This window comes from Periplaneta americana, chromosome 8, assembly GCF_040183065.1.
Source record: "Periplaneta americana isolate PAMFEO1 chromosome 8, P.americana_PAMFEO1_priV1, whole genome shotgun sequence".
Classification (NCBI taxonomy): Eukaryota; Metazoa; Arthropoda; class Insecta; order Blattodea; family Blattidae; genus Periplaneta; species Periplaneta americana.
This window is the reverse complement of record NC_091124.1, coordinates 160,552,189-160,624,277: the sequence shown is the minus strand read 5'-3', so window position 1 is coordinate 160,624,277 and position 72,089 is coordinate 160,552,189. Positions and strand designations below refer to the sequence as shown.

General features: G+C 36.2%; 1 non-coding gene across 1 annotated transcript; it reads left to right on the top strand.

Moving 5' to 3' along the window:
• The first annotated feature begins 50,908 nt into the window (after positions 1 to 50,908).
• On the top strand, positions 50,909 to 50,981 carry TRNAT-GGU (transfer RNA threonine (anticodon GGU)). Its single transcript has one exon. It is a non-coding gene; the product is annotated as a tRNA-Thr (tRNA).
• Positions 50,982 to 72,089: the final 21,108 nt, after the last annotated feature.

The following is a 72,089-nucleotide window of genomic DNA, read 5'->3' as shown; positions in this document are numbered from 1 at the left end:
TGTCGATCTTATTATGCTGTTATTATTATTTTTTTTTGTAATATGTTAGTATTCTGTTCTTTAACTTTTTGTTAAATTTTCACTGCTTGTATACTTTGTGACGTGGTAGAGTGTAAGAGAAGGCCCTATGGCCTTAACTCTGCCAGTATAAATAAAGAATTATTATTATTATTATTATTATTATTATTATTATTATTATTATTATTATAATGATTGAGGTTCTGGATGATACGTACATCTATTATCAGGCAGTACATCTCACTTGACGATATGTGTCAGAGGAAGAACAATTGTTTGTATACATCTGATGTCTGATAAGTGGAATATGTAGCTAGTCAGCTATGTATGCAATGGAGGGGGAAAGAAACTGGCGACCCTATCCCATTATCTCCTGGCCTAGTTGCCTCATGAGTGATGCCTAGATGGTATCACTTGTGAAGGCCAGACCTGTCTTCGAACATTTGACTGAACAACAACAACAACAAGATAATTAAAAACAACATCTTCTTCTTCTTCTTCTTCTTCTTCTTCTTCTCAAGGCACTACAACTTCATAATTGAATGTTTTGGCCTTCTGAACAATTTTTTTTTCAGGAACTTCTATTCTGTACGACCATCATCCAATCCTTGATTCTTAGCTTCCTCAAATAAATCGCCTTGGTCTATTTCCAGATATCTGTCCGGCTATTTCTTGTTGAGACTTACGAGCAAGATTTTTTCCAAGGTTAGGTCGCCGGCCTAACGCCCAATCCCTAACCTGGAGGACCAGGTCTTCATATTTATAACCCCAGGAGACAGGGTGACCCAGCTATAGCCTCAGCCACTGGGTACCCATTTTAGTCTCCTTCTACGACATGCATGAGCTACATTGGGACTATTCTAACCCGGTCACCACACGGGGGAATTTAAAAACATGGCATGTGAAAATTTGAGGTAACTTAAAGCTCCAAAATAAATTAAAGCGAAAGAAAGTAAAACCGAAGCAAAAGAAATGAAAGTAATGGAAAATTAAGGTATTTTAAATAGCGTAATGAAGCGAGAAGGTACTTATAAGGAAATTTACGAGAAAGGTAAGTAATGAACAAAAATGAGAAGTAATTTTAAATGAGATTAAGGTAAAGAAATATGCTCATGTTTATGAAAGATTTTCCTATGATTGTTGGGGTTTACCGTCAGTCCATTAACTATAATTACTGCCTTTCTCACTGTGATACTAGAAACACAGTGGCATTCTAATGACGTGCAGTCTGCACGACTGCATGCATCCACTTAAGAGAACTCAGGAAATCGAGTTAAGAACGGACAAACATTCACGCCCTAGGCAGGACTCGAACTCACGACCGTGGATTCCACAAACGGTAAAACTATCCTCAAACTGCTATTACACCCGTGACCGACACGTACAGTACAAAAGTAGAAAACAAAGTATATATTATATCAAGTAGTGTAATGAAGGTAATATAAAATGGAGAAAGGCAAAATGAAAAAAGACAATTCTTTAACTACAGGGACATCATTTTCTTTTTACTAACATTTCTAATATTAGTCTATACCTTTGGATTAATGGCTGAGAACCGAAAAAACACTGTTTATTACCCCCTTCCACTACCGGCGTTTGATGATACTGGTGTAAAACACAAACAAATCACTTTACTAGGTATAGAAAGGAAGAAAATTAGTGCATCCATTTACGTACCTAAACTTGGAAATATTACGTTTTTGAGTTTGATAATTTTCGTTATGTTTTTATTTAATAAAAATACACTACAGTATTAACAATACTGTGTTTTTACTCACGAACTTAGCTATCAATGCGGATGTATTCATTATGCAGTGTATATTATAGCCTACTGTCTTGTAAAACATTAGCATACATTATAGAGAGTACATTAAAATTAATAAATAATCAAAATCTGGATATTTAAACGAATTATTGAAAATGGTGGCTGTTCATTTCGATAGAAGCTTCAGTTCTTTTGTGCATATTATCGCAATATATGCCTATTGTACCTAATTCCAATTTCCGGTTTCGTCATTCGTACCAGTAACTCATGTTGTAATAATTCTGTAGGCTACGTACTCTATAACAGAGTACCTTACGTACTATAAATTCAATCTTCACTTCTGCCCGATCCGCACAGATAAATTTACTCAGACATGCTATCTACTGTCCGTCCAAATGGTTATGTCGCAGGGTCGTAGAAAGAGGGAAATGACGTGACAGTTAATAACTTAAAGGGAGTCTGTACTGCCTATCCCAGCAATGTAAATTTCATGTAATTTAGGTGCACTTTTTCAGGACTTACATAAGATACACATTTGAAATTTTAGGAGTTATTCTTCAAGTATTATTGTATGTAACAGGCTAAAATTACGGTCTTTATCTTTTATTAAAACACATTTTCAATTTTTTTCACAAAATTCAGAGTACAGACTCCCCTTAACGAGACACTTTTATTTAAGTTATTTTAAACAGTTGTATAATATTAAATAGACGTCCAATTCCTAACAGAAAATATTTTTAAAGCAGGGCTAGGACAGCCCAGCAGAAGCGGGTGAGGAAAATCGGGATGCGACATAACCAAAAGGACGCACAATATCTGTACGAAAATACGATTAAATTACAATGAATGACATTTTTCACTGGAAAACGCGACCATATTTCTTGAACGTACTATACTCAGTCACACAGTACTGTTTACTGTGACCGTAAAACGACTTTGCATATGCGGCCTTGGTTCTGTGCGGAAGATGGGTGGAAGTACACTAGTAGAAGGGGTTGGAGCGAAGTACAGTAAAAAAACTCAGGTACAATAAAAATTTAAGTAAAAATAAAATGATGTCCCTGTATTTAAACTGCGAAGGATATTCGTAGTTGGCATGTTAGCAACAATGGATCAAAAAGTGACAAGACTGATAATGTTAGGAGTACGTATTTTAAGCCTCTTAAAAGCTGCTTTGTGCGTCACAAATCTCACAACACGGAACTCAGACGCTGTAAACTGAAAGTACAACACACACTGTGACTAATTACAAGATGCAAGCCCTCCGGGGATTCAATACAATGCAGAATTAAACGAGTTAATGGATTAATTAAAATTAATAGCACAAACAGAGAAGTAACGACAGTAGCCATTTCCTGGACTCACAGTCACACGATTGTACCAGATATTTTTTTCTCGTAACCTAAATTACATTCTGACGCAATGAACTCTGCTTGAGATAACCACAAATTAATATCAATTGGTCAACCTGAATAAAATTGTACCAAAAGAGTCATTATATGGAACTCGATCCATAACTCAGAATGAGACAATGGGAATTTTATGAGAGCCATAATTACTTGTCCGCCAACCTTTCACTGACCACGATCGCATTACGCTACAGATTTCGAGGAGCATTCATGAACAACGAATGTGAAAATGTTACTTCTAGTTCAAGTTTCAACAGCTTTTCTTGAAACTTCCAGAGTTCTAGACGACTAAACAGAGAGAGAGGGGGGGAAATAGTATTTTTGCTGTTAACTTCGTCGTCATCATCATCATCATCATCATCATGGAATACTATATGGGCTATTCCATGTCAAATCGACCGAAATAAAGAGAAAATTGACCTTGCAATTTTTAAATACAATGAAACTTTTTCTGTCCGTAGACAACTATGATACAATGCTTTGTGCAACGTTTGAGGCATCAGAACTTCATAGTGTTTAAATTAAAAACATTTTAATTTATCGTATTTTCATAAAATTAGCAACTTTAAACTGTTGTAGCTCCGAAACCCTTTCACCAATGATCAAAATCATGATTTATTTATGATTGATGCTGAGAAATTAAAGTTTATATTAATTGACATATAAACATATTTTCTTACTTTTTATGGAAATGGAGAAATTTAGATTTTTCCTCATTAATTCGCCTTTGCCCACGAAAAAATATTTTTAAAATATATGGTTAGATTCCGCATTGAAAGTACAAATAAACACATATTTTTTACTGGTGCAACGTTAATAAGAGAGTATTGAAAAATCAAATAAAGAAAATAAATAGTTCGCGCGTGTGCTAACCAGCTGACTGTGAGGCGGAAGCTAGCCTAGGCAAGCAAGGTCAGGAGACATAAACACGTGATGTTTCGTCTAGTAGCGCATAGCTGGGCTAGCTTTATCACAGGTTTTCATAAACACAGGAGTAAAATGACGCCCAAAGCTCGCTTCTCTTCATCTCTCGGCCGGTGTTGTGCCTTTGAAGTCTAGGCGTGTGAATATAATTTATTTAACACCCCCGAAACTTATTGTCGTGACACTAAGCAAACAATGCCGAATCCCTCTTAATAATGCAAGGTTTTTTCTCAATATTTTTTTACAAATGGGCAAAAAGCCTAAAATTAAGTACAATCATATTATCTGTCTCTCTGTATACAATAATAATAAGGATTATTTCTTATCATAACCTACCAAATGTCAGCTTCAAAATGAGCTCTCGTTCAATGTTCTGCAGTAAATGGTTTCAGAGTTCTGAGCGCTGAAAGAGGCTTGTTTTTCTAAAATACGCTAAATTTGTCGCTCAACAATACGAAAACCGTTTGACTTTCGATAGTATATTTTTGCAAACGCACTCTCCTCAGCACCTTGTATTAATAGGGAAAAATTAGAGTATAAAAAATGCGAGGTTTTTTTACTGATCGATTTCATATGGAATAGCCCATATAAACAGCAGCAAGCAACGAATCAAGTTCCTCAAGTGCTGAAGTGCCCGGCAGTAGCCGATCTCTGCTTGATTAAGTAATGGTTCGGCGTAGAAATTGGATTTGCATACGTAGACCGGTTTCAGTTGTTATCTGTAATGAAATTGAAATGGATTACAGCGGCTTTGCGTGTGATATGAGGCGCGCCGAGAAAGGACGAATCGTGCTGTTTCTAACGAGGCCATGCACCCCGAGCGAGAATGACCTCTCACCACACCGTGGTATAGTGTGTCTGTACACATAATTACAGCATATTCTATTTCATGCTTCATTTTCAAAGTGACTGATCTCTAACTCGCTAAAAGGCTGCTGTCCGAATCGTTGCAGATATTGAGATATTGTGACAGAGAAAACAACAGGATTAAACTATATTCAAAATCCTTTGTGACAAGTTGACATTTTTCAGGGGAAAAAATGACATTACAATTCATAAATAAATGTTTCGACCTTTTATGGGTCTTCCTCAGAACTGGTCGTTGTTGGTCTTGACGCCTCTTGTTTTGTTTCCTGTGAGGGTATGTTCGTGTGGTGTAATGTAGAGTCAAAGAGTGTGTGTGTTCTGAAATTGAGTTGTGTGTTGAGAATTTCAACAAGAGGCGCCAAGACCAACAACGACCAGTTCTCAGGATGACCCATAAAAGGTCGAAACATGTAAACAAGGTACGTTAGAATTTAACACAAGAAAGTCTTATCATACATATTCTAAAGTGATACCGTGTTAAAAGTTGTGTAATCAAGATGTATGTATCATAAATAAAAACTAATAGAGGATTTAAGCAAATTCCAATGATAGCCCCTATATTATAATGTAATGAAACAATATAGGCCTACACTTTCTTTAACATTCTAGTGTCTAGTGTATTTTATTGGATATTTATATAACCTATATACACAATATTCCCATGATTATTTAGTCGGAATGAATGAATGAGAAACAATTAAAAGATAAGCGAAAACACGTCGTTGCAAGGGACATTTTGGCTGAGAGTGTTTATGTGAGCTCAGAGCGTTTTCGCCACTTGTTTCGTTCTGATTTCGCTGTTCCATTTGAAGGAACATTAGAGAATTTTGAAATAAAACCTCGAGGCACATTAAATAGAGAACAGAGCAGTGATGCAGAACTGGGGAAGACAGGGATGGAAGCATGGGGAAAGAGTTTGTTCCCCATCCACAATCCCCTGGCCTTGAATTACGTATCTGTGACGTTCGCAAGCACAATGAATACATATTTCCTCTCCCCCTACCATATCCAATGATGTATTGGGGTGAAAGGAAGGGATGAGTCACGTGTTCCGGCTTGTGACGTGTGCCACAAATGTAGCACAGCTTTGAATCCCTGGAATACAGCGAGAAAGACCGCTTCGAAAATCACCAGGCAAGAAGATCATCTTATTCTTCTATTTCCATGGTACGACGTGTGAAGTCAGAGTTAACCTTTGGTCTGAGAGTTACAATTTTTCTCTCTTGTACATTGAACACAAGTTCCACGCCAAAACCCTAATATATATATATATATATATATATATATATATCGGTATACAAACAAAATAATTGATATCAATGTATAAACATGATTATAATATTGTAAAACTGCAAAACTGGCTTACAATTACAAAAGATAGGGCAAAAATTAAATCGGGGCAACCGACAGATAAGGGAAACGAGCAAATGAAGAAGTACAGGTTATGATAGCACATTTAACGTAAGCGAATTCATTTAATTTTCTAGGTTCAAACCGCATCCATTGATAAATAAGCTAATGCATGGTTAGAGAAAAAGAGAAATGTATTTTGTTGTTTCAAAAGAATTTTCATTTAGTAGAATATGATACAAAAATATCTAATCTTACTGGTTAGGCAGTAAAGCTGTCCGCCTACATGCTATTAAGGTCCACCGGAAGCAAATGTTGAGCACCTCGCTCCCACCGGTGCTACTCGTACTTTATTGATGCTAGAGCCGTGTAATGGAAGTTGCTACGAAATGAGAAGTCCTCAGCTTGCACCCGTGCTACTGTAGTCATTAGTCGCTCAATACAAGTCCGAATAAAAAATTAATGTGAAGTTAGAGGTTTAAGAAAATCCCATAGAAAACGCTCGATATTTTGACTCAGAAAAACGGACAGAGATTCTGCGATTGAATCAGGCAACTGGCACGAACTAAAATGTGAGTTATACCAATTTGCTCATTGTTCCGGCAAATTGAATTTTCCATTTCAATTTGGGCTAGCGTTTGTAGATAAATCTGTGACACATTAAGAAGGGTTCTACATAGAAAAGGAGGGAAAAAATATTTAATTCTAGAAATTAACAACAATTCCGGAATTGATATGAAAGCAAAGAAACGTGGATTAAAAAGAACGCCTCAAAATGCTGGAGGCAGGAGAAATGTGTTAAGAGATGCGGCAACTACATTGCTAGATAGGCCGATAAATTCAAAATTAAGTAAAATCAATATAGGCCTATGTGACACAGAGAGATTACAGCCCCAACTAGCAAAGACATATTTAACAAAAGAGAAAAAAAAAATAGTAAAGGATTGTAATAATACGAGAAGGACAAATACATATTGGACGCCTACAAAGAAAAAGAATAGCAAATATTATAGCAGGAACAAACTATTGAAGATGATGATCGGGGTTTTCCCTCAATCCAATAGTAGTAAATGCTGGGTAACTTTCGGTGTTGGACCCCGGACTCATTTTACCGGCATTATCACCTTCATCTCATTCAGACGCTAAATAACCAAAGATGTTATAACATTAGGAGTAATCAGGATCCGTCTGTGCTTATCTGTTTAACAAATATTGGTTGTTATAATACTTATCACATTAGTTTATACAGTTGTCTACCCACCACCTGCGACTACAGAGATGCCACCACAGTACATACAGTACCGTGCAAATTAATCCGAACAACGTAATTACTTATGCAAAAACACTCAAACGGGATAAAAAAAAAGGATCTAAGACATACCTCAGTAATCTATGTGGCCTCCCTTGTTCCTAATAACAGCTCTGAAACGATTTGCCATGGATTCCACTAATTTCCCACAAATATTCTTCATTTCTTCATCGCGAAACTATACACCAATGAGGGCAGAAATCATCTTCTCCTTTGTAGAACAATCCATTTTTTGCATTATTATTTTGCAAATTGACCACAAGTTCTCAATGGGGTTGATGTCGGGTGAGTTGCCTGCCCAGGGGAGTACCTGAATATTCTTCTTGTTGAAGAATTCTGTAGTTCTTTGAGACGTATGGCATGGTGCCAGGTCTTGTTGGAACACACCTCTGCCATCCGGAAATGATTTTTGCAGCTGGGGTACGATTCTGGTTTCCAATAAGTGAATATATTTGTCAGAATTCATCATTCCCTTGATAGGTATTAATGCTCCAGGCCCTTCATGTGTAAAACAACCCCAAAACATTACTTTAGGGGGGTATTTGGGTGCATGTTGGAGATGAGCTGCTATTACTTTTTCGGATCCTTTCCGTACGTAAGAAACGCGGTGGCCGTGGACCTCGAAATGAGACTCATCGGAAAAAGTACATTCTTCCAGTCATTCACTGTCCAGTGTTGATGTAATTTTGGCCACATTAAGCGGTTTTTGCACATAACAGGGGTTAGAAGTTGCTTCTTAATAGGCTTACGAGCCCTTCGTCCAGCTTCCAAAAGCCTACGCCGCACTGTTGTGACGTGAATATTCGCCCCAGTGGTAGCCATTAACTCGCGGGTGAAGTCGACAGCAGTTAGTCTAGGATTTAATTTACTTATCCTGACAATTAAACGATCATCTGCAAGTGAAGTCTTCCTTTTCCGGCCACAGTTTCCTTTTTTCTGGGGTGTGATGGATCCAGTCTCCCTGTATCGTTTTATGATCGAATTAACAGTAGCCAAACCGATGTGACATTCTGCAGCAATTTGCCTCTGTGTCATAGAAGAATGCTCTGCTAATGTTATAATTTTAGACCGTTTTCGTGGAGTTGTATCCATTTGTGAAGACGACAGAATGTACACAGGATTGCAGTATTAAGTCTTCAACACAACTGAAATGCTTATAAGTACAAAACGACAGGCAAAATGTCACATATTATAAAAAAAATAATGACAGACCTTCAACAATGGAATTACACGTACTACAGATGTCAATTAAAGCGGTATGAGCAGCTGTGAGGCCAACAATGACAGAAAATGTAAAAATATGTCGTGTTCGGATTAATTTGCACGCTACTGTACGATATTGAATCAACTTCACTCTAGTCAGCACTGGACACTACCACAGATGGTGCAACATATAGTAATTTTATTGTAACAATATTGCACATGTTTTAATATTTTTGTATTTCAATAACCTTTGACCATGGCTCATATAGCCTTTGCTTTAATATTTTAATCAATTTATGTTCAATATATATCACCACAGAGACTTATAATTTCAACTGATTCATCTATTTTGTACTATACACACATGTACCAATTTCATTCATGTAATTAGGCATAAAACTTTTCTGAAGATGGCTTATTCAAGCCGAAAACGTTAAAAACTGAATAAACTAATGTAACAAGTATTATAACAACCAATATTTGTTAAACAGATAAGCACAGACGGATCCTGATTACTCTTAAAGTTATTGTATTAGCTTATCGGTCCTCACTATGCCTTTTACATTTAACCTAAGATGTTGATAAAGCGTCGTAAAATAACCTACTAAAAAGATGATTTTTTATACTCTCCGTTTCAATGCCAATAAATTATATTTATAAATTATTCATTCATATGGTTCAACTATTGTTATCTAGCTCACCTTCGGTCCATTTTAGAAAGGGTAATCGAGACATTTATCCACACCATCACATTCGACAAATAAATACATTTGTTCCTTTGAACATTAAAATAAACTGTAGGCGATGATGATCTTCGTTTCAAAGAAGACACTGTTTCTGACATTTTGGTTGCTGTATAGCTACAGAATCTACAATACTGTTTGTATATTCTAACTAGACTAGTTTAAACTGTTGTTAGACGTATAGATCTGTAGGGTGTGCGTAGTTATTTACCAGTCGGACACTTCAATTCCAGCGCCTACGTCATTTTATGCTCGCAGGGTACACTGAGAGCAGCAAGTTACACTTTGCCCCGGATTTCATTTGTTGGGCATGGCTGGTTTAGAGGGAACTCTATACAGCTACATTTAAATCAATACTTCAGATTATGATATGGAAGAAGGCGATCCCGCCCTCAACAACGTCAAGAAAGACACACAAAGTTATGTAAGATAATAGAAGATGCAACTCTAGGCGTAAACGATGAAAAGAATCCGTATATAGACCTGTCAGAGCAGAAGGAGTTTAAACATTATGAGGAACTCCCGCCCAAAAAAGATACAGCAGATTAATTATACTTGAATTGGAGCCGGAACGAATCCAAATGGAACAAACTTTCAGTTTTATGACAACGATAGTGATGATGAGCATGAGGACGACGACGATAATGATGATAAAGACGATAAGTTGAGTTACATTACAGTAATATTCTACCACAGTTTAGTATATACAGCTGCGAAGCTTGAGTTTTGAGGGTGCTAGGAACAATAGACTATGCCGGTACTATTTCGCATTTTCTGTAATGGGGCGATAGTAGCGATCCTAGTAGTGAGCAACTATCCAGGGATGCATATTTACTACGTATTGAGCTTCGTGTGATCCTACCAGTGTTGCCAACTCAAAATTCCATTTACCGCTGCACAAGCTTAAAAAAAACCGCTAAACAGTAGTTGAAAAACTCCAAGATTTTTCTTAACACATCACTTCCAAATTTGAAATACAAACTATACCGTTTTAGGAACTGGAGAATTTTATAAAAACGTAGATTAAATTATGGAAAGTGTGTATCACTTCGTAGGCTCTATGTTCTATGTAAAATCGTATGGACAATTAAATCTAAATATGTTGCATTCAGTATCACCTTACACCATTTACATCGAGCTTTCCAACCATCACCGGCAACTTCTTCCACCCAATCTTTCAACGCAATATTTTTTTTTTGACATCTCTAAACTTTTGTACCTATGGAATTTTACGCGGCATATTTCTTCAAAATTGGATAAAGTAGATCAAGAACAATATACTGGGCACTTCGGAAATAATCACATTCACAATCACACTAGTCCGTTCGAAATCTGATTTCACACTGAGCTGGAGACATGCCTGCCAACAATGAGTCTGGTTTTAAGTTTTAAGTATGTCTGTGTTGCATAAACTATAATGCGAAATGATAAATTAAATAATTATAGTATAAGACGACATTAAGATATATGGATCATATGAGGAGGCGAAGAGGAAAGCAGAAAGTAGGAAAGACTGGAGAATGCTGGGTTTGTAGCCAAAGGCCTGCCCATGAGCAGAACACTATGAATGAATGAATGAATAAATGAATAAATCATAATATAAGTTATCATAAATGAAAATAATAATTCAGTTCATTATCTATCATAAATGAAAATAATAATTCAGTTCATTATCTACTCTTTGTGATTAAACATATCAATTCATTTACAAAAACAATGCATACATGATTAGACCTAGGGCCGTATTCATAGACATTTTTAGTGCGGGCTTTCGGTGGATTATCAGCGTTTTTCGTATTCATAAACCAGTGTTAGCGATAGGATATGATTTGAATTCTGTACTAGTAACCAGTGGATAGCCGGGGCTAGCTTAGTACGCTCATAGCGCGAAATGTCTATGAATAGCACCCTAAGAGTTTAACGAATGTGACATACCTTATTTGCACAACAATGGATGAGGCAGGAAATGGACGTGGTTGTACGAAATCGAGTTAACATAAAACATTGATATATATTTTTATACTCGTACTATGAAAAATTTGATAATACCATATTAATCTCTGGTTTATAATTAACTAATATTGTTGTCCGCTAGTTTATAACATCTTAGAAATATCACCTCCCTCTGCCGAAATCATAAAAAAAGACAAATAAATAGCTAGCCGCCGACGGTAAAATTCTGTAGCTGATCATAGTCCTGAAAACAGATTTAGCTACAAAACCGCTGATTTGGCAACACTGGATTCTACCAGAATTCCTTCTCGCTCTTCGGTCCCATAATCCAGCATACGCCTTCATTCATATCTGGACTTTTCCTGTACCAACAATATAAGATAATACAGGGTCTCCAATGACTGTATCAGCACACTGCCGAGCATCCACTTACACCAATAAAGACGTCACAATCATAACAGACGTACTTCTACGCAATGTTAAATCTATGCATCTATGCCGTTGCATATCCCGCAACCAGCATCACTGTTTCATTACTACCAAGTGATTATCACATCTTAATATGTATCTGCCTAAATATTCACCCTCATCTTTCTTTATTCCTTTGTGTTCACCATCATTCTCTTCTTACACACCGATATCTCTGCAACTCTATTGTATTCATTTATTTCTTTTAACTAACTTTCCAAAACACGTTCAACCAAACAATTCCATCCGGCAATACGTCCATCTATCTATCCATTTCACCTTTAGACGTAAGTTGCGTCCTCTTCTGCTTCTTCTTTTACATTTTCTCATCCTCTCTGTGCTCCTTCCTCTTTTATTCAATTTATTACACCTTCAGCGATTTTTAAACAACTCGTTGAAGCAAATAATCGAGCAATTTCCTTCTATATATTAATTTATTATTGGATTTTTCTTTTTCCCTTCGATCACTATCTTCTAACTTCTTTTTTCACTAAGTCATTACAGTGTCACGTTCTTCTACAGTACCGTTATTTCCTCTTTCCTTTTTAAAACATTCCTTTTTTCCACATCTTTTTTTTTAATTTTCCCCCTTAATTTATATTTTCGTTCTTTCCTTCAATTCAATCGAATAATATAGTCTACATAAAGAAAAAATGATAAATCTAAAAGGAAAGCGAAGAAAAGAGAGTGGGAAGGAAGCGAAAATAAATTACAAAAAAAAAACAAATAAAATAAAAATAAATGAATACAAGACAAATACTTAAATTAAAATTTAAAGTGAAAATGAAAATTAAAAAAAAAAAACAAAACAAAATGAAAAGAAAGAAACAGAAGGAAAGAAGAAACGAAAAATAAAAATGAAGGGATTAGCAAATAGAAGTAGAAAAAGAACGAAGTCAGACAAACGAGAAAAGTGAATAAGGAAAGAAGATATGTAGAAAAAGAAAAGGAATAAAAAGAGATAAAAGAATATGAAACAAATGCGAGTAGAAAAAATACAGAAGGAAAAAGTAAAATAAATAAAGAAAGAAGGCAACAAACACAGAAGAAATGTAAAGAGGAAAGAAAGGAAATAAAAGTAAAATAGATAGGGGGAAATAAAACAGAGGAAGAAAAATGAGTTGAAGGAAAGAAGATAAGAAATACAGAAGGCAAGAAGATATGTAGAAACAGAAGAAAATATATAAAAAGATAGCTAAAGGAAGGAAATAAAAGGGCAAGAAGATGTCAGAAACAAAGAAGAAAGACAAGAAGAAAAGAAGAACAGTATAAAAGAAATGTGACAACAGAATAAAAGAGAAAGGACATAATATGCTACAAAGTCTGGAAAAAGGATAGAAGGAAAGAAGAGTAGAAAAATAAGAAAGACAAGAAGCAAAGAAGAAATAAAAGAAAAAAGTTTAAAGTATGAAAATAAAAATAGAGCAGAAAAGTCTGTAATTACAGAAGAAAAGTAGAAAACAGAAAAAGTAACATAAAAAAACAAAGGCAGTAAAATGAAAGAAGACAAGAAATGATGAACGAAATGATTTTTACTTGAAGCAAATAATGAGACAGGTTCGAAAGCAAGTCCCGAAAAGACAAACTACATGATTATGTACGATTATGTCTCCTTCTTTTCTGGAATTAGCTTTTCGTCGTTGTTCACCTCTTCTCTATTCTTTAACTTGCTTTCTTTGTTAATAATTACTTTAATTTCATTTCGTAGCATCATTTTTTTTCTTTCTTCCATTTCACATTCTTTCCCCCCTTCCTTTCAACTTTTCTTTCTCTTCTTGTTCTTATTTTTCATTCAACCATACCATCTACAATAAATTTACCTTCCTCTCTTCTCTATTTCCTTCAACTCCATATTATTCTTAACGGCCATGTGACTCTTGGATGGTGCACTGGCAATTGATATGCTGCAGGATTCAAGCCTCTTCAATGCCAAATTGATCTCAACACTTTTTTCCGCGTGGCATCTGGTCGTGCTGTGCTAGATCAGCATCTAGGTCAGCACGGCCCCACTGAGCCCGTTCACTGATGGGTCTTCATTGTCGAGGAAGTCGGTTTCACTCACGATTCTGTAAGCAGCGATTGCGTATCAATGACTGCGCGTCGACCTCACATCAGTAGCGGACGGTGATCGAAATTCTCGGTGAGGCCAGATGCAACTAGTTTAAGTGGCTCCGATAGGAAATGTTTATGATATTAATTATTATTGTTATTATATTATTAATATAATTATTACTGTATTATTATTATTATTATTATTATTATTATTATTATTATTATTATTACTATTACTATTATTAGTCTATTCTTATTACTATCAATGAAAAATAATAATTTCACTCACCAAATAAGCTGTTATGCTCTGAGTTTCAGTGATTGTTTCAGTGTGATGAAGCATCCCATATTATGTGTTGAAATTCCCCATTCTTTCTTTTCTTTTTATTTTTTTCCTTTGACAGCAACAAACAAGGCCAAGAGAAGTTTATTTTGCATCACATTACCACATAACCATTTATGTTGCCCATACCAGGATGCAATAGAAACTCGCGTTTTAAGATTATGTGTCAGAAAAAATAATCAGCGATTTCGTAGGTATCTCGGTAGTCTCTCTCTTTATTTAAAACTTCTTTTCTTTCAGTATTATTTCTTCTCGAAAAAGGACACTAACAATGAATTAACTGCACCAGCATTATTTCTCTCATTTGTTTCTGTTTATATTTTCCCGAAACACATAACAACATTGGCCCAGATTCACTACTGTACTACGAAGTACAATATTACAACACCCTCGCTTATGTCATAAACTGAGACATAAGGGGAGAGAATCGAGTGGGTCTCTGCCTGCTAAAGAGCTGGAATTTTGTTATTTATGGCCTAGTTAGGAAGACAAGTCACCACTGCTATTCCCACCCCACTCTACCCTTGAGGCCGGTCCATGGATGGGACGAGTGAAACCTGACCAGGCCAGCCGAATTGTGCCTCAGCTACACCGTTTTAAGCGCTAACTCAAAGCCCGCGAAAGGACATGAAATGCATTAAGCCAGACCCGGCACGAACGATTCTGGCCTCGGGAACAAATTTTACTGCAAAACAGGTCTATATACTGTACATCACAAGCCAGACCCGGCACGAGCAATCCTGGCCTCAGGAACAAATTTTACTGCAAAACAGGTCTATATACATCACAAGCCAGACCCGGCACGAGCGATCCCGGCCTCAGGAACAAATTTTACTGAAAAACAGGTCTATATACATCAAAGTTTTCAAATGCTTCTACAGCGATATATGCTTCATTCAAATAACTAATACATTATATAAAACACAAAATTTGATTTCAGTTAAACCAAGTGACTGAGGCCCGGCCTCACTTGCCTCAGTCAATCAGCCGCCACTGCCTCACATCAATAGGGATATCCTGAACTAGCACCAACAGATAGCGCGTGTGTACTTTGAGGGTTGAGCTTTGCGTGTGCATTTGTTTTCCGGTATACAAACATGGAGAATTTACGTAGAGTATTAGTACATTAAATACTCTTAAAAACAATTCAAAATGCCAAATTTTTGTTGTGTTCTTATATTATGTAAAAACCAGGGAAAGCCTTTTGTCTTCATTCAGGTTCTAAAATATTCTGAATGTATGCTTTAAACCTTAAAAAAAAAAAATTAAGTTGCGCCTCGAAAGTGCTAGCTATTAAAAAAAAAAACTACTTCAAGTAAGGAATTGCTGACTGCAATTTCATTTTGGAAGAGAGATTATATTCAGTACTTCTAGGAGTCTCTGAAGTTTACGCCTGCAGTAAACTCTCGATTAACTGGGATGTTTATTATCCAGGACGATCCATAGTGAAATCCATTTCGTGAATAATGTTTTTAATGTGCTGTAGACTAATTATTAAAGCCATGTTTTTACTTCAAATTTTCAAAATTATCCTTCATAATATTCAAAACTGCAAGTCCTTAACCTACAAAACACAGGAATAATCGTGATACTACTGCTATCGTATTATATAATCTTATTAAATATTGCATTTGATCTTTCTATAACTAGAGAAAAAAATATGAGGAATTCAATTTCGATAGTCCCTTCCCTATAAAAACACATTGATGACTGTATATCCTTTTTTAGCGTACGCTACTTACAATACTAGTAATTAAAGAGGTAATATTCACCTTCGACAAAGTTGCAATTTTTATTTATTTATTTTTTTTATTCGTGCAGCTCGTTCTCGAAGTTCTCTTTTAGGTTCATGAACAGGGAAAGGATTTATATGTAAATACATATTTACTTATAAAGCTAATATAATTTATATTTTGCATTATCTTTATGTTTCACAATGTGTAGGGTTGAAAAATCCTACTTTTATTTTCCATATTTTTCCATATTTTAGAGTTTAGTACATATTTTCGTTAATTTCCATATATTTTCCATATTTCATATAAAACAGTCCATATTATATTAGGTTTAACAATAAAACAAAACAAAATTCCATTAACTTTTAAAAATACATTTCAACAATAGAGATTTAAACACATGTTCAGTAATCCCTTTAACATCAGAGTTATTTGAAAATTAGCAGTCCTATCAACAATGGGAAAGTAAGTTACAAAACTGTATTAATTTAATTTAAAATTTTTAACAGACTTCAGTTGTGCAGCTCAACAGTTAAATGCCAGTCAGAATACACATAGGTTCAGTTTTGTAAATCATACTATAAAGACGGTAAATATGCCAAAAGTACGTCATTCAGTCAATTTAAAATCAAAACTAACAAGTTACATTTCAGAATTTAAAGAAGATGGTTTATCAACTGACAATAAAATATTATTTTGTAATTTGTGTCAGTGTGCAGTATCATCTACACAAAAGTTCCTGGTGCAACAACACATTACAACTAGTAAACATCAGGCCAACAAACAACTAAATTCCAAGCAGAGACAATTGTTTTTAACACAACCAACAACATCGAATGTAAGATCTGAGTTTAACATCGACCTGTGCCGTTCTCTCATCTCTGCTGATATTCCTCTCTACAAACTAAAGAATAAGGTCTTCAGGGAATTCCTTGAAAAATATACTCAACATACAATCCCGGATGAGTCAACACTTAGGAAGACGTATGCTCCATCCATCTACGATGAGACAATACAGAAGATAAGAGATGAAATTAAAGATAGTTCAATTTGGGTTTCCATTGATGAGACTCCCGACAAAGAAGGTAGACTTGTTGGTAATGTAGTTATCGGTTTGTTAAGTGAACAATATTCTGAACGAATTCTTTTACATTGTGATGTTCTAGAAAAGTGCAATAACAAAACTATAGTTAAACTGTTCAACGAAGCTATGGGTATCCTGTGGCCAAAGGGTATTATGTACGATAATGTGTTATTCTTTATTAGCGATGCTGCCCCTTATATGGTCAAAGCTGGACAAGCATTATCTGTTGTATATCCTAAATTGACTCATTTTACTTGTGTGGCGCATGCATTTCATCGTGTGGCAGAAGTGGTCAGAGACAATTTCCCTAAAGTAGATTTGTTGATTTCATCAGTGAAAAAAGTATTTCTCAAAGCTCCCAGTAGAGTTAACGTGTTGAAAGAAATGTACCCTGAAATTCCATTGCCACCAAAGCCAATTTTAACTAGATGGGGTACATGGCTAGAAGCAGTTGAATATTATGCCGAACATATAGACTCTATTAACAATGTTCTCCTTGCATTGGACTCTGAAGATGCAGTCTCAATTGATACTGCGAAAACAGTTACCTGTGACATAAGTGTGAAGAATGACTTAGCTCACATTCAGCATACATTTTCATGCATCATAAAAACGCTCAAAAATCTCCAAAATAGGCACCTTTCACTATCTGAAAGTTTTGAAATTATAAATAGTACTGTGGAACAACTGAATCGTGGTAGAGGTAAAGTTGCAGATGCAGTAAGAGCTAAGGTGGACACTGTACTTTCAAAAAACCCTGGATATGAAGAACTACAAAAGGTTGTTGCTGTGATGAGTGGTGAATCAACAGTGAAGATTAACTTGGACTTATCCCCAGCAGACATTGTGAAATTGAATTATGTACCAGTTACTTCTTGTGACGTCGAACGCTCTTTTAGTCAGTATAAATCTATCCTCAGAGACAATAGAAGAAGATTCACTTTTCAGCACTTGAAAGAAATGTTTGTAACCTATTGTTATGGTAACAGACAATAAAAATTGTGTTTTGTTGAAACTACATTGGAAGATAAGGTACGTCCATTATATTTTTTGTTTAGTTTGATTAAAATGTACCAATATTTAACGTACATAGTCATTTTTTTATAATTTTAAGTCCATATTTAATTCCATATTTTGGTAAAAATCCATATTTAATTCCATATTTTGGTAAAAATAACTACATATATATTTACATATTTCATATATTTTTAGTCCATATAAATCCGTTCCCTGTTCATGAATATTAAATTTACTCGTATCTATATTCTGCATACTGCAGATTTCCATCATTTAAGGGACTCGCTCAGTATTATACAAGTTTACGTTGTTATTTATTGTAAATTAAATTAAATTATGAGGTAAGAAAATACTGAATTATATTAAATTATACTAGGTTATACAAAATAATTATAAGTATAATTTTGACAAGCACAGAAAACCAACAAGCGGGAGAACGTAATCAACTGTAGCATATGACATAATATAGTCCTACAACATGTTATGCCGCATGGAACACTCCTGCCATCTAACGGTAAAACTACGCATAAGATGTCCCTATTTTATCTTCTTGCTCAGATGTCATTTAGGCCTATGCATGTATACATGTATGTATGTATGTATGTATGTATGTATGTATGTATGTATGTATGTATGTATGTATGTACGTAGATTCATTCCCCCTACCGTACGTATGTATGCATGTACACTTATATCCATGTAATGTATAGGCATACATTTAATTTACGTATGTAGGAGCTTATTTATGTATGTTATTGCCTTTTTTTTATATATATATTTTATTCTCTCTTCTTCCTTCCTGTTTTCTCTTTTACCGCTTGAGGTTATAAAGTAGTACATTTTAGTCGACAAAGAAGTAAAGTTAGCCACCGATTTCACTGCCATTTCATTCAGAACGTTTTATGACGTCCACGAGGGAAACTAAAATACACGATTTCCGCGTAAAATAAGGTAAAAGCTTTCCCGTCACGTAAAGTCAATACCGGGTTAGTGGAGGGGTTGCGTGACGAATGCAAATCTGTACAGCTCTCTCCAAATAATATTCAGGTTTGTACCATTGAGCTGAATCACTGGAATTCTAACTTAATATGAACCACATAAAAAGTGTCTTTTAGTTCTTTCCTCTCATAAAACTGTAGGCTGTCTTCAGCTTTATTTCATAATATAATATACTGTGTGTATGTGTATGTGTGTGTAAATATATATATATATATATATTTACATATATATTTATAGTTATAAAATAATACATTTAATGTGTATATGTGTAAATATATATATACACATATACACATTAAATGTATTATTTTATTAAAATATTTTCATAGAAATTTTAATAACTTTGAAAGGTATATATATATATATATATATATATATATATATATATATACCTATAAATATAGAACTAAAAATATGAATTCTCTGCGTTTGTCTGAACCCAAATGTAAAACCAATTCAGCTTTTTATCATAGCATGAGTCAAGGTCACAGATTATTAAACAAATTTTATTCCAATAATATTTCAACCACGAATCCTCTCCAAATTAATAAGAAAATAAAAAAAAATGTATTGGATTTATAGTTTGGGCTTAAACATATTAAACAGTATTTCATCTGTATTCACTCTCAATTTTAATTTTATTATTGTCTGTATTGGAATCCCCTCCTGAGCACGAGTCTTATACTCATTCAGGAGTGGGCTAGTTTATCTTTCATTGTATTTATTAATTTGTTTTAATTTCAAACTTACTAGCAATAAAAAAAAAATATATAGTCAAGAGGAGATGAACGAAGATCACTTGAAGACCTACAATGCACTGTCTGCAGAACACACTGTAGCCCAGAAGTAGTGGAGAGGACGAATGCTAATGACTTCATTGCTAGATGCAAGGCATTGAAACAAGAACAATGTATACTAGATATATATGTATATATATATATATATATATATATATATATATATATATATATATATTAGTAGGTTATTTTACGACGCTTTATCAACATCTTAGGTTATTTAGCGTCTGAATGAGATGGTGATAATGCCGGTGAAATGAGTCCGGGGTCCAGCACCTAAAGTTACCCAGGATTTGCTCATATTTGGGTTGAGGGAAAACCCAGGAAAAAAACCTCAACCAGGTAACTTGCCCCGACCGGGAATCGAACCCGGGCCACCTTGTTTCGCGCCCAGACGCGCTAACCGTTAGCTACTCCACAGGTGTGGACGTGTATATATATTTAATACGTAATGACAATGAGTATTCGTTACAATTACTTTAAAATTACTACCAAACTACTACAATGTATGGAGGTGATATAGGCATCCAACAAGGAAAACTCAGTGCGCAGCGGGTGTGACTGTCTCGCGCAGATGACGTATGCTCCCGTTCCCAGCATTCTCTCAAGCCTACTGCAGGGGAGTAAGAGGGGAATAGCATGCGCGCCGCGAGGAGTTCGAGCTGAGTTTTGCTTGTAGGATACCTATAGCTGTGATATCGAAACGTTCCAATAAATAAAAATATAGGCTATGAGGAATAAGTGTATGGTCTATAAAATTATCAGAATTCAGATTTATTGGACGTTAGGACAAGCAATTTGGAACACTTCGTGGGATATACAACTCTTACGATACAACACACGCCTGAAGGCAGACAGTTTTGGGGAATTTAATTTAATTTGCTGTTTATTGCTTTATAATGGGCGAATTATAGAATTCCACTCCATTTCTTACCATCTCAACACACAATGTTGCTCTAATTGTACACTATAAATATTAAACATTAATAAACTGAAGACAAATAAAACAAAATCAATCAAAATGAAAGTATCAATTTGCCCATCTTCAGGTCAGTTAGCATACTAACAGATGTCTTAATCATGGATTTTCTATATAAGATTAGTCTACTTGTCTTAACGTACTAAAACTATTAGGTTTTGTAGAGACTACATACATAGGTCTATATTTACACCAAGGATAAGTCTTTGAGTATAACGTCAAGTCAATTCAGCAGGCAGACTGTTTGGCAACAGATGGAATGTCACAGTTGCAGAAATTTATTTACTCATAACTAGAACGCGGATTTTATGTAACTACATATTCAGTTTCTATACATATATGTAGCTAACCTATAAGGAAAGCTAAAATGTCGGCGAATCATATCAAATATATCATTATTCCAAAGTTTTAAGTTACATATTTTTAAATATTTTAGTGCATAATAAATATTTTGGCATATATTACATATTTTCAAAGAATACACATTTTTTTCACAATTTTCCCTCTACTTAATTCTTAAGTTATACGTTTTAAAATTGTTTATAAGGCTTACACCTTCGTCTCTAGTGCATAAATATAATTTAATAATTGAAAATAATAACGTATTGTCAAGATATTGACATCTCTTTATAATGCTAATAGATTGTACACGGACATCATTTTATTTTTACTTCAATTTTTATTGTACCTGAGTTTTTTAATGTACTTCACTCCCACCCCTTCTACTAATGAAGTTCCAACTCCACACAGAGCCAAGACCGCAGATAGTAAGCAGTACTGAGTTACTGAGTATAGTACGTTCCAGAAAGAGCTTTCAATATTGAATCATATTTTCGTACAGGTACTGTCCGTTTGCCTACGTCGCATCCCGATTTCCCCCACCTGCTTCTGCTCGCCCCTCTGTAAAAGTTGGGCTGTCTTAGCTCTTTTCTGAAAACATTAATTTCTCTTAGGAATTGGGCGTTTACGTAATATTATACAGCTGTTTAATTTAACTTAAATAAAAGGGCCTCGTTAAGTAATTAACTGTCACGTGATTTCCTCCCTTTCTACAATCCTGCGGCATAACCACTTGGACGGACAGTAGATAGCATATCTGAGTAATTTTATATTTTCGGGTCGGGCAGAAGTGAAGATAGAATTCACAGTACGTAGAGTAGGTACAGAATTATTTCAACATGAGTTACTAGTACGAAGGACGAAACTGGCAATTGGAATTAGATGCAATAGTCTATAGTGCGATAATATGCACAAAAGAACTGAAGCCTGTATCGAAATGAACGGCCACCATTTTCAAAATTGTGTTTAAATATTCATATTATGATTATTTTTCAATTTAACTTCTTTCTCTATATTGTACGCTAATGTGCTGTAGACAGTATAATATACACCGCATAATGAATACGTTCGCATGGATAACTCACTTCATGAGTAAAAACACTTATTCTTAATACAGTACTGTACTTTCATTAAAGAAAAACCTAATGGAAATTATCAAACTCAAAATCGCGATACTTCCTAGTTTACGTAAATGGATGAACTACTTTTCTTCCTTCCTATACCTAGTAGAGTGATTTGTGTTTTACGCCAGTATCATCGAACTCCAGTCTTGGAGGGGGGAGCAAGCGGTGTTTCCGGTTGTCTAAAGGTATAGACAGGTTAATATTAAAAATGTTAGTAAAAATAAAATGATGTCCCTATATATCCTTTAAGAAGTAACGGTAAAGTAGGAACAAATACCAATGCGAAGGATTGGTAATAATTGTACTGCTAACGCGGTGAAAGAAAAAGTGAAAGTTACCCTGTGTGTATGACCGTTTCGCACAAACACTCCCAATCAGTTGCTCTAAAACAAAACGATGGTTTCTTTATGTTTTCTTGAGAAGCTTATTTTGACATCAGGTGATACAAGTAGCTAGTCTACTGCCATTCGCATCCAATTCAAAAGACTGGATTTCAATTAACGATTCCTTTATTACAATGGTAAAATCGTGCTGTGCAAAGTGTGTGACAAACGCAATGGGTGCTCCATGAAGTCACAATTAGAACAGCATTTAAAAATTGAACTTAAGGTGAGAAATAAAAGCGTACTCAGTCGAAAAGAAACAAGTTGTTCTTACACAAGTGGTGCTGAAACAGTCTTCGTCTTCTACCAGTTACTTTAATAAAAATTTGTGCATGGTAATGATTGCTGCAAACGTACCATGGTATAAACTATCCACTGGGTCAACCAAGTATTAAAAAAAAACACAGTACTTACATTACAATTGAATCTGTCACGTGCGTAATAGACATTGGCAAAGCTAATTATTGTCAATAGATTTTATTTAGATTTGTATACGTTCACTGTTCGGATAGTAGGCGAGTTTATAGCTCTTGTGCTACGTCCTTTATTTTCTGCATAAGAATTTCTTTACTTTCAACTATAGTTTTCGCAAGTATTCTAACTTGACAGAAAGAAAAACATTTCATTATTGCTCACCCAAGCTACAATAAAAATCGCTTCTCAAAAGCAGGTGGATGTACTATTTAGTTTTTTTTTGTTTTGCATTGAAGTGCTACAAAAAGAGTGACCCCATATAAATCTGAAAATCGACATTTTCAAAATCAAAACACTTGAAATAAAAGCAAAAATTACCTTCTGTTACTAGTAATCGAACTCGAGACGAGAGGCGCGCGCCAATATCAATGTGCGGGCGGCAGCTCCTTTACTTGGAATGCAAACAATAGCAAGTGATTTACGATCACATAAGTAGGCCGGACTCTGTACATGGACGAGGAACGGGGACGACCGCCTGTTTACTAGTGAAGTTCTTTACCTCATCTCAGTATTCCACACAATGCATGACAATAGAATTGTAGCAAAGGTTTGAAGAAATATCAACAACGGCTCTTCGCGAAAGGTGATCGAAATTTTGATGTGGTTCATTCTAACACGAAAGGAAAACAAAACTGAGCTTCAAATGAAATAGGCCACAAATTTACGTTCTTTTCATCCTCAATCCACAGGTATAACCATTACATTGAGGTAGGTCCCTATTGTATTAGTCTTCCTTGTACGTAACTACAGTATTTATTTATATATATTTATGCGCAAAATAAATTACATCGGACATTAAATAAACAAACAAACAAACAAATAAATACACAATACGCGTACTGCAGTTTAAAGAGAACTGGAACATGGCAAAATCTAAACCCGTGAAGAACTACTACTTCCAAAGGACATGGGAATATGATTATTTTGTTGTTGAAGACGAAAGAATTGCTTGTTTACTGTGTCCCAACCAATTTATTTCTACTCGTCGTTTCAATATTAAACTACATTTCAATGAAGTCCATATTAAGAATTATGGAATGCACAAACTTTCGGGTAAGTTCATTATTACGAACTGTATATTGATTATTTATTTATATACACTGGTGGCCATAATTCTGGAAACTTTTTGGTTTTTGTACTGAATTATTATAACATCTGCATTGATTCACAGATTTATACAATTGAAAATGTTACTCGTGACTGATTCGTTAATTATGGGGTTATAATAAAGGTATTATATTAAATCCTGAATATTTTAACAATAAATAACCATTACTATGTGGGAAACTATGTTCTTGTCGTTTAAGATCTAAATATTAATTTCAGATTTCATTATGATTTCCCAATATTTACTGTAATAAAAACTAGTCCATTGTTGATTTTAAGATTATTGTTGATCGGTAGAAGCATTGTTGAGCACTGGTAGCATAAAATATGTACATTATTAATTTGCTTCTATCATTAGTCTGACTTAAGATTTCGTTAGGTTAACACCTGATTGCTTTACAACAAACTTTATTGATCATTTTATCACAATGGATCCACGAAAGAACTGAACACCTTCTAGGGCAGTCACACTTCGAGAAGAAGGCTACACAATCAAGGAAATTGCAAGAAAACTTGGTAATGGTGCTACATTGTCTAGCGTCCAGAAGGTATGGCAGAAGTACAAATCCACAAAATCTTGTAAAACAGCACTTAGGACTGGTAGAAAACCTGAAGTAAGTCCAAGAGATGTGAGGCAGATTTGTCGAATAGTATTGAAAGATCGAAGGAAATCTTCTAAAGAGATATAGGAAGTTCTACACAGCAATTGACTTAGTATTTTATGCTATCAGTGCTCAACAATACTTCTACTGATCAACAATAATCTTAAACTCAACAATGGACCAGTTTTTATTACAGTAAATAATGGGAAATTATAATGAAATCTGAAATTAATATTTAGATCTTAAACGACAAGAACATAATTTCCCACATAGTAATGATCATTTATTGTTAAAATATTCAGGATTTAATATAATACTTTTATTACAACCTCATAAGTAACGGGTCAGTCACGAATAACATTTTTAATTGTATAAATCTGTGAATTAATACAAATGTTATAATAATTCAGTACAAAAACAAAGTTTCCAGAATTATGGCCACCAGTGTAAACTACTGTTAAATTAAGGACGTCACTCGTCGTGTTCATTTTGAATTGAAATTAATAGTGGCTTGCAAGGTTCATTACTTAAATGCTATAAATTTATGTTTCCTTAGGTGATGATAGGAGGAAAGTTTCTGAAAATCTAAAGCAGGAAAGGTGCAAAGAAATCTCAAAGAAACTACCTACAGGAAATCTAGTATAATTGTAAACCTTGAAACGAGATAACGTATTATAAATACAATGATTTTATTACAATCCTTTTTTTTTAAATTACATGTCGCCACGGGCAGAGAATGTAAACAACTCTACGCGGAAGTCGATCATCCCCAATAGAAGTGGAATGAGGCTGACGTCATTTCCCCTACTTCCGAGTTCTGCAAGCCTGATATACAACACGAAGATGACTGAGAATTGTTAATATTTTTAGTCGCCCGTTAAGCTCTAACTTGCCATCAGTGTAACTCAATCAGACGGGGGCGCGTTTCTTGTTAATCCGGAGTGCGCTCGCGAGTGGGTTCGATTCCCGCTTGGATTGATTGCCTGGTTAAGATTTTTCCCAAGATTTTTCAAACCATAAGGCGAATTTCAGGTAACCTATGGCGAATTCTTGGCCTCATCTCGTCAAAATAGCATCTCGCTATCACCAAATGTTATAATTATTCTTGGAATACAGATTTTTTTTAGGAACATTTTGGTCTTTGGTATAAGTTTTCTCTGCAATCTATGTTATCTTTCTGTATGTAAGTGTACAAAGAGATTCATTAAGTTTAAAACTCACACGAGCTTGGGATGAGATGAATAAGTAAACCTGAGCGTGACTTATCAGCCCCGGATATACCGTAGTCCCTAATGGTCACCGGATAACACAGCTGTTCCTCGACGCTACCCTGCAGGCTGCCGACCGGCTTGCTTTGCCCTTACGAGGACTGGACGCGGTACGTATGCACGCTTTGAACCATTGTGCGTCCTATATTATAGGCCTACTGTACGCGATGATTGTTGAAGTCCGACAGGTGGCCTAGGTGGCATTCGTGAATCGAGTTGACAGGTGGGCCTTTCTACTTCAGCCACTGTTAGAATCAGGGCCCATCCGCACACGAGTAGCCTGATAAGCCCCAGGGCCCGAAGTCCAAAGTTATTCCTATATCTGCATCGGCAAAACGTACTACACTCGAGACTTTATTCCAGCCTATATTTGCTATTGCAGACGATAGATTAAATAGAGAAAAAGGTGGAGAGTGTTGGTGGAATGATAGACGGAAACGGGAGTACCCCGAGAAAACCCCTCTGTAACGTCTGCGTTGTATACTACAAATTCCATCACGACCTGATCGGGGATCGAACCCGGGATACCTATCTCGATGGAATTCCAGCCACATCCTGGCGACCGGCATAACCAACTCACGAATATCGAATAGTGGAACAACATCAGGAATACTACGATCCGACAGCAGATACAGAGTCCATCGAAAGATCTCATACAGCACCGAGACATAGTCGTAAATATTACACAGAGAAGCAGCAACTGCCTGATGATCTCCAGTTGAGTCGACCTGGTTGGCAAGTTGGTATAGCGCTGGCCTTCTATGCCCAAGGTTGCGGGTTCGATCCCGGGCCAGATCGATGGCATTTAAGTGTGCTTAAATGTGACAGGCTCATGTCAATAGATTTACTGGCATGTAAAAGAACTCTAGACTAAATTTTCACCGAGGCGCAAAGCCTTCCAAGTTTTATAGAGCTCACCAAAAACTTGAAGAAATTACATTATTACGTTCAGATATTATAAATGTTTGTATAGATGACGGAACAGACATTTCCAACTGGGAACGCAGTATACTTCAAATCAGGGAGTGTACTGTGTTGGAAGGAGCGGATGATGATGATAAGGGGTGGTTATCGCTTCTGTTTTCTGTCACAGATTCCCTGTCGAGCCTTTGCTTGTAGTGCATTCATTGTATGTGTGTTTTGAGTCTTGCGTATTGTTTTTAATGGCGAAATCTACACTAGTAAATCTGTCAGGGCGGAGAATATTTTTGATACCCCAAAAGCATTGGATAACAGAACACTCCGGACCTAGCGAGATGTAATAAGGTATTATCTCTTCACTCGCATAGAATTAAAAGGTGAAGGAAATAAAGAACCTGCAATGCGTGTAATGCAGAAAAAAATTAAATAAAGTAGTGAGAACATGAAAACACGCTTCGATCCTTGCTGTTTACATGAGAACAATAACATATCATACTAAATTGACATAATAAATTATAAGCCTACATAATAAAAATGTTAGTAAATAATTAAAATAATAACGATACGATATATACATATATCGAAATTTAACAATAATTTTAACAATAATTGTGTATTACAATATATTAAAACTTGTTTTCAAATCGGTCAAATCTCTATTAATCGATTAAATTCAAATCGTTAATCGATTAAATATTTTGATCGATCCATAGCACTAAAAAATACATATTAATTATGATTTAGGTTTTTTTAGTTCCTAAGGTACAATTGAGGTTTCTTTAGGGTCAACATAATTTACATAATATGACTCTTATGACCATGACTCGGAAAACTATCTAAGAAATTATGAGTTTAGAAGTAAGGAAGAAAATAGGTAAAACCTATAAATCAGGTCCCTACTAATAATATTAGCATTCTAGCATTCAACATTCCTTTTACAGTAATAATTTGAAATTGAGCCATGTTTTGTTTCACCACGGATCCTGAAACGGGTGCTCATAGTTCGTGCGAAGAAAGACATATAAACATACTGGGTGTTCATTTCAAAGTGTGTCATGACGTCACTGTTGTTGGGTCACCGATTTGAAGCGAGTTTCAGCTTATATGTTAGAGAAGTTGCCTATTATTTAAGGCGTTCTTCAATCTGAACTTGAGAACGTGTACGGTATAACTTGAACGTCGTAGCAACAGATGGCGGTCTGTACGATCTGTGTGCTACCATAACCTCTTTCGAACTGTGTTTTGCGCCGGCAAGTCGTACGCAGGGTATTTGTTATCATCGGTTGCGTACTGTAACATCCTACAACACAAATCAAATGCTCCGTGTCCATGTTGACCGTCGAAGTTAATGTCAACAAATACGTAAGCAATCGTCTTAACCCTCTCCCCATATCCCGACAGTACGTATTTCCAAACAGTTCACATTCCTGCCACTACTGGCGTTACCGTACGTATCGGTACGTACTCTTCAGAATGAACGCCGTACTTGCTAGGCAACTTCTCTGCCTCTTAGGTTATACACCTCTGCGGAAGTGTAGGAAGATTGAATTCTCTAGGCTCATCAGCTAGCCACATGACGGTATACAGCGAGCTATGACACATTTTGAACTGAACACCCAGCATTCTACGTCGAAAAATGGATCGATGATGTGAAAGAGAACTTGAGAAGAATGGGAGTTTTAAGATGGAGGACTAGGATTGCCAACAGAACTAAAAGAAGAAGAAGAAGAAGAAGAAGTAGTAGTAGTAGTAGTAGTAGTATTAGTAGTACAGAAATGAATGGTAAGCACTGGACTACGCTTTTGACTAAAGATTTGGGTCAAAAGACCTAGGATACCCCCCCCCAAAAAAAACAAAAAGAATAGCGAGTATACAGCCTAAATAATTAACAAAAAAACAGCTGTAAATAATTTTAATTACCTTGCCAAAGGATGAGAAAAAATGATAGGCTACTGATACGTAGCATATATTAGGCCTATCGGTATTACCATTCTCAATTAGGACGTCAATAGCACTGTGTTCAGCACTCATAGCAAAAATAAATAGTAGACGATCGATTAGATGCGAGATTAAACCGGTATTGCACAGTAACGTGACATGGTTACCATGACGAGCGCAAGCAACAACGCACTTAGAGACTCCAACGCCTTTATCTAATCTTCCCAACTTTAGTTACCGGCACGCCGAGGGAAAACAACATATGCAAGCCTACAGGGTTCGCCGAATCTGCCTCCAGAATTTTACGTCCGAGACAAACTACTGAATGGGTTAGGAACTCCCTATAACAATAATGTTATACACTAATATACAGGGTGTCCGGGACAAAATTTACCAATAAGAAAGTTTAATACCTCACCACATAATTTATGGATGAAAATGCTGTTTGCGGGAATTGACAAAGGACTTCCAAAGTTTCGAATGACCACTAATAAACTTCTATGTGTGCACCTCTTGTAGCACGACAGATGTCCAGGCGATATTCAAGTTCTTGCCATGTGTTTCGTAACATCTCTGGAGTGACAGTTGCACAAGCAGCGACAATTCTCCGACGCAGATCCTCCAAATCTGCCACTACAGTCTTGTACACAATGTCTTTTATGTATCCCCAATTATGCCTGTTGACGATCCCACAGACGTGGAAGGTGGACTCATCACTAAACACGACCTTCTGCAGATATCCATTTTCAATATCAATTTTAAACAACATGTCACTAGCGAAATCATATCGTGCAGGCAAGTCGTTTGGTTTCAACTTTTGACCCAATTGAATCTCGTATGCTTTCTATGCCAAGTTGTTATTGTGTGCCTATCTGGTGGTTGCTTCTCAGGCCACTGTTGTCTAAATCTTCTCTCCACTATCTTCTGATACTTGAATTCGGCAAGCCAATAGCAGCATTGAACTTTTTGTTGCACTGTGAATGCCATTTTAATTACAGCTATGTCAACAACAATGACCAAATGTTGCCAACATCACACATAAAACTTAAAATGTCCGTCTTTCATTTGCCGCAAATTTCATTTTCCTATCTCCATTATTACGCGAGTTATTAAACTTTCTTATTGGTAAATTTTGTCCCGGACACAGTGTATTGTAATTTAAATGTGGGGCTATTTAGGAGACGGATTCAATACACACAAACTGCAACAGCATGGTCTATGCATATGAATAGCCTCTCGTGCTCTGAGGTTGGGCTTCGCTGATCACCTGTAGTTGAACGTTTTTTTTGCCCGAAGCATTTGCCAACTACAGGATAAGGTGGTACATTATGGATATAGGTACAATTCGTATCAAGCTAAGGTAAAGAATGTAGTCTGTCAAGACCAAGAGTAATGTTATTACGGTCGAATCAGTGGCTACAGTGCTGCTCTCCGTCCAGGCGGCCCGAGTTCGATCCCCGGTCAGGTCTGAGTGAAATTTATGGTGAACAAAACAGACGTTACATAAGGTTTTCCTCGGGATACTCCCGTTTCCCTCTTTCATTCCACCAACATACTTTACTTCCCTTTCATTCCATCTATCATACACTGGTGGCCATAATTCTGGAAACTTTTTGGTTTTCGTACTGAATTATTATAACATCTGCATTGATTCACAGATTTATACAATTGAAAATGTTACTCGTGACTGATTCGTTAATTATGGGGTTGTAATAAAGGTATTATATTAAATCCTGAATATTTAAACAATAAATAACCATTACTATGTGGGAAACTATGTTCTTGTCGTTTAAGATCTAAATATTAATTTCAGATTTCATTATGATTTCCCAATATTTACTGTAATAAAAACTAGTCCATTGTTGATTTTAAGATTATTGTTGATCGGTAGAAGCATTGTTGAGCACTGGTAGCATAAAATATGTACATTATTAATTTGCTTCTATCATTAGTCTGACTTAAGATTTCGTTAGGTTAACACCTGATTGCTTTACAACAAACTTTATTGATCATTTTATCACAATGGATCCACGAAAGAACTGAACACCTTCTAGGGCAGTCACACTTCGAGAAGGAGGCTACACAATCAAGGAAATTGCAAGAAAACTTGGTAATGGTGCTACATTGTCTAGCGTCCAGAAGGTATGGCAGAAGTACAAATCCACAAAATCTTGTAAAACAACACTTAGGACTGGTAGAAAACCTGAAGTAAGTCCAAGAGATGTGAGGCAGATTTGTCGAAGGAAATCTTCTAAAGAGATATAGGAAGTTCTACACAGCAATTGACTTAGTATTTTATGCTATCAGTGCTCAACAATACTTCTACTGATCAACAATAATCTTAAACTCAACAATGGACCAGTTTTTATTACAGTAAATAATGGGAAATTATAATGAAATCTGAAATTAATATTTAGATCTTAAACGACAAGAACATAATTTCCCACATAGTAATGATCATTTATTGTTAAAATATTCAGGATTTAATATAATACTTTTATTACAACCTCATAAGTAACGGGTCAGTCACGAATAACATTTTTAATTGTATAAATCTGTGAATTAATACAAATGTTATAATTCAGTACAAAAACAAAAAGTTTCCAGAATTATGGCCACCAGTGTATGTAGTAGTAAAAACAGGCTGCGGTGATGTTTGGGGATAGTATAGATTTTCGATGCTCATCTAGATTCTAAGCGTTTGAGGTTCCAGGCCTTAGTTTCGGGTTCATCAGTAGTGATAGGATCTTGTACTTGCAGGGCTCAGGATGGATGGCCCGCCTGTCAGCGTCGGATTCACGAATGCTACCCGGGCCATCGGTCGAACTGAAACAATCATTGTATACACAGCGTACAATGGGCCTAAGCGGTCTAAGTGCAAGGATCCATACCTGATTCAGTCCTCGTAAAATCAATCAATCAATGTTAGTAGTGCTGGGTTGCAAGAAAGCATTTTTATAGGTTCGTTAAACGCTATTGGTCCTATAACTGTTCATTTAGCGTCAGTATGCGTTGCAAGAACGACCTTTAAAGCTACTGGTTTCGTTAAAGCACTCTGTAAACTGTATGTCGAAAATCGGAGCTGTAAACTGTTAACGAATCGTTAGCCGCCATATTGTACGTATATTGCTTGTTTTTGTACCTGAAGTATTAAGTAATTTCGTGGATATGTTATCATCAGAACCTGTAAGTAAAATGTAATATACAAGTCACGATGAACTCGAGATTCATGTGTGTGTAGGAAAAGTTCTGTGAATAAAACAATTTTATTACTATTATAGAATCGTCTGACGTAGAGGTTATGTTTGATACGGTACAACATCTACCAAGACCAAGAATACTGAGAGACGGATCGAATTCTCTAATTGTTTGAGAATGAAATATAGCACAATACAGTAAACTTTTTTAGTTTTAAGTTACAGTATGTAAAAAGCGGAAGAAATTGTCCGACAAGTTATTTTTAACATTTCGCAAAAAAGATATTAGTCGAATATTTCGGAACAATCTTCAAAGATGTAAGAAACATCTCATAGTACCTGTGCAAGGCGTATTTTAATCGCTGAGTTTGCGGTGTGACTGAAGCATCACACATGGAGCACTTCAAGTATTGGTTACAGTAAATCTTGATAGAAGTATGAAAACCACTGTTAGATGAAAAAGGGCCACTTTTCATTGTGAAAAAAAATAGCCTCTAAAGTTATTAATTGTAAGCACCATTTCGCTAAGTAAGAGCCAGTAGGCTACAAAATTAATATTCAACAAGACTTGCCACTAAGGCAACCAACCCAAAAGAAAGTGAACGGTTTGAACTGGACGCCCATTGCTTTATTAAGCTGCCAAATGGGCCGCCAGTCAGTGGTTCAAATTTGGCTCATCTACACACCTTCCACTTGCAGATACATGCTGAGTCACACGTTTCAAAGTCCCGTTCCACGTTTCTCGGATGTGTGGTGACTGTCAACGAGGTTCTTGCTACAATAACGAGCAGGGCGTAGATGATCGAAGGAAACATCCGTCGTCGTGTCGCACGCTGCCGCATACAGATGTCATGCATCAGACACTTCCTAGGGCCTAGGGATTCCGATACACCGGCGATAGATGCGATTATTTTCTGACCGGAGTCCTGCGCTGGGGAATGGGTTCGATTCCCGCTTGGACTGATCACCTGGTTTAGTTTTTTTTTTTTTTCCGACGCTCAACTGTAAGGCGAACATGGTGATTCTCTGCTTTATCTCGTCAAATATCATCTCCCTACTACCAATTCCAGCTAGTAGTTGATAAATTCAGTGGCGAAGCCAGTATTTAGAGAGAAGATGCGCAGAAAGTAGTACACTACTACGTTATCATTAGATTAAAGTTTATACCTTGGCAAGGGATTTCAAATAGCGACTTTTTAAACAATTTATAATAGCCTACATTAATTTAATTAATTTTTTCGCTGAAAAATTGTTAAATGTAGTTAGATCTAGCTACGCTAAACTGGCAACACTGACTTCAAGTACGGAAATGTCTGAATATTCCTTGTTGATCGCTGTGGTTGGCCGCGAGACATGCCTCTGAGCGCCGAGGAAGCGGTTGCTAGAAGTCCTAATACCATCAAAGAACCTCTCGCTATCCGACTCCCCAAATCGCCCCTGCAAAGCCATGACTGTTGAAGAGAAAAGCGAAAATTTACCTCACCCATAGATCCTCATCACATCATCCTGTCCGAGCCAGCCAGCCAGCATCTTGAGTCGTTGATGTCTTTGAATTTAAAGATTAAGCTATATTACTTTGAGCATGTGCCACTATCTATACTTGTTTTTCTGAAAGATGGGACATGACAGTTAAGCGGCCGAGCTTGGAACTACAGTGCCATGTTGCCAATATGGACTACCACGCTGCCAGCTGATGGAAGCTAGCAACAGTCGTTACGATGGCTGACGTTAAAACAGGCATTGACAATTGACGCGAAGGTAAGAAAACAATACAAAAATCGACAAAACGTACCAATGCTAAAATTGTGTGCACAACAAAAGTCGCCAAGAGAGCTATTAAGCACTCACCACATGGGAACTGTAAGTTTGGCAACTCAATTGTTGTTACCATAGCAACAGGGCTACCACGCTATATGACATTCGGTTGTTTTTCCGATCGCAAAGCTCCTGTCATGTCCCATCTTTCAAAAAAAAAAAAAAAAAAAAGTATAGCGGTCGTTGAGCGAAGAATCCATCACAAACAGCAGATTTTCTCAATCACAACAATTACAGCAGAGAAATTCAATAAATACTATTTATTATTTGTAATCGTGAAGATTTTTTGGGAGAGGCATTGCCTCAAGTGCCTCCAAGTAGCTTCGCCACTACAGTGGAGTCTATAAATCTCCTGATGTTTCGCGAGAGTCAATAACGTGAAAGCGCGGCGTTGTCAAACCTACAGAGCGGGCGATGCGAGCTCCACCGCTCGTCTTGCGGGAGGAATGCGCGGCCGATATAGAAAACAGGTACTGTTCTCAATAACAAAACATTGTAAAGCAGTAATAAATTATTTATTCGCACAATAATAAATAATGGATTAAGAAATCATACCTTTAAATTGATTTTTGTAATTCAAAAGGAAAAGCCAATTGTGTGTTTTCGAAAGTATTTAAATTCGTTACTCTTTTAAATATATTAATATGGTTTCTAGGCGAGACTAACAGTTTCTCAGCATCCTGCGTTTCCGATTTTTGCACTTCTCTGCATACACGTGACACAGTGATACATTTATTCAACACGCTTCGGCAATTAGTTCTTGACACTTAGAAAAGTTAAGATTTTTACGGTTTTCTTCGTACGAATATTTACTGAAGAAATTGTAGACATTAAATATAATTTTCCAAACTCTGCTACTACATTCACTTGATCTATTAATTTTACTATTACTGGCTTTGCTGAATGGCATAATTGAATTTTGTACTGGCTATTAATAAACAAATAAATGAACAAACTGATAAAAACACACAGAAAATGTTTATTACTAACAAATTATTGATTTCACTGACAGACACAAAGGACGTCGAATATCTCGAATACTTACACACAACGCAAACAGAAATCCAGCTGGCATTTTCGGCTCTCGCTTCATAACTATTTTTTATCTGATGTTTATGTGGCTGAATGGATAGGCCTACTATTTACAGTTAATAGTCTTGGTGCTTCGAAAGACTTTCTTATTGCCACGCAGCTGTGTAAATATTACTCGTGAAAGACCATAAAAACCATGAAAAAGCTAGACGCGATTAGACGCATAAAATGCAAACTGCTTGACGTAGAAATGAGATTCTTGTTTTATACAGCATTTTCAAAAAGAGAATGTCATTCAACCTAATCACATGTAGACACCCTGTCACGAAAAACTTGTCCGAGCGTATGTATAATTTTTACAAGCGGCATCGACGAATATCCGTACGCCGAAACGCAGCTCTGTTGCCACTGGCTATTGCCTTTAAAGTAAACACGCCCCAAACGTCAGGGAGGTTAGGACCGCACTGTAGTTAAATTACTAACTAAAACAAAACACTACCACCAACAGTTGAGGCGTACAAGCGACTATGGCACACAGTGTTAGCGTTGTGTAAAAGTCATGAACATGAATGACTGGGTATAGTGTTAACCTCATTTCAATAGCAAAGGTTATTCAAAATTCAACGTGGGTGAGAAACTGTCGACATATGAAGGGTCTACTGTATTTTGCCTGGAGCCCTCCATCGGGGACGGACTTCTCTTACCCACGACAAATCTACGACAAGGGACCTAAAACTATCTAATACTCTCCTCCCAGAGCAATTCATACTACGTATTTTATCGACTTGGTCACGTTTGATCCAAAGGCTAGTAGACTATTACCATGGTACCCACTAGACCACCGAGGACAAGACAGAAAATAAAAGTATTATTATTACTATTATATTATTATTATTATTATTATTATTACTACTGCTATTATTATTATTATTATTATTATTATTATTATTATTATTATTATTATTCAAACTCAAGACGATATTAGAAGAAGATATGAGAATATTTAAACACTGCGAAAATTATAAATATATATTGGAGTAATAGTTGAAAAGATGGGAAATAAGACCATAAAATCAAAAGAAGAATAACAATGGGGAAAACAGCAATATCAACCTTAAAGAAATTCTCTGGGACAGAAGTATTACCAAAGAAAATGAATAAAAAATTTTTAGAGCAACAGTAAAAAGCATACCAACATATGGAACAGAAACTTAGCAGCTGAAACATCAAATAATTTATCAATTTTTACTTATGGAAATGGATTTTTGGAGAAGATCGGCTTTAATATCAAAAAGAGACAACATAATAAAATCTAAAATGGGAGTAAAAATTTCAATACTGGATTATGTACAACATAAGCAATTGCAATGGTATGGTCATGTAAAAAGGATGAGTGAAGAATGAATACCAACAAAAGAATGGTTGCCGCCCGAAAGGTTGAAGAGAGGGAGACCTAATACTACATGGATTCATGCAATTAAAACACAATGAAGGAAAGACGACTGGAGGACGGACAGTGGGTTAACAGAGAAGGTTGGAGAGAATGTTTAAAATTAATTTTCAAAAACTAGAATATTGGGCACTGGAAGATGTGTACACATTGTTAAACCAGTTTTAGATAGATTATTATTATTATTCAGGGTTTTCTTCAGACGTTTGTGAATTTAAAACTGACTGAGGCTATGGATTTTGAAAGACCTATTTGCTTTTCGATTAACCCATCTCATGTTATTGGATTTCTAACAATTTACCACAAAAAGAGTGCTACCGCAAATGAGGTCCATTTCTGCGAACTGCTGACAACCGCGGCACGTTTCATCGCATTTCCTGAACTGTTGGAAATGGATATCATGGTAGCTAAACTTTCAAACCGCAATTGGAACGAAACGTCCAGTCACATGTAACAGCAAATAAAATATAAAACATTGCTTTCCCTGGTACGTTGGTATTACATATATAGTAACCTCATATGTTGAAGCAAACGAAAAAATAACTTAATTAAAAATTGATCAAGGAATCGACATAAAAATTCAACAGCGAAGAAGCAAATAGACATTTAAACGAAACGATGAAGGAATGAATCAATCACAGTTCAGAAATGAATCGGCATACAAATACGACAGTGAAGAGATGAGTCGACATTTAAACGACATTAAACGAAACTATGAAGAAGCGTATCGACACACAAATAAAACAGTTCAGAAATGAATCGAAATGCAAATGCAATACTGAAGAAACACATGAACATTTAAACGAAACTATGGTGGAGCGAATCGACAATTAAATGAAACGAAATAGCGAAGGAACAAATCGATATAGAAATGAGACAGGGAAGAAGAGAATCGAACGCGTGAACGAAACAGTGAAGAAACGAATCGTCGAGGAACCAGGTAACGAAAAATGAAAAAAAGGAAATCAGAAACAAAATATGTATTTAACTGTGAATAATGAATAGGATTTTTTATGTGACAAAAAAAATTAAATTTTAAAGACAAATTCTGATTCCTCTTAAACGGAAACCAATCATGTATATATACATATAGTCTTGAAAAAGGTTTTTTTCGCACAGATACTTAATAACAGCCGTGGCGAAAATGTGCTCGTGCGCCGAGCCACTGTGTAACCTGCAACGTGCAAAGACTTATGGAGGAAGGCGGACACCCGAAGGGGAAGTGAAGCAACTATCTGACTTATTAACGGATTTTCATTTTCCTTACGTCAAGCATTTAAATATAGTTTTATACAGTATAAGGTTACAAACTAATATTTAGTAAGTGTAACGAAGAAAGAAATAAATAAGAAAACATAGGACACATTAGCACAACCTGAAATTAGCTGTCTTCAGAATGTCTCTGCGACAAAGTTTCAAAATCAGGAATTATGTCACTTACTGCCAGTCGTAGTTGATACCAAGGTATTTGTCTGTCAGTCGTGATCTAAATTTGGTTTTTACTATTTTCATTGTTGAATTTTTTTTTTTCACAACGTAAGTTGTAGCGAACATGGCTTCAACAGAGCAAGCGAAAGAACGAAGCTTCGGATATTTATTTTTTGGCAAAGATTTGAAAAATTCAGTATTTGTCAAGTCCTTATATCTAGCTTCCATTTAACATTACATCGTAAATCTTACTTACTGGCTTTTAAGGAACCTGGAGGTTTATTGCCGCCCTCACATAAGCCCGCCATTGGTCCCTATCCTGAGCAAGATTAATCCAGTCTCTGCCATCACATTTCACCTCCCTCAAATCCCATCTACGTCTCGGCCTTCCCAAAGGTATTTTCCCCTCTGGCCTCCCAACTAACACTCTATATGCATTTCTGAATTCGCCCATACGTGCTACATGCCCTGCCCACTCAAACGTCTGGATTTAAATCTGTGAGTTTAAATTGAAGAGCTAACCGCATTATTCGTATATCTGCTGAAAAAGGATCGACGTACAGAGGTAATAATAATAATAATAATAATAATAATAATAATAATAATAATAATAATAATAATAATAATAATAATAATAACAACACAACCTTTTAACGTTTCATGAGTGACATATAGTATAATGCCGTTATATGTTATACAACCGTTTCCTCGTAATACTTGTGAACAAATCATACATTTAATATTCTCATCATATTGGCAGGAAAAAATTGCGTCCTCACATCCTACTTGAAACTTTAGTTTTTGTAGAGGTACATGGTTTCGAGAGAGACATTGCGACGATACGCCACTCGCAGGTCAGAGGCAAAAAATGCAAATGGAACGGAGTTTGACTCCAGTGAGTGAGAGGGTGGGGGTTGGGGGAGGTAGGAAGCCCACAATGTGCTCGTGAGTCACATTTTCGCCACGGCTGCTTTGTAAGTACCAGAAAGAAAGTAGTGTTCAGACATACAACGAAACAAGACCAATTTTATTACCTCAACTAATCCTTCTCTTGTGAACCAAGTCGCTCGTCCTCTGATCATGCTCACTGCTTCCTTTCTGGAACTTACAAAATATCTGTGCGACAAAACGTTTTTCTAAGACTGTACATCCTATGAACTGTTATTGTAGGGCCGCGGTAAGTAGAGACTTCTGAGAGCGGGGAAGTGGGGAAAAGAGATGACAACCTCATCACCTCTGTGTGCATTCTGCGGACCTCAGATAACACTGAGTATCACCAGTACGAAAACATTACCTCCTCACAGTTTGTATTTAGCAATGGAGCAACTAAGATCAACTCGACGGCGTGGCCAAGTAATACATAGTAGAGAGAGGAAGATTATAAAGAATATAATAGAATGTTGCGACGAAGAGGCTCGAAACAAGAGGCTAATCGCTCCCCTAAGGCAGGCCACGTCCAGAGCTGCAAAATACGCCGGCGTTAGTAATGCAAATGTCATGAGAATCCGGAAAATGGCTAGCGAGCTACCAGATGACATTGAAACAACTCCTGGTAAAAAGAGCTAAGACTTTATTTCTACTGTCATTACAGGTCATTGCTGTTTCATCAATAATTCGCATTATTTAAAAATAAATTTTAAGTCGATTATTTATTTTTTCCTCTGAGGAAATTTTACACTGATAGTACGCCTAATTACTTGTAATTCAGAAATTTCAAAGTTGATTTACAAGCTATTTTTCATTGAAATAATTTGGTAAATTAGCTATATACTGAACACTGTAGATGGTTTTAAAAACAAATAACACCTGTCAAATTATCTGCAAAAGTGAACCATCCAACTGTAGATTTATATTTGAAGACTTCGAATAAATAATGAACTAAGTTATCATCATCATCATCATCATCATCATCATCATCATCATCATCATCAACAACAACAACGTCGCCCTCGGTAGCGCAGTTGGTATAGCGCTGGCCTTCTATGCTCGAGGTTGCAGGTTAGATCGCGGCCGAGGTCGATGGCATTTAAGTGTGTTTAAATGTGACAAGCTCATGTCAGTAGATTTACTGGCATGTAAAAGAACTCCTGCGGGACAAAAATTCCGGCACTCCGGCGACGCTGATATAGCCTCTGCAGTTGCGAGCGTCGTTAAATAGAACATAAATTAAATCAACAACATATAGCGCTGGCCTTCTATGCTCGAGATTGCGAGTTCGATCCCGGCCGAGGTCGATGGCATTTAAGTGTGTTTAAATGCGACAGGCTCATGTCAGTAGATTTACTGGCATGTAAAAGAATTCCTGCTGGACAAAAGTCCGGCACACCGGCGACGCTGATATAGCCTGTGCAGTTGCGAGCGTCGTTAAGTAAACTATAAATTAAATCAACAACAACATATAGCGCTGGCCTTCTATGCTCGAGGTTGCGGGATCGATTCCGGCCGAGTCGATGGCATTTAAGTGTGTTTAAATGCGACAGGCTCATGTCAGTAGATTTACTGGCATGTAAAAGAACTCCTGCGGGATAAAATTCCGGCACTCCGGCGACACTGATATAACCTCTACAGTTGAGAGCGTCGTTAAATAAACCATAATTATATCAACAACATTGGTACCACAGCCTATTGCAGACCTTGACCGCCCCTACAGTGCTCCAACATTTGTTTCTATCTTTCGCATTCCTTTTCCAGCCATGTACTTTCAGTAAGAAAGTGCCATTTTAAAATATTCAAGGTGGCCAGTCTATGTATATATTTGTATTTTACTTACTTATTATCCTTCGAAGAGTTGGAAAAATTCAAATATCTTGGAGCAACAGTAACAAATATAAATGATACTCGGGAGGAAATTAAACGCAGAATAAATATGGGAAATGCCTGTTATTATTCGGTTGAGAAGCTTTTGTCATCTAGTCTGCTATCAAAAAATCTGAAAGTTAGAATTTATAAAACAGTTATATTACCGGTTGTTCTATATGGTTGTGAAGCTTGGACTCTCACTTTGAGAGAGGAACAGAGATTAAGGGTGTTTGAGAATAAGGTTCTTAGGAAAATATTTGGGGCTAAGAGGGATGAAGTTACAGGAGAATGGAGAAAGTTACACAACGCAGAGCTGCACGCATTGTATTCTTCACCTGACATAATTAGGAACATTAAATCCAGACGCTTGAGATGGGCAGGGAATGTAGCACGTATGTATGGGCGAATCCATAAATGCATATAGAGTGTTAGTTGGGATGCCGGCGGAAAAAAAGACCTTTGGGGAGGTCGAGACGTAGATGGGAAGATAATATTAAAATGGATTTGAGGGAGGTGGGATATGATGGTAGAGACTGGATTAATCTTGCTCAGGATAGGGATCAATGGCGGGCTTATGTGAGGGCGACAATGAACCTCCGGGTTCCTTAAAAGCCAATAAGTAAGTATTGCTTAATGTTTAATAACGTTATAAGGAATTTGTGCAGTACACACTAGTTTCAGTAATGAGCTTATGAGCATAAATAAAAGTTTGCCACTATAGCCATAGAGAGTTGTCTTGTTATCATTTGCGGAAATTCACTTCATCTGTAGAGCGAATGTTTTTTGTACGGTAGTACTATTGTAGAACGCTGTCAAGGCGGCTCTGTTATCGCGATTATGTCATACATATGTGATCAGGGGTCATTCTCAGACTAGGGGGCTCAGCTCGCTACTTACCGCGGCCCTACAATACATAAGTGCAAGTCGTATGGCACAGCAAGAAATACAGTACTACGTTGTTTACAACTTGTCGACAGAAAGACGTAGCCTATAGTAGAGTGCAGATTCAGAAATATATTCTTAGAAAACAATAAAGTTACAACTCAGAATGAAACACGTCCAATGCATCTCTATAAAAAAAATTCCAAGGATCGAATGGGACAGTGTGAGAGCTAAACCATATACGAGCTTTAAACTTTTATTGTCATAACTAGACTTCGAAGTTGAGGTCCCAGTCGGGGCGATACAGGTTAATTGATAGCGGAGTATTGGATGAAGTTGTGGGAACTGGCTAGAGTTTGTTTACTTATTCCGTCTTCTGAATCCACTGTGCTGTCTGTCTGTAGAGTATTCCACGTTAAGAAAATAGAATTGAACATATGGAGGCTGTTCCATGAACTATTTATAAGTATTTTTCTTGAGAACTGGGAATTAAATAGTTTCCTTTAATTTATAGAACATAATTTCATTGAGAGCTAGGTCGATTTCGTGTGCTAAAATTGCATTACACCTCTAAAATTACTATATATTTAATTTACGAATAACGGGGTAACAGCTAAATTGATGGAATAGCCTTCCGCTCTCTTACCGAACATCTCCCCTGAAAAATTTAACAGAGAAGTAGGGGTAGTACAGTAGTTAAGGCTAAGATTTCACACTGCTGAAACGCCTGCGCTCATTTTAAGAAGTACACAAAATTTAACTGTCAGCAAAACAACAAAGGCATTAGGTATCTAACTTAGGTTCTTGTTTGAATATAGTGTGAAGTTAATAACGGAAAAAGTGTGCTGTACATAATCCTAAATTTGTATTATAAGCACTTCTTAACATTTTTAACAACGGAAAAAGAGTGCTACACATAATCTTAATTTTGTATTATAAGCGTTCCGTAACATTTAATAACGGAAATCGTGTGCTGTAAATAATCTTCAGTTTGTATTAGAAGCGCTTAACATTTAATAACAGTAAACGTGTGCTGCACATTATCTTAAATCTGTATTATAAGCATCTTGTGAATAGAAGCTGTCAAATGAAGGGCCAACTGTAAACGACTGGACCGTTCTTCCATAAACTGAAGTATAGTGTTACAATAATTGGGACCTTTTTCTACCAACTGAGAAATTCATTGAATGTTTTTTTGTTGTAATTATAATAATGAGTGGGTTCTTTTTCTGCTGATCAGATACGTTCTAAAGAAGTACAATAAAATGGAGAAAATTATTTTTGAAAAATGCTAGTTGGGCCTTTTTTGAGTAGCCGTTTCAATTGGTTATCTATTAGATGACATGAACCGGAAGTGTTTATATACACAGCATTATAATTATTTTTCAAGTACATCAATCTCCTCTTAACGCAGCTGTACAGAGAAAGTAAATAAGTTACAGAGTCAATGTCTTTTATTTCTCAGTCCTACACCGTTATCTGTAACAAAGACCAACAGTTCTCTCTTGTCTGAAAATGGCAATTCCGAAGGCACAATACCTTTTTAAGAACACTGTAATATGAGTAAACATACATATTTCCTGTGTGTTCACTCTCTCACTCAGTCCCTCACAAACCCAAGTACCGGAGCCGGATATGACGTCGGAGTGCCAACAAATGTCCGTGCTCCCTAGGTCGGGAGTGAGGCTAACGTCACCGAACGGTTCCACAAGGCCGGTCCGTAAAATTGTTGTTTGACCTTTGAGGATCACAATATCTGAGCGGACAGCAAGACGAAATTTCTTCATTATAAATTAGCATATGGAAATGGAAAGCGGAGGAGCGGGAAGATTAAACCAAGATTACAAACACGCTACTTGAGACTTCAAAAGTTCAAGAGTCGACGCGTTTCATATTAGAGCCCATCTAGATCCTAGCAACCAAACTACTTTCTATTATCCTGTCTGCCTCTCAAAAATAAATAGGACAGACGCTGGGTGTATCTCTTGCGAAACATGACACTGTATTAACGTAACGCAATTCTTTACTCAAACATATTTCCTACTTTGAAAGGATATTCAAATTTGTCTATATTATTATTATTATTATTATTATTATTATTATTATTATTATTATTATTATTGATCAGTCAGACAGGTTAGCTGTTTGTAACGATCCCCACAGTAGGTTTATTTTCAAATGAAGACGAAGAGAGATCCACTATTCGAAATGTTGTTTACATATTTTTTACACCTAGCAATGGAAAAAGTCCAAACTGCTCAATTATTGAATTATAATTATTATTATTCTTTTCATTTGATGCGCATTTTGTTGCAATGAGTCCACAGATATTATCATCAAGACACTTATTACTTTCCATGTTGTGCCTGGGATGTTGCTTCTTGACGTTCGGTGTCTTAGTTTATTTGTTATGGTACGGTCACAGTCTAGTATATACAGTCACGAAGCTTGAGTTGTTGAGGTTACTAGGAACAATAGATTGTGCCGGTACTATTTCGCATTGTCTATGATGAGACGATAGTAACGATCCTAGTGGTTAGCAACTATCTATGGGTGCATATTCCCTACGTATTGAGCTTCATGACTGTATATAATCGACCCGACAGTCAGGTTCGAGGCACAGGATCAACAGCCCGCTGAAGTCCACGCAGAAAAATGCAGAATTTATGAGCCCACAGTTCCATTCTATTTGGAGAAATATCACCTCACCTCCACTGAAGTAGTTGGGCTAATGGTTGGCGCTAGGGGCACATTACCTCGCTTTGTCAGTTTCTGCAAGAAGTTCCAGCTGAACAACGACTTCATTCGTGATGTTTCCCTTACTGCTATCAGAGGATAACTTGCCATTTTAAAATACCACCTGTACTTTGTTTCCTAAGAAGGAAGAACTTTTGTGTGAACGTCTAATCTATTTGTTTACTATGTTTAGGCCTGTTATGTGTATGCTATTATCCTTCCTGTACTTAATTTCCCTTTTTTGTTCGTTCTCCACATTTCTCTTTTGTGGTCTGTTTTTGTTTTCACTCTGTGTTTGTTATGCTTTGTCCAATGAGGCAGTCCCGTTATTGGGAAAGCTGACAAACTGTCTTTCTCTTTCTCTAGACGGTGGTACGATATTATACCTTGTTAATCGTATGACTGGTAGTATAATTTAACTCTGTCAGGTTAAATATATTATTATTATTATTATTATTATTATTATTACTATTATTATTATAATTTTTGGGATCACAGTTTCTTATTTTTTCTGCCGTAGGACTGGACTCGTCTACATCCTCTTTAAATTTTAAATCCAGCTATTCTCAATAAAGACGAAGGAATCTATGATATCAGTTTGTTTATGTCCTGTTGCTGAATGCTGGCACTTATGCTTTTGTCCCACTAAAACATAGTAACGATTTTCTTAAAACAAAAATATTTTTATCATATAGTTTTGCGCTCATATGACCACCACCACCACCACCACCACCACCTCCGCCATTATTGATTGATTTAGATTTATTTTGAGTATTGATGTATACAAAGTACAAGAATTTTAGCTTCGCCAAGATGATTTGATGTTGCCATGTATCCATTATTTGATAATTATTATGTAATTAAATATGTTGTTCCTTTTCATCTACAGTACTGCCTCTGAAAGCAGAAATCTTTGTGAACTAGAGAATAGCGTTTCGCATATTAAAATTTATTAGGTCCACCGCTGTGAAGTAATGGTCAGCCAGCACGTCTGACTTTGAAAAGAGCGGACCCGGGTTCAAATCCTGGTTGGGAAAAATTACCTGGTTGGAGTCTTTTCCGGGGTTTTCCCTCAACCAACTGAAGCAAAATTACTGGGTAATTTTCAGCATTGGACCTCGGACTCATTTTTCCATCATTAATTCACATATCATCATCATCCATACAATAGCCCGGGTTAAATCCACTTTGCGGCATGTTGTACTTGTACAAGAGCGCGGCCGGTCGGCTACCCAGTAACTCATAAGAATAGAAGTGGTAAGCACAATAAGCCTCAGGCTGCAGTGTAAGCCTTCGGATCTCTCTTCCGTACAAGAGAGAAAAGAAAAGCCTCGAACAGGAGCGAGGAATAGGCGCATACAGCCACATTGCTTTAATCGTTACATCATCTACTTTGCAGATAGACTAACGAGTCCGGAATGCATGCTCCTTTGATACCCAAAAATATACAAACGTGGCATCCTACGTAAGCTGCAATTAGAATTTCCCAGGTGCTTGTGAGTACAGCGGAGGCTCTTAAGTTCGACGGAAAACAAATTCGACATCCTATAGTTCGACTGCTTACGTAGGAGAATTAGACACGCCCCTATACGGGCACTAAGAAATGGGTTTGCAATTTGAATGGGAATTGGTTCTGTGTCTTGTAGTGATACTTTTGTTAAAGGAAAACAGAATATTTTATTGATTAGGACATTCATACTGATTACTGATTTTAAATTAATGAGAATTGTGCCGTTTGTGAGACGGAACTGTCGAAACCCACTGTGGTACTAGAAGCGCATACACAAGTCTCGGGGCGGGCAGGAAATGCAAGTACAGTACTGTATTCGTTGATGGATAATCAATAAGAATGTGCATTCATTTCACCTGCCACACCCACTATCCTTATTGGACTGAACTTTCAATTCAGTTCTGTCGAACTTAGGAGAGTCCACTGTACAAATAAATAGATATTTATGGAAAATTATTTTCCTCTATAGTTTCATGCTTTCAAAAGTGTAGGTATAGCATATTTCACAGATCTCTATAATATTGAAATGCTGAAATCGGACCGTAATAGAATATTTTATTGAAATTAAAAAACTAATTGAAATAGGCAATTTTGATATATTCATCGACGTTCTTAAGCCCACCGGCAATGATGCGATAGGTATATTTCTTTATTTTTGTGCACATTTGACAATTTAGTACCTCATATTAAATTTTATGTTTACCTGCACAAATTTAATATTTAAGTATTACATACGTGGGACATTAAAACTATGACGCGTTTATCGTCCAACTTTCGTCTGTCCGTCAGCACACTTGCTAATTAATGTTAAACACAGGTCTATTGAGTACTACTTGAGCGTCGGGAGTAGTATAAATAGAAAAGAAAAGCTTCTGGCAACTGTGAGGTTTTTCGAGAAAAGTAGTATCTGCCTACGATGATCCCCGTAACATTAATGTTAACGGCTAAACTATGAATTCACCTTTTAAAATGTGCACCTGCAATGTTTTAATGAAGTGAAAAGGTTCTTTTTCGCTCATAAGCAATTTTTTTCTGACCGGCGAGAGGATATGAAAATAGAAAACTCTGAGAAGTACCTTCCCACTTCAGTGCACTTTCATTGTGATATACCGATAGGTAGATTCTTCGATCTCACTATCTGCCTAATTTAATGTAAAATTGTTTACCGGAACAGGTATTACCTGTAAACTGTTAGTTTATAAATAGGCACAATAAAATATAATTAATTCAGATTTTTATAATGCACATGAATGTATCTAAATCCATCTGGTATTTTATATTCACACTGATGCTTTTTTATTATTCCTTTAAATATAAAATTTAATCTAATTAAGTTAAGTGAATTTAATAACATAATACTGTATACAAAATAATTAAATGGTTCCAGTACGTACACACAAGTTGAATGTAGGTTTTTCTCTTACACTCAACCAGGATTAAAACTTGCTTAGGCCTACATAATTGAACATAAAACTGGATCGGAATTAAGTAATTACATACTGATACAATTTAGGTACATAATGAGATCAAAAGAGGTAGTTACATAAAAATTTACCTCATAAAATAAAAATAAACATAGTGGAATATAATGTTGTTAGAATCAAATACGAATCACATAAAAACAGAAGCCGATAATTCAATAAAAAAAAATGTACACAGTAAAAATAAAAATAAAAATAAACACATTAGTATCACATATTAGTATTAGATTACAATTAAGTAGGATTTACATAATTAAACCAGAAACCGACAATTGAATAAAATGTACACAAAAATAGATTAATAAAAAAAAACACACTTAAATGCCGTCGACTTGGATCGGGATCGAATCCGCAACCTCGGGCACAGAAGGCCAGCACTCTACCAACTGCGGGTCCACACCTGTGGAGTAACGGCTAGCGCGTCTGGCCGCGAAACCAAGTGGCCCGGGTTCGATTCCCGGTAGGGGCAAGTTACCTGGTTGAGGTTTTTTCCGGGGTTTTCCCTCAACCCAATATGAGCAGATGCTGGGTAACTTTCGGTGCTAGACCCCGGACTCATTTCACCGGCATTATCACTTTCACCTCATTCAGACGCTAAATAACCTAAGATGTTGATAAAGCGTCGTAAAATAACCTACTGTCGTACAATTTATGTCCGATATCCTATATCAAAAAAGTAGCCAAAGAACATTATATGCAAGAATGGAACGAAAGATGGGTTAATAGTGATAAGGGAATTCTTACAAAAGAGCTATATTTTCCAACAGTCTATGATCGGAATAAATGTAAAGTAATTACGCCAAATTTCGTGCTGACACAGTTTTTGACTGGGCATGGGAAATTCGGGGAATACTTAAATAGATTCCATATTAAAGACGATGCAACTTGCATTTGTGGGGAGGAATCTCAAGATGTCAAACATGTATTATATGATTGTCCAGTCTTTTGCCGTGAAAGATACGAGCTTGAGTTGTTACTAAACACTCTAAATTATACATTTACCAAACCGTTAACCAATATACTTACAAACTCCAAATCATATAAGTATTTCATGTCCTTCTTGAATAGTATTCGTGAAACTGTAAAATGTTAAATTATTCCGGGAAAAAAATCGTATTAGTTCTAATCAACTATTATGAAACTATAAGTCTTCAATTTCGCATACTATAATATTGTACTATTGGTTTTAATTTTTATTTTAATTAGGTATTTGATTTCTAATTTTGAGTCATTTTTTGTAATACCTTCTTATTTGCAATTGTTGTTACTGAATAATGTATTTAATGCGTAAATTTTAAGTCATCTCTTAGTATAGCTCTTTATTGCTTCTAAAATAACATGTTTAATAGATGTCTTTTTTCTTCCTATAATCATTACAGGTTGCCATTGACAAAGAGTACCATGATACAATAAATATAGAGAAATGCCTTGAGGCTTTATGAAACATATTTTTGTTGTCACAGTGAAAAACAACAAATTGAAATATATTGAAACACAAAATAATATACGCAGTAACGTCAAGAAGATGTGAATTAAAGACATGGTTCATGTATATAATGCCTGAAAATAGCTATTGATCCTTTGCGTGTGTGGTTTTTAAATAATGTGTTTAATCTGTATCTACAGTGAAAGTATTGATATTAGTATCTCTTTGTTGTTACCTATTGCTTTAAAAAGAATGTGTTTAACTTGTAATTTTAAGTTAATTTTTCTACTATTCCTTTACTGTTTACATTTGTTTTAAAATCTTTTGTATTGCCCCTACTATTATATATTGCCCTTCAAGAATTTCGATAGTTATAAGTCATTACTTGTGTTATTATTTTAATTATTGTACTTGTTACAGAATCACGTATGTAACTTGTAACCGTAAATCATTGCTTGTAATATCCTTATATTACTCTTAACTGTTCCATTGTTCATGAATTAAGTCTTAATTTGAAAGTGAAAGTCAAAATTTGTTATATTAATCTACCATTGATATCTTAATAGGTCGTGTATTTACTCTGAAACGGTTAGACATTCTTGTACATCTTTTGCATTGATTATTCCTCAAACATCTCATTAATCTTTAACAGGATCCATTTTTCATTAAGGTGCATTCTTCTACATAATTCATGTGAATTGTAACTGTGACCACAATTTTATGTGATAACTTTACTATTGTTTATTGGTTATAAAATATGTATTTTGATGCCAACTATAACCCTAATATATCTCAGGGTGAAATAGGGCTTATTAAATTGGATAATAAAAAAAATAACCTACTACTATCTACTGCGCCAATCAGGCCGAAATCGTCATATTACAGTAACTACATATTTAAGGAAACTGTTTTATACATAAAAATGTGTATAATACACGTTTTGCATAGAAGTCCTAGCTGTAATGTTTGTTGTGGAACGCGGTGTACCTGCCTGGGAAGACGTTCAAGAGCTTCGGCAAGCACGGTGACCACCGAGTACGTCACAAACCAAGTTTACATTATTGTAATCCAATTCAGCAGTTCTGTCTGTCCACGGTTTAATTCAGTTCCCTAGAGAACATATTCAACTGTAGTGGTTTAGGTCTATAACCTAACTGCAGGTTATCTTGGTACACCGAAAACGCACGGAAGCACAGATTAGAGCATCTACCGTAATTGACCCAACGTAATTATATTGTTCATATTAAGTATCCCTTCTTGGCATGTAGCAAGCAGATGCTTCCAGTCCGCATCTCTTGTTCGCAACAATGGAAAGCCTGTGAACGACAATACCGTTACCCAGCAATAAGCGGCATTGTGTTCCCACCAATTACTCCCACAAGGTTTGTTATGTCATAATTCGTGTGCGGGACCGGGATTCTCCGAATATTGACAAGAGAAGGTTCCGATCTCGAAATGGGATACTTGAATCAAACTCAGATGAAGTAATATACCGAATATGCAGTTTGATTAGTAAATCCAACGCTCTTTCCGCAACGTCACTCTAAGGCAGTGTTTTTCACACTTTTTTGCATCACGGAATCCTGATCAAAGAAGAAATTGCTTTTTGGTGTTGAATTCATCTATTGCAGATTTATTAATTTGTCCTACAGAATATTATTTGTAATATTGGCATTTAATATTTGAGGAGAAAAATTCGCTCCGGCGCCGGGGATCGAACCCGGGTGTTTGGTTCTACGTACCAAGCGCTCTGACCACTGAGCTACGCCGAATTCAATCCACAGCACCGGATCGAATCCTCCTCCTTTTAGTGTTTCTCTTTGTGGCCTGACTCCAAGTTAGGCATATATTATATGTTGACGTATATGTCCTGTGTCGACTACCATTATACTAGGAGAGCACTCACATATATGCCTAACTTGGGGTCAGGCCACAAAGGGAAACATTGAAGGAAGAGGGTTCGGTCCGGTGCTGTGAATTGAATTCGGCGTAGCTCAGTGGTCAGAGCGCTTGCTAGGTAGAACAAAGGACCCGGGTTCGATCCCCGGCGCCGGAGCGAATTTTTCTCCTCAAATATTAAGTGTCTATTCATCTAGCTGAAATAATTGTTACGCAGTTACAGTACTTTATACCTTTTCATTCATTCATTCATTCAACCTGGGTGGCACAGTCAGTAGAATGCTGGCCTTCTGTGCCCGAGGTTGCAGGTTCGATTCCGGCCCAGATCGATGGCATTTAAGTATGTTTAAATGCGACAGGCTTATGTCAGTAGATTTACTGGTATCTAAAAGAACTCCTGCGGGACAAAATTCCGGCACACCGGCAACGCTGATATAACCTCAGCACTTGCGAGCGTCGTTAAATAAAATAAAATGTCAGAAATTGTCATTCATTCATTCATTCATTCATTCTTCATTCACAGTTTTCTGCCGAATGGCATGTAGTTTGTCTTTAAGTTGGTATAAACAATACGTAGTAGGTCTACATTGTACATACCCAGGATCGCATAACCCATTCCACGTAGCTTTAGTTTACAGCAACGGTCATCAGCACAGTGAACCCTCGGGCTAGCGTCTCTTACCCGTGGATAAGACATTAATACTGAATAACAATACATAGTGTCATTGAAAAAACAATGCTGGTACTCGTATCTCATTAATAAATAATGATACAAGGTTGCCTCCCCATCAATATTATTTCCCCGTTTCAGTTGTATACCTTTTGTACGAAATAATTTTTCATTTGGTGCTTGGATACGAAGTTATTTTGAATGGTTAAGGTAAATGGGACACTATATATTATAACGACTATAGTCTGCAGACTAATTGAATGTCTCCGCAATAAGGACCTAACATACACTGTTTCGCTATTTGAGTTAGAGCCTTATTCCGAGGGATATTCAATTAATAACAACCATATTGTCGACAAATTAAATTGTTTTTAAAACTACATTTATATTATATAAAATTAGTGTCATGTTTCTTCCTTTCATCAACTTGCCCGCATAGACATGGGTTGATTTTTTAGTAGTGGCAAATATGCTGCAGCGATGCCGTGCAAAGGAGCCAGGCAATACTGTTTATACCACAGGTTGCTGACATGCCTCCCCTTCCTCAGAGCTAATGAACTCGCCCTCCCCTCTCCATGTCCGTTCACAGTGAAAACAATAAGACGAGCAGTTGTGAGCAAGCGGTCGCAGAATATAGCCACAATGTTTTCGAAGGAGGAGCAGAGAAGCTGGCTAAAAATTTAACGTGCTAGGAATCTCACGGCACGACAGTGTCATCAAGGACTGCAAGAGGCTTGCGGTGCGGCTGCGTTACCTTACCGAACGGTAGCAAGGTGGGGTACAGCCTTCAGACAAGGACGCGAAAGTGTGTTGGACATGTCTCGATCTGGTCACCCACCAGTAATTGACGAATAAGTACAGACTGTGTCCGCGTTAGTGGAGACGGATTGAAATTTAACAATTCGTGAGTTAGCGCAAGATACAGGATTGGCGCCTTCGTCTGTGCTTCACATCCTGAAGGGTCGCCTGAAAATGCGGAAAATTGCCTCAAATGGTTTCCATATGATTTAACGGACATGCAGAAATAGCAGCGATATGACGCTTCTTGTACTCTCTTGCAGTGCTATGAGCGCGAAGGATAGGTCTTCTTACGGGATATCATTACAATTGATGAGACCTGGGCCAGATTTATGAACCTCAGCTGAAACGCCAATCGGATGAAGGGGCCACCACGAAAAACAACAGTTCGGCAGACCCCCACCAATGTGAAGGCTATGCTCATTCTTTCCTGTGATTGGGATGGTATGATCTTAAAACATACCGTTCCCCTAAAGACAGAACGTTAATGCGGATTACTACTGTTCGTTTTTGCGAAACAATCTACGAGCAGCTCTGAGAAGAAAACGGCGATACTTTATGGATAACTCACCCACCGTTCTGTATGACAATGCTAGGGCGCATACAGCAAGAGTTATGTCTAAAATGTTCAATCGCTGGGGCTGAGAAGTGCTCTATCACCCACCATATTCTCCGGATTAAAATCCCTGTGACTTCGATCTAATCCCTAAGATAATGGGTGGGCAACTCGTGCTCTCAAAGTGTGAACAAAACCTCGGTGCAGGTAGAACGGACTCTGTATTAGCTTTTGTGTCTGTATGCGGTTCTTGCAAGACTCAAGTTTGCTCGCGTCAGTAGTAAGTGGCGGCTGGTTTTAAGTGAAAAAGAGTATAATCCTCAGATCATTTCCCTTTGGTGATAAGTCGAAAGAGAAAGATTCTTTTTATTAAGAAGGGACGTAAAGCTTGTATTATGTGAGTTAGACCGAGGGAATAAATGCTTGGGTACATTTTTGTATATTCGAAAAGCATTTGATACCGTTAAGCATGATATTTTATTAGAGAAATTAAACTTGTTAGGCATTAATGGTATGTTCCAAGTTTATTTAAGTCATATTTGAATAACAGAAATCAAGTAACTAAAATTGATAATGAATTTAGTTTTACTCAAAACATAAAAGTAGGGGTCCCTCAGGGCACAGTTCTTGGTCCAATTTTATTCTTGATTTATATAAATGATTTGTTATTAACTGATTTATGCAAATATAATGGGGTTATATATTCATATGCGGATGATACCGTAATTCTTTTTGGTGAAAAATCTTGGGGAAGGCACTTATATTAATGCGAATAATGGATTACAGGTAATTAAAGAGTGGTTTGATTCAAACGCTCTTTCCTTAAACACATCCAAAACAACTGTTGTTCCATTTTCACTAAGGTCCAGTGGTCTTCAATCTCCTCAATCTTCCTTTAGGCTCAAAATTCATCATTTAGATTGTTCTTCTCAAAATTGTGAATGTCCCATATTAACCGAATCCTCAGAAGTTAAGTATTTAGGCATTACAATCTACCAACACTTACGATGGAACAAACATATTACGTATTTATGCAATAGATTACGTAAAACAATTTATATCTTTGTTATATTTCGGTCATATTTACCAATTAATATTTTACGTCTCATTTATTTAGCTTTATTTCAATCCATTCTCCAGTATGGAATTTTAGGGTGGGGAAATGTTTGTAATTCTAATCTCACTCCACTAATACTTATTCAGAAAAGAATTGTTAAGCTTTTGTTTACTGATTTTAATGTTTTGAAAATTAAACAGATTTATTATATTGCCTTATTAATCTTCATACATAAAAACCGTAACAAATTCAAATTGTATCATGATAAATATGGAACTAAAAGATCCGATTTTATACGACTAGAGGAACCAAAGTGTTTCACAAGCACAGCTCTGAGCCATGGTACCTACTTTGGTCTAAGGTTATACAATCAAATAATTGATAAATACCTAAATTTGGAAAATTTTAGTAACAGAAATTTCAAAAATAGCGTTAGGAATTTAATTTTTAAAGAATATATATTGATTTAATATGTATTTGTATGACTTAAATTGTTAAAATTAAAATTGTATTTTTAAATTTAATTTATTCCTGTGATTTTTTTTTTCTTGACCCAATTTGTGTCAAAAAATTATCTTTGTGTTTAGATATCTCCCTGAGCACGAGTTTTTTACTCCTTCAGGGAAGAACTGAGATTGTATTTTTGTCAATGTTATTTTATTAACAATAAACAATAAACATTGTTCTATTACACATTCCTACGCATGACATTTTATGTTACAAATAAACACAGTGAAGGTTTTAGTAAAGAAATTCTGTCTAGATCTGATTTAGAATTACTAAAGTTAAAAATGGGATATCAACAAGATGAGACTGGCCACAAATATCGTTAGCACGTTGTGCGTGCGAGTTACAGAATTGCACGACATATGATCGACTAGCTGAGAGCATTTATGGACAAATTTGAAATGTGGCAATATCATGTAGAACATAGACAACTTCATTTTCTTTGACTATAAACTATCTTGAAGATTGATAAGAATATTTTCATATCAAATATAAGACCCTACTTCAAGACCTACAGCAAAATTCACTAGTAAGTTGGGGAAACAGTGACAATTTTTCTGAAATCCTTTTGGCTTACAGCCGATAGAAGATCCTGAAAGTTTATAGCCTGAACTGATAACTTTACAGAACAGCACGTCACTCAGATTCCAGCGAAATCACGAATCGAACTGTTCGTAATGCTACCTAAGTCAGAATTTCGAAATATACTCTTTGCTTCCATATATATATATATATATATATATATATATATATATATATATATACTGTATGTGCTTGAGTCAGAGTTTAATACAAGAAAGAAATGTAAGAACTCTCAACGTAGAGAAAGAGCTTAGAAGTAAGTTTATTTCATTTGCCGTGACATGTAAAAAATACTTCCTTGAATTGGTGATTTTTGCGAATACAGACTATTACCTTTCTGAGAATAGAGGAATACTCTTTAATGTATAAGCAATTGTAAATTCTCGCGTTCTATGTTTCAAATAAGACATATACAGTAATAAGAAATATTAACAAATAGTGTAATAATAAATAAGTATTGCAGCTATATTTGTTGTATCTTGAAAAGGTTGTATTCAGTTTGTGTTTCCAGTACTAAACTAATTTACAAAGGTAGGAAATAATATAATTTTGTTATGTGTGTTTAGGTACAGTCTGTCTAAAATTACTATTATTGTACCATGCGTCATTCTGAAATTCAAACCATGGAGTAGATATCACGACCGCCTGCATGAGCCGCCAGAGCGCACCGTGGCAGTGAAGTGCATTTGCAGCGAAACTACAAACAACTTGTAACTGCTGCGGCTGGCTCCGTCTGTCTTTTCCTCTTTCAAGGTTTTTAGCACTTTGTGAGCACCAGTTGCCCATCCATGCCTAAGATGAAGGACCTATTTCGCGGGATTCGCTTCCGAACAGTTGAAGATATTTTATAGCATACATGGGCAACATTTTCGGTTACGTGAGGCACTCGATTTGAAATAGTTTGTTTACTAGGAGAGGAGACTGCAGAGTAGGATGGGAAATATAAACTGCTGTGACCTGCGTCACCTTATCGTAATCGCTAAGGCGGTCAGTGGCGAATTATTAGGAAAGCGCTTGGTTAACGTGAGAGACTCGAAAACTTTTATTCAATTTGACAAATTAATTCGGCAGCTTTAATCATAAACCTCTTTACTATTTCTCCATCTTTGAATTGATTTAAATCACAGGTGAGAAATTGCGAAACTAGCCAATAATATTCCATCACGTTGTCTACGTTCATTTTCTTGAATATTCTGGCGTTTCTCAAGATTACTTAATAGATTTGCAGGTTCTCGACCTAAAATAATTTCAGAAAAACCTTATTTCGTTTTCTACGCACATTTGATATTTTTTTATAAATTTCTTTTGGAAATAATACGTACAAACAATATTTAATTCCTCGTACCTTTTAATGCAGCGTGTTTAAGGTATAATGTCGTATTTAGTATACTATGCAAATGTTAAGATCATAGATTTTCTTCGGAATAGTACGACAAAATAACATTTAATTTGTCTTACCTACTAATTCAGCATGTTCTTTATGACATAAGGAGTAATGTCGTTGTATATTAAATTTATTAATGCCTAATAGGATTTTCGAGCATAACATATATCGCATGTTCTTCCCTTCTAAACAGCAAAAAAACTCTTCCTCACATTTCTCATGAAATAATCGTTTTCTAACGCGTACACACTGCTTTGATAATGCCATTATGCCACCAATGATATTGCTTACGAAACTGATATAGAACTGCCCACGCCTAGGAGCTACGTGAGGGAGGAACGGGGACTGTGAAGATGATTTCACTCAGAGCGATAAGCTCTGTGAAGGTCAGTGAGGCACAAATTCTCAAGTGAGGCACGATGCCCATGTATGTTTTATAGATAACTGACCGCTCTATTCGCACCATCAATAGATTAGGCAGTGCCAACGGGATCCAACGGCTTCCGCATCGCTGGGAACACGTTGTACAAGGAAGGCTTGTAAAACTTTAGACCATGTAAGTAGCCTATGCTATGTATCGAGAAAAAAAAATAGTTGCCAGACCTAAAAAATCAAGCTATGTACATCTTATTCAGCATGTCTCCTCCAATAATTTAATATCTAACGACGCCAGTCCCAGGGGATAGGAAGTATTCCTTTCAGAGCGATCCTAGTGTGTGAGGATAACTATTATTATAATGAAACATGAAACCTTTTTCCTTTACGAAAACCAGACCAAAATCTGGACAAAGGATTCAACAGAGTAGTCGTTCATTTGTTTTACACATCGTGTGACGTGAATTAAGCCATCTCATTATCTCGCACGTCGAGAGTGCTTGCGTGCAAGGTTTCGTGATGGGGAATCTGTTTTCAGCATATTGCTGGGCCTACTGTAAACATGTGCTGTAGAGCTACATACAAGGAAATGACTGCCGCTTTGCATAACTGGGACAACGTCCTCTCTGTGCAGCAATAAATTGCAAGATTTGGACAAATGCCTGGATTAATAAAGACTACTTCCCACTCCACTTTGACGTATTAGTTTACATATTTGATTACGTTTTCTTGTGTCTCAGACAGCATACAGTTGAGAATTACAGGAAAGTACAGGATGTTCAGAAAGTCACTGTGCACTTATAACAGATGTTGGAAATGACGTCCGCGAGCGGTTATACAGGGACATCATTTTATTTTTACTAACATTTTTAATATTAACCTGGCTATACCTTTGGATTAACGGTTGAGAACCGGAAACACCGTTTGTTAAACCCTTCCACGACTGGAGTTCGATGATACTGGCGTAAAATACAAAAAAATCACTTTACTAGGTATAGGAGAGGAGAAAAGTAGTTCATCCATTTACGTAAACTAGGAAATATCGCAATTTTGAGTTTGATAATTTTCATTAGGTTTTTGTTTAATCAAATTACAGTACAGTATTAACAATAAGTGTGTTTACTCACGAACTTAGTTATCCATGCGAACGTATTCATTATGCAGTGTATATTATACTATCTACAGCACATTAGCGTACAATATAGAGAATGAAGTTAAATTAAAAAATAATCATAATATGAATATTTAAACGCATTTTTGAAAATGGTGGCCGTTCATTTCGATACAGGCTTCAATTCTTTTGTGCATATTATCGCACTATAGACTATTGTATCTAATTCCAATTACCAGTTTCGTCCTTCGTACTAGTAACTCATGTTGAAATAATTCTGTACCTACTCTATAAAAGAGTACCTTACGTACTGTAAATTCAATCTTCACTTCTGCCCGACCCGCACAGATAAAATTACTCAGACATGCTATCTATTATCCGTCCAAGTGGTATGTCGCAGGATCGTAGAAAGGGGGAAATCACGTGACAGTTAATCACTTAACGAGGCCCTTTTATTTAAGTAATTTTAAACAGTTGTATAATATTACGTAGACGTCCAATTCCTAATAGAAATTAATGTTTTCAGAAAAGAGGTAAGAGAGCCCAGCCACTAGCCTTTACAGAGGGGTGAGCAGAAGTAGGTGGGGAAAATCGTGATGCGACGTAGAAAAACGGACGACAGTACCTGTGCGAAAATATGATTCAATATTGAAAGCTCTTTCGTTACTGGAAAACGCGAACATATTTCTGGAACGTATTATACTCACTAACTCAGTACGTTTACTATATGCGGCCTTGGTTCTGTGTGGAGGACAGTTGGAACGTCATTAGTTTAGAAGAAGGGGTGAGAGAGAAGTACATTAAAAAACTCAGGTACAATAAAAATTGAAGTAAAAATAAAATGATATCCCTGTACAACTCTGAACCCGTTTAATTTTACTGGCAAACACTTTTTACAGATCTCCAGAGGATTCTCCGTTTACCATAATCGTGTGTTAACATAACCAAAGGGATGGAATCAGCCCTAGTCTGTATAGATGACATCAAGAATATCAGCAGTACTACTTTCAATAAAAGTTGTAAACCATTCGCAGTAACGGATTCGGTTTTCATGATCCGCATCTTTCAATTCTTGCACCGTTGTTAATTTGTACGGGAACAATTTCAATGTTTTGCGAACTGCTTTATGTGCGGTTGCAAGCCCGATATCTTCCTCTTGTGTCAATTACGCAATGATTTTGATGGGATCCGCAGCACAGAGTCAGAATTGAAGAGTCCACTGCAAGAATGATGGATGTGATTTGGAATACATTTTTCAGGAGAAGCAATTGAAAGTTTGAAATGCTTAGCGCTCAAAGCTTAACTGTGATTTTCCGATCATTACTGGACAATGACTATCAGTGTTAATCCCACATAACTGTCTATATACATTCTGTATATGTCTTCAGCTACGCATTGACAGTCTTGGTCCATTTCCGACAAGAAAGTGACATCCATCATTCTTGCAGTGGACTCTTCAATTGTTAAACAAATTCTCTTCGTTTAGTTTTGGTCGCCTTCCAGTTCGTTCGCCATCTAACACTGAGCTTACCTCTCAAAATTTCTCAATAAGTCGACGAACTGTATTGCGTTGAGGTACAATTTGTTTCTGGAAATTTTTCAGCAAATATCTCCTGAACTGAATCTGTGTATTTATCGCCTAGTCGAAAGACGTTTTAAGCAGGAAAGAACCATAATTAAAAACTTAATTGAACTTTTTCTTCTTCTTCTTCTTCTTCTTCTTCTTCTTCTTCTTCTTCTGTTTATTTAGAGACGTCCTGTCAGCCCGTCTCATTGGCTGGCTTTAAAGTCGTGTTTCAATCGTTATTAAATCGTTGCGTAAACCTATATGCTATACGTATAGTGTACCAACTTTTCAATTCTTATAATTTCATTTTACACTTGGTCATAATATTATGTTTGTATATACCTGGCAACAGTGTGGGAGTTTTGGGATGGGAAATTATTAACCGATGTATTTATGAATTTGGTTTAGAAATTGATCTATTTCTGCCTGATACAAGCTAAGGCGCATTCAAACAATACGGGGTTTGTTGTTCCTTATTTCCCACATTGTATTGGGCAGAGTTTGTAATTTCCTTACGGTGTAAGTAGCAGGGGATAAGGGCTTGTTTTAATATGATATTGTTATATGTAACAATTTCTTGTCTGAAACGCCTCGTAGTATAGAACCAAGGTTTCCGACGCCTGGTGTTCTCGCGTGACGTATGTGGTCGATGGTTGAGAAAATAAACAACAAACAATAATAAAATTAGCACCTTAATAAGGGAACTAAAAGCTGCGAAACGAGTAAAATGTGAGGGCTAATGACTAGGTACTTATTGTCATCTTCGCGACACTCTTTTTACTCCTTTCTTTTTTTTTTTTTTAATGTATGAGGGGAAGAGAAGGCTGATGGCCTTATCTCTACCAGGTTAAATGAATAAATACTATATGGTTTCCCAACAAGAATGCGGATTTCATGAAGTGAATAAATGCAACAAAAACGGTTAACAGAGCAGATAGCAGTGCCACCAAGCCAACAATAACAAGATATTGTTGGGACATTGCGCCATTGTCTTGTTGTTGGTTTGGCGGCACTGTTATATATTATATTGTCTGTTTTGTTAAATTTATTGACATTAGTAAATCCGACGTTTTTGTTCTGATACCCTTTACTAAAAATAATAAGGATGTAAACATCGTGACACTCTAATAGAGCCTCTCTCATTGAACTACTAGCGTCATCTTTACGTCTTACAACATACTCGTACTTCAATCAACGGGGCCAATGAGAGGAAAGTTACAGCGGTATGGTGTTACATCCAAAATGCAGAACATGCCATTTCAAAGCCTGTTCCGAAGGCTTCAGGATCAGTGTGAATTCAGGAGGTAGCCCATTTCTCCCCGAATCCAGGATTTCCCCTCCCGGAGAATTCAGACTTTCTTGACTAAGTATATAATTTACATAATAACTATACATCAATTTGGTATGGCTTTTCAGTAACTAGAATAAATTCTATTATATAGATTTTCAGGTAAATCGTTTTCTTGAAGGTTGATTTTTTTTATAGGAAAGTCTAGTTGACGACACTATTCGCATAGCTTAGTCTGCCGGCCGACCTTGATTGGTTGAAATTTAAACCGTCCGAATTTTCAGTCTTGATTGTTAGTGTTAAAGAAGTCAGATGTGCTGTATTTTTATTGGCGTAGTTTTCAGTGTTAGTTTTGTTTAGCAAAGATAATAATTTTGTTTACTACAATAGTTACAGCATTTATATAAATATTTCACTGTATAATGCCAAAGCAACAGACACTGTTTACTTTTCTTTATAAAAAAAAAAAAACAAGACGTATCATTAATAGAAAGCACAATTATTGCATGTAATGGAAAAACAAGAGTAGCATTTCAAAATGATTATAATATCTGATATAAATTAATTATGGTTGTCTTAATAAATATTTAAAACCAAACAATTCTCTTCGTAAACATTATGGAAAAAGTTGAAACAGAGCTTCCGGGCTAAGATGCCGTGGTCTACTGGTGCTGACGTTACCAGACGTTTAGATGTCTGCCGTAGAAGTAGACGAAACGTCTGGTAACGTCAGCACCAGTAGACCACGGCATCTTAGCCCGGAAGCTCTGTTTCAACTAGACACCGGCCGTGAAAGCCTGCATGCTAAGATTATGGAAAAAAAATAGCATGTGAAAGCCCAACACTACGAAATGAATGCTCACCATTATTATTATTATTATTATTATTATTATTATTATTATTATTATTATATCATCCTTTCTTTTCCCACTTAAAGTTTGATTCACTTTCAGGTTGACTTCGAAAATGAATGAGTGTGTCATCAGCAGGCTTCGGTCCTGGGCACAGAAAAGCATGAAGTTCAGAATGCACGGACGATAGTGTTGTGTTGGTCGAGTGAAGTGGGAGATGGAGCGCGTCGTTACTTCGTGTCTCAACATGTAAACAGTTCGTCACAGTACGGCACAAAATATGTTTCACCCTGTACAGATGCAGTATATACAGTACATTCCTAGTGTAGACGATAAATGTCTACCATAAACTTCAATCAGGTGTCTCTACGCCGAAGCCTGTTACACGTACCGCAGCCAAGCAGCAATAGGCCTACACACAACGGTAATGCACATTACGGACCCACCTGTGCTGTTGCAGTCGGGTGACTGCACACGGGTCATGACGTCATTTATACTCCGTGTACTCTAAACCTTATACTGGTTACTCTGTGTCCCTAGGCCAAGTCTAGTCATCAGCACTTAAATGTGTTCTCAAACCGTTCCTATTCACTACAAATTTCTCTTGAACTCACTGGGATTTGAACGCTGATCGCCGACGTGGAAAGTCGACCTGTTAGATTATTTCTTTTGTTATTCTGTGAATAAAGCTGGAAAACCAAACATCACTGAATTACATGAGCTCTGATATTGATGCTATAGTTCCTGTGTAAATAAAGATTTCTCATATTCGTAAGTAGGCCTAAATAATGATGAAAGAAACTGAAGAAATACACATGAAAAATTATGGGACACTCGATTCAAAACTATTTCATAAAAAGTGTTTCAGTATCTGTCACACTTCTCACAAATCTCCAACCTTCATAAGTTGAGTAACGTTTTCATTCAGAAGTATTCGTAGTGTTACGGAATCAGTTACTTATAGACCCTCCATAAATCTCTACTCCGCAACCTTCATGAACTAGAAAAAAGACCACACAAGATGCTACCGTTCCACACAGTACTTTATCTGAGATTTATTCAAAGACATGTGAATCCGAACATGCAGAGACCGCATATTGCGCAACAATGAATTTTTAAAAGTTCAGAAGGCCATATACTGGATTTCTTTTTCCCTGGTTACGGATTGTTCCTTGGTATGTATAACCTGGGCGTTTGTGTTTTCCTTAATTTTAAGTTAGATTTACACAGATGTAAGGAGAGGATTGTCGCGTCCTATAAAAATCCGTTGTGAATATCCCCTTGAGTTATCACCAAAGCTCGGATCTTGGGGACTTGTGTGTCGTGTGCTTGAGTAAGGTTACAGGCATAACGTACACAAAGCTCACGCTGCAAGTGCTCAGAGACAGTCGTTTGTACTAAGAAAGTGGTCACATCGAATGGCAAGAAGACGAACGAATAAACTGTGTCACGTCGAAGCCAATGACATTAAGAGAATTACAGGTAAACGGTCTGTTAGAGGAATTAGAAAATACGTGTTATTCGAATGGGTGTTATGGAAGTTTGAAAATGCATTTCTTAAATTTTAGGTACAGAATTTCGTGGAGGAATTCTGAGGAGATACATTATTTTCTTCTAATGCAGAGTTTATATCTTGTAAGTTGTACCACACATAAACTAGAGCTGGAAACGGGCATTCATTGAAAGACATTGCAGTCCTTTAAATTGATGGAGAATTTGTCCATAGCCATGGATCAAGTCGTAGAGGGACCTTCCCTAGTAGTGATACACTAATTGAAAACTATTTGCGAGAAAAATTTAGGATATACTTATCTTTCTCAGATACGAGATCTGCTGAAAATCGAACAGGAAACAGTGACAGTGAAATATTCAGTATTTTATTTAGACCCAAGACTTTATAATAAAATTTCAAACCATTTTCCAAATTTGAAATTTTTTAAAATTGAAACTTTTAAAAAAGAATTTTGTAAAATTATCCATGATATATAATAGTAACAAATGTATTTTTTTTACCTTTTATTTCTATCGACTATATTCATGTTTTTATTGAATATCACTGGCTTCTGTCGGATTGTCAATTTATATTAAATGTGTATTTTTCTCTCGTTTTCCCTTTCTTCTTTATTCTTGCTCTTGTGTTGTACTTATTGGTTTGAATTAAGTTAATTACTGTATTTAGTAAACTGTCCTTGTAAATTTTATGTTATATTATTCACTAAGACCACACCGTACACGAGCCTGACTCTTACGGTAGTGGCTAGAAACATTTTTATTTTATAAATGCAATTTGTACTCACTAGGTAGCTAGTTAAAATAAATAAAATAAAAAAATTAAAGTTTGCTCCCGTCACTTCATGTGACGTGGAAATAAGTTTCCTTCGTTTCAAATCATGTTTAACTAACAGACGAAGAATTTATGGGTTCGAAAATCTTCGAATGCATGTAGTCATACACTGTAATGAAATGTACAGAGCAGATCTGTAAATTTGATGTATTTTGCATGTTTATTTATATATATGCTATAAAATTAGATGTTTCAACCTATCATAATATTATCATTATGTTGTTCCAGCCAGGAACCACTTTTATAGCAGACCTGACAGTACCTCCGTGCTGGAAGCGGGAGTTTGTTGACATTGAAGTCCGGTGCTTAGCCACGTTCAAAGACACAAGTCCCCAACTTCCGAGCTTTGGTTATCACCAGGGCTCTGCAGTGATCCGATAGACTTACATTTATCAGGGTAGATCATAGAACATCAGCTCAGAACGAAAAAGACCTGTGAAATAACTGACGAATATTTGTTTTGCCGCCAAAACAAACACCTTCAAACATTTCTGAGAGGTGATGATATTGATGATAATGATGATTCAATTTCAATTATGGTTTATTTAACGACGCTCGCAACTGCAGAGATTATATCAGCGTCGCCGGTATGCCGGAATTTTGTCCCGCAGGAGTTTTTACATGCCACTAAATCTAGTGACATGAGCCTGTCGCATTTAAGCACACTTAAATGCCATCGACCTGGGCCGGGATCGAACCCGCAACCTCGGGCACAAAAGGCCAGAGCTATATCAACTCTGCTACCTAGGATGACACATGATGATGATGATGATGATGATGATGATGATCAGGGAAAGGATTTATATGTAAATACATATTTACTTATAAAGCTAATATAATTTATATTTTGCATTATCTTTATGTTTCACAATGTGTAGGGTTGAAAAATCCTACTTTTATTTTCCATATTTTTCCATATTTTAGAGTTTAGTACATATTTTCGTTAATTTCCATATATTTTCCATATTTCATATAAAACAGTCCATATTATATTAGGTTTAACAATAAAACAAAACAAAATTCCATTAACTTTTAAAAATACATTTCAACAATAGAGATTTAAACACATGTTCAGTAATCCCTTTAACATCAGAGTTATTTGAAAATTAGCAGTCCTATCAACAATGGGAAAGTAAGTTACAAAACTGTATTAATTTAATTTAAAATTTTTAACAGACTTCAGTTGTGCAGCTCAACAGTTAAATGCCAGTCAGAGTACACATAGGTTCAGTTTTGTAAATCATACTATAAAGACGGTAAATATGCCAAAAGTACGTCATTCAGTCAATTTAAAATCAAAACTAACAAGTTACATTTCAGAATTTAAAGAAGATGGTTTATCAACTGACAATAAAATATTATTTTGTAATTTGTGTCAGTGTGCAGTATCATCTACACAAAAGTTCCTGGTGCAACAACACATTACAACTAGTAAACATCAGGCCAACAAACAACTAAATTCCAAGCAGAGACAATTGTTTTTAACACAACCAACAACATCGAATGTAAGATCTGAGTTTAACATCGACCTGTGCCGTTCTCTCATCTCTGCTGATATTCCTCTCTACAAACTAAAGAATAAGGTCTTCAGGGAATTCCTTGAAAAATATACTCAACATACAATCCCGGATGAGTCAACACTTAGGAAGACGTATGCTCCATCCATCTACGATGAGACAATACAGAAGATAGTTCAATTTGGGTTTCCATTGATGAGACTCCCGACAAAGAAGGTAGACTTGTTGGTAATGTAGTTATCGGTTTGTTAAGTGAACAATATTCTGAACGAATTCTTTTACATTGTGATGTTCTAGAAAAGTGCAATAACAAAACTATAGTTAAACTGTTCAACGAAGCTATGGGTATCCTGTGGCCAAAGGGTATTATGTACGATAATGTGTTATTCTTTATTAGCGATGCTGCCCCTTATATGGTCAAAGCTGGACAAGCATTATCTGTTGTATATCCTAAATTGACTCATTTTACTTGTGTGGCGCATGCATTTCATCGTGTGGCAGAAGTGGTCAGAGACAATTTCCCTAAAGTAGATTTGTTGATTTCATCAGTGAAAAAAGTATTTCTCAAAGCTCCCAGTAGAGTTAACGTGTTGAAAGAAATGTACCCTGAAATTCCATTGCCACCAAAGCCAATTTTAACTAGATGGGGTACATGGCTAGAAGCAGTTGAATATTATGCCGAACATATAGACTCTATTAACAATGTTCTCCTTGCATTGGACTCTGAAGATGCAGTCTCAATTGATACTGCGAAAACAGTTACCTGTGACATAAGTGTGAAGAATGACTTAGCTCACATTCAGCATACATTTTCATGCATCATAAAAACGCTCAAAAGTCTCCAAAATAGGCACCTTTCACTATCTGAAAGTTTTGAAATTATAAATAGTACTGTGGAACAACTGAATCGTGGTAGAGGTAAAGTTGCAGATGCAGTAAGAGCTAAGGTGGACACTGTACTTTCAAAAAACCCTGGATATGAAGAACTACAAAAGGTTGTTGCTGTGATGAGTGGTGAATCAACAGTGAAGATTAACTTGGACTTATCCCCAGCAGACATTGTGAAATTGAATTATGTACCAGTTACTTCTTGTGACGTCGAACGCTCTTTTAGTCAGTATAAATCTATCCTCAGAGACAATAGAAGAAGATTCACTTTTCAGCACTTGAAAGAAATGTTTGTAACCTATTGTTATGGTAACAGACAATAAAAATTGTGTTTTGTTGAAACTACATTGGAAGATAAGGTACGTCCATTATATTTTTTGTTTAGTTTGATTAAAATGTACCAATATTTAACGTACATAGTCATTTTTTTATAATTTTAAGTCCATATTTAATTCCATATTTTGGTAAAAATCCATATTTAATTCCATATTTTGGTAAAAATAACTACATATATATTTACATATTTCATATATTTTTAGTCCATATAAATCCGTTCCCTGATGATGATGATGATGATGATGATGATGATGATGATGATGGCCATATCATTATGGTGATTACGATCGAAGATATACACAAAAAAGTTCGAAAATTATTCAGAGGACTTCGTTCTTTCAGTGACGCATTCATTTCTATTACCTCGAGTACAAGAAATATAAACAATACTAACACAAAGCCGAAGCACAAAAGTGACTTCAGATGCAACAGCCCATCTAATGGTTTAAATGTTATGTCATCCAACATTTTTGCCTGGAATGCATCTACAATACGCCTCAAGCTACAAAAATGCCGAACTGCCGGCAAACCTTGAGTGACTACTACAGGAAGTTGTCGTTTCCCACAGTTGCTATGCAGTTGTCTTTTGATCTCCGGTGCGTTCGCCCGTAAATAATGAATTTCAAGTATGCACAAGGCGCATTAATATGCAAACTACTCTGGCGGCGTTGTAAACAGATGAATAACATGCAGGCTTAAGAAAAAACAAGTTGCTATGGCAACACCTTACGCTGCCGATAATTTTTATGAAATTACTTTTCATGTGTACAGTGTAGCCTACATTCATCCATTGAATTCTATCGAATTTATTCATAATTATGCAACATTTTCAGCAGTCAATAAGACGGAGGTCGATTTTCCATGTCGGAGATTAGCATTCAAATCCCGGTGAGTTCGAGAGAAATTTGTGGTGCATAGAAACGATTTGAGAACACTCTAAATGCTAATGGCACACTCATTTACCCATCTTAGTATGGTATTAATTATTATTGCTGATAGCAACAGAAACCTACATGCAAAAAAACCAACTTCATGGCTGTTACTCCACGTGTGTTCGACGTAGCAGCTCTACTGTTCTCCAACCAGGAGATTAACCGTGAAAGGAATGTGCTTACTATTGCGTCATCTATTGGAGCGAAGTAGATAGATAATATTACCGTTATAACGTCAGTTTAACCTCTTCCCTTACTATATATTTTATCAGTTTTGTGAAAAAAAGTGTCATATTTTTTTTTATTTTCGTAAAGAGGTCATTTAATACTGCAGAATCACTGTACAACACTCATTTTCTTACATACCTAAAAAATCACTATGAAACAGACATACATTCATACCTGAATTATTATCCCGAGTTATCTCGTGCACCTTGATTCCAGCTCTGGTAGTTGTTCCACTTTGATTTTCTCCTGAACTATTTACCAACTTATGTTTTTTTATGGATTAATTTATTAGGTACAATACCAGTGCTGTTATCAAGGCGTTAAATTTTGCTTGTCGTGTGATAGACTCGAAAGCAGGATATTACGCACAGTGGCACATTGCATTCCGGACAGTAGTATCTGCTCTCCTATATGAGAGCGTTTTGGGAAGAATGGTGTAGCAGTCATACCAGTACATCTGTTCTTCAGGGTTGTGAATAATGTTCTGCAGTATCACTATACCCAAAAGTACACGTATTTAAGAGTCTGTGGTAGGCCGCCACGAATTATTTTCAGCATTCTGTGAACACTTATTAGCATGCCGAATCGTCTCCTCGAATATAATGTTGATGAGGTCATTATTAAAGAATAATTTTAAAAATTGAGAATTATCGTTATCAGAAACAATGTTAAAATTTCAGGGAATGGCGACCTCGGAAGTGCAGAAGAAATGGTGCCAGATGTCTTCTATTCAAGCCACTGTCGAAAAGACGCGACATCAACTGATCTGAATTTGTTTGTTGGTCTATAACTTCGTCTTCTGATGACGATGTTTCATTTCCTAATCTTCTACAGGAATATATTCCTGATCAAAAGTTTCGGAATCACTAACTTGATCCATCTTTACACAAAACAGCACAAACAACATTAAACACAAACAGAAACCGCCAAAACTAACTAGCAGCTACTCACTACTGTGTGTGAATGCTATATGAGCATAGAATTCCACTCGCAAGGAAGAAGTACAAAAAACACCACCAGATACAGCAATATCACTAACTTCTGTAGCCATCTAGTGAGGAAAAGGTTAATGAAAGAATGGAAACGTATATATTCGGGATATAATCCTTAGCAGCGAAAATGGGACTCAAACGAGTTAACTCGGGTTAATAAATTTTGACACAAGTCAGCAACCCGAGTTAACTCGGGTTAATCAGGGAAGTGGTTAAAAAACATGAGCTCTACTGCGTATGTTATTTCCTGAATAGAGGGATTAAAAGACTTGGAAATTAACCGTGATCTAATTTTGTAACGAGGGTAGTATAAATATGTGTGTATTAGTATTATCGTTTGTACTTTGAGAGTTAGCCAATGGAGATGTGTGTACCCACGTGTGTGACCTTATGACATCTTATGACAACATTCATTCATAGCATTGCCCCGCTGCGTCTCTTTCGCCTGAGACTTTCTCCTGGTTGGAGTACAGTACCGGACACCAGAATCTTCAAGTATGTAAAAAAAATATTAATTCAAAGTTCATGATAAGCTATGCTAACAATGGCAGGTATTCTTTTAAACAATTTCAATACAGACAATACAGACGATGATGACTGCAGTGAAGAAATCGACGATGACAAAGATGGCTATAGTGACGATGATAAATATTGTAATAGTTACGGTGGAGATTATTATAACGAGGAAAATAATCAAGATGATAACGAGGAAAATAATCAAGATGATAACGAGGAAAATAATCAAGATGATAACGAGGAAAATAATCAAGATGATAACGAGGCCAATGATGACGATGACAAAGATGGTGTTAACGAAAATAATGATAAGGATGATTACGATGACGATGATTTCGACACGGAAAAGTGATGAATTTGTGAGAGAAGAAACAGAAAAACAATAAAAAAAGAGTCAATTTATATTGTCTGCCACAAATCACACTTGGACTCAATGAAATTTCAAACCGATATCCTAAATTTATTCGTTGGGGTGATGATGTATACGTACAACGTAACGTTACGGAAGCAGGAGAGCCCTGATCTGTGATGTAGTAGAGGCGCCGGTCTTTGAACTTCTTCATTCCCTGCACACACTAGTAGCTTTATTATTAAACTTCCGTACAGAAGAACTCCTTAGGGGTGTACAGTTCGACTACGCCCTCTCACATACATCGACGTCGTCATTGTTTACAGCACTTGCATTGGCCTATATTCTTTCGCAGCCAATGGACCATAATGTAAAATAAACCAGATACAAGTAGGCAACGATGAAAAGTACCCTCAATCCGTGTGAAGCATTATTAGAACAATAGAAACTTGTAAATGAAATCATTAAAAGGTAGTAATTGTCTCTTTACCAAGTAGACTAATTTAACCAGCCTATTTCATAATATCATCAAGCGATTATTTGTATTTACATTACTTTATCTGACAATCCTTTTGCGTATATCTGCAGGTCAGTCTGAGACTGCACACAAACTATTTCGCTCAGGTAACAATTCAACAATGGAGTGTAAAAATCCGTTGAATTTAAACTAATCGAAGCCATTTACCACATCAACATTTGTTCATTTCATATTGTCAGTCCCTAATGACTCGCAATTGCTTCCACAGCTAACTTAATTACAGATATTACATATTTAGATTGTTCAATAACCAGGGAACGGATTTATATGGACTAAAAATATATGAAATATGTAAATATATATGTAGTTATTTTTACCAAAATATGGAATTAAATATGGATTTTTACCAAAATATGGAATTAAATATGGACTTAAAATTATAAAAAAATGACTATGTACGTTAAATATTGGTACATTTTAATCAAACTAAACAAAAAATATAATGGACGTACCTTATCTTCCAATGTAGTTTCAACAAAACACAATTTTTATTGTCTGTTACCATAACAATAGGTTACAAACATTTCTTTCAAGTGCTGAAAAGTGAATCTTCTTCTATTGTCTCTGAGGATAGATTTATACTGACTAAAAGAGCGTTCGACGTCACAAGAAGTAACTGGTACATAATTCAATTTCACAATGTCTGCTGGGGATAAGTCCAAGTTAATCTTCACTGTTGATTCACCACTCATCACAGCAACAACCTTTTGTAGTTCTTCATATCCAGGGTTTTTTGAAAGTACAGTGTCCACCTTAGCTCTTACTGCATCTGCAACTTTACCTCTACCACGATTCAGTTGTTCCACAGTACTATTTATAATTTCAAAACTTTCAGATAGTGAAAGGTGCCTATTTTGGAGACTTTTGAGCGTTTTTATGATGCATGAAAATGTATGCTGAATGTGAGCTAAGTCATTCTTCACACTTATGTCACAGGTAACTGTTTTCGCAGTATCAATTGAGACTGCATCTTCAGAGTCCAATGCAAGGAGAACATTGTTAATAGAGTCTATATGTTCGGCATAATATTCAACTGCTTCTAGCCATGTACCCCATCTAGTTAAAATTGGCTTTGGTGGCAATGGAATTTCAGGGTACATTTCTTTCAACACGTTAACTCTACTGGGAGCTTTGAGAAATACTTTTTTCACTGATGAAATCAACAAATCTACTTTAGGGAAATTGTCTCTGACCACTTCTGCCACACGATGAAATGCATGCGCCACACAAGTAAAATGAGTCAATTTAGGATATACAACAGATAATGCTTGTCCAGCTTTGACCATATAAGGGGCAGCATCGCTAATAAAGAATAACACATTATCGTACATAATACCCTTTGGCCACAGGATACCCATAGCTTCGTTGAACAGTTTAACTATAGTTTTGTTATTGCACTTTTCTAGAACATCACAATGTAAAAGAATTCGTTCAGAATATTGTTCACTTAACAAACCGATAACTACATTACCAACAAGTCTACCTTCTTTGTCGGGAGTCTCATCAATGGAAACCCAAATTGAACTATCTTTAATTTCATCTCTTATCTTCTGTATTGTCTCATCGTAGATGGATGGAGCATACGTCTTCCTAAGTGTTGACTCATCCGGGATTGTATGTTGAGTATATTTTTCAAGGAATTCCCTGAAGACCTTATTCTTTAGTTTGTAGAGAGGAATATCAGCAGAGATGAGAGAACGGCACAGGTCGATGTTAAACTCAGATCTTACATTCGATGTTGTTGGTTGTGTTAAAAACAATTGTCTCTGCTTGGAATTTAGTTGTTTGTTGGCCTGATGTTTACTAGTTGTAATGTGTTGTTGCACCAGGAACTTTTGTGTAGATGATACTGCACACTGACACAAATTACAAAATAATA